Here is a 72,089-nt window from a genome sequence, read left to right on the forward strand (position 1 = left end):
GACAGGCTGCACAGCCACCGCTTGGGAAGGCGGCCCGGCTGAGGGGTCGACGTCCATCTGCTCCGAAGGCGGTGGCGACTGAAGAGGGGCCGCAGGCGCCGGAGCGACCACCTGGGGCGCTCCCGAATGAAGCTGCGCGGGAGGCATCAACTGGACGGGCTGTCGGCGTGGTAGCGGCGACGGCTGCTGCTGCTGCTGCCCTGGGGGCGGCAGCGAAGTCGGAAGGCGCGGCTGGAACCCGCCGCGGACCAAATCTGTGGACAAAGAACGAGCGGCAGAATCCGGGCGGCCAGCGCGGCGCAACTGGTTCTGATGCCTCCTGTGCACCCCAGTGGCACCTTGAACAGTATAAAAACCGCGACCCTGGACACGTATCACGGTACCACGTTCCCAACGACGGCGACCGTGATAAACTCTGAAGAAAACGGCGTCGTTGCGCTGAAAACGCGTGCGATGCTCAGAAGCGGTGGGTCGATCCGGGGGGTGCAACAACCGTAGTAGGGTGCGATGACGACGGCCGTGGAGAAGCTCCGCAGGCGAAGGGCCGTCGCGTGGCGTGGTCCGGTACGACGACAGGAACGTGATGAGGGCCTGCTGACGAGAGTGCGTAGTACGAAGGCGGTCCATATGATCCTTGAATGTGCGTACAAAACGTTCCGCTGCACCATTCGATTGAGGGTGGAACGGCGGAGTAAGAACATGGCGAATGCCATTGGCAGAACAAAAACTTTCAAAGTCAGCAGAGGTAAATTGTGGACCATTGTCAGACACTAAAACTTCTGGAAGACCCTCAATACAAAAAATTGAAGTCAACGCCTGTATAGTTTGTGCAGACGTTGTAGACTGCATGGGCACAACAAACGGAAAATTACTAAATGCATCTATCACGATGAGCCAACGAGAATTCCAATATGGACCAGCGAAATCAATATGTACTCGCTGCCAGGGACCGGCAGGGCGTGCCCACTCAAAATAGCGTTGAGGCGGAGCAGCTTGGTGTTCGGCACACGTCGAACAATCTGTAGACATCTGCGTAATCTGCTTATCAATGCCGATCCATGTACAACGACGGCGGGCAAGCTGCTTGGTGCGGACCACTCCCCAATGACCTTGATGCAACAAGTCGAGGACACTGGATTGGAGCACTTGGGGAACCACTACACGAAGCTGGTCATTCTCGGTGCGTAACAGCAAAACTCCGTGCGAAACAGACAACAGATGACGTTGCGGATAATAGCGACGAACCACAGGATCCGATATGTCCTTTGCCTTGGACGGCCAACCACGTTGAACAAAACGTAATAGTAAACTGAGATGAGGATCCGTAGCTGTCTCACGTGCCACCTGATGATAATCAATCGGAAAATCCCGGAGGGATTGATGCTCATCGGCGTCAATCTGATGGCAAGAGGCGTCAGAGGAATCGAAGACATCATCCGCAGCAATCGGCAATCTAGAAAGCGCGTCAGCGTTTGCATGCTGAGCTGTAGGGCGATACAGTATCTCATACTGGTATTGTGATAACAAAAGAGCCCAATGTTGTAGTCTCTGAGCTGTCCGCTGAGGAACTGGTTTAGACGGATGAAACAGTGACGTCAGGGGCTTGTGATCTGTTACTAAATAGAATGGTCTACCATAGAGGTAGTGATGGAATTTTGTGACACCGAACACAATAGCCAACGCTTCCTTGTCCAATTGGCTATAATTACACTGAGCTTTGTTTAGCAATTTAGATGCGAACGCAATAGGACGTTCGGCGTTACCGACTCGGTGAGACAACACAGCACCGAGGCCGAAAGAAGAGGCATCACAAGCTAACACCAGAGGCTTGTTAGGGTCGTAATGGACCAGACAACGATCATGCAGTAAAGCCTCTTTAAGCTGCTGAAAGGCTGATTGGCAATCAGCTGACCACACAAACGGAACATTCTTACGGCGGAGACGATGCAACGGTGCAGCAATCTGTGATGCATTAGGTATAAACCTAATATAATATGTCAATTTGCCAAGAACTGCTTGCAATTCATTCAGATTGCGAGGGGCGGGCAAATCACGAATAGCTGCTAAATGTGACTGGGAGGGATGAATGCCTTGAGCATTAATAACATGTCCCAGATACTCCAGCTCCGTAAGGAAAAATGAACATTTTTCGATGTTGCAACGTAGGCCTGCCTGAGACAACACTTTAAACAAACACTCCAAATTACGGAAATGTTCAGCAGGCGTCCGACCGGACACAACAATATCGTCTAAATAGTTGCAACACGATGGCACATTAGCCAGAAGTTGTGACAAAAAACGCTGAAAAACAACTGGAGCTGACGCACAACCAAAAGGCAAACGCAGAAAACGGAACAACCCCAACGACGTGTTTATGACAAAATACTGTTGTGATTGCTCGTCGAGGGGCAATTGCAAATATGCTTCACGGAGATCAATTTTGGAAAAGAAACGAGCTTCCCCTAACTTATCCATCAGCTCGTCCGGTCTAGGCAAAGGAAAAGAATCAATGACAGTCTGAGGATTAACTGTCGACTTAAAATCAGCACACAAACGTAACTTGCCAGACGGTTTCTTTATAATAACTAAGGGAGAAGCCCACTGGCTCGCTGAAACGGGTTGAATAACACCGTTGTTTTGCCAACGACGAAGTTCATCTTCTACAGGTGCCCGGAGGGCGTGAGGCACTGGACGAGCACGACAAAATCGAGGCTGAGCATTATCTTTTAACGTAATATGAGCGGCAAAGTTCGCAGCACAACCTAGTTCGTCTTTAAATATGTCACTGTATTGTTTACACAACTCGGTTATGCTGTCTTAAGGAACAACAACAGAATTAATTTGCAACACATTGTCTTGGATAGACAGGCCAAACAAGTCAAAACAGTCTAATCCGAAAATGTTTACACTGTCTGTAGCGCGGAGCACTGTGAATGAAACTGTTTTTGTATTGCCACGGAATGTGGCTGGCACGCTACATACACCTAACACAGGAATTCGTTCTCCACTGTAAGTAGCCAAAAAATGTTTTGCCGCTGAAAGTTTAGGGCGGCCGATAGCCGCATACGTAGCACTATTTATGAGAGTCACAGACGCACCAGTGTCTAATTGAAAATTGAAGGTCTTATCCTGGATGCGTAGCTTCACAAAGAGTTTATTACACTGTCTCTGGATCGGTGCAGTGGAGGCGGAAGACACAAAATCAGCGCGTTTAGCGCGTGTTCGCTGCTTACGACAACTCGTGGGTTGGGCGGGTGGAACAACAACTCCCGCTTCACTTGCAGTCTGTACATTACTTTTTACAGCGTTTGAATTACGCTTGGGTCGCATAGCAGAGGGCTGGGTGGGTGGCTTATTGTGAACAAGTTTATTACCCACACGAACCGTGGAAGAGTCTTTAAACGCGACCTTCTGGGCGGGCTGGCTTTGAAGAACATGAATATCCATGGGCTGGGCAGCACTAGAATTGTTCTTGCGTTTACGCAAACAAACAGTCTGGATGTGTCCTTTCCTTTGACAAAAGTGACAAACCGCGTTTCTTAACGGGCAACGTTCACGAGGATGAGCAAGAACACACTTAGGGCAAGACTTAACTCTATCATTGTGCACACGCGGCTGACGAATGTGTTTAACATGACGCGGCCGGCTAGTGTTTACAGTCTGACTCTGCCGGTGGGGCCGCGGGCGTGACATAACTTGCTTAGCACAGGCAATTTGAGAAATACATGGCTGATCTAACTCACACTCAGCATAGTCAAAAGTATCTTGGGCTTCAATGATGTTCATCACAGTCTCTAACGACGGGTCAGGCAACTTTAAGATAGCAGCACGAATACGAGAATCTGCAATGTTTTGCGTAATAGCGTCTCGTAACATGACATCACTGTAGGAAGCTCCATACACACAATTAAATCGGCACTGACGGGTGAGGCCCCGTAAATCTGTTAACCACTGTTTATTAGATTGATGTGGCAGTTTCTTTAATCTGAAGAACTTGAATCTGGCTGCTGCCACATGAACTCGCGACTCGAAATACTCAGCAAGCTTGTTAACAACAACGTCATAGTCTAAAGCTTCTGGCTGGGATTCCGGGAACAACTTACAAAGTAGTCGATAGATTTCCACGCCTGCAGTGGAAATTAAATAAAGCTGCCGCTCAGTACCTGTGATTTTGTAGACTGTCATGTGCGCCTGCAACTGCGCGAAATATTGTCGCCATTCTTCTCTTGATGCATCAAAAGCACGGAACTGTGGTGCTGCCAGTGCGTGTTCCTTTTGTGTTGGGGGATTAGCCGCTTGTTTGGCGATTGCTTCCACCAGACTTTGTATTTGCTGACTCTGTAACAAGATCAACTGTTGTAATTCGGCAGACATAGTGAACACAAATTAAACCAGCCCCCAAAAGTTTATCGCTATAATAAGTATAACAAGAACAAGTTGAACCAGCCCTACACACGAGTTCGGAAGACCTCGTCGCCAGTTTTGTAGCGGTGTTCGTAGCGACAAGCAATTCGCTGTAGAACGGCTTACGAAGTCACCGCCACACTTTTAATAGCGGGCCGCCCGGTCCGCTGGAACAGTGAACAGAAAGATGAAGCCCAAACACTCATATTAAATAAAGGTCGGTACTTATCTTTATTAACGAAGATACAGAAACACAGTAGTGAACTCCGTGTCTACAGAGATCTGTCTAGTTCGAGTCGGAGCGGTTAGGTCAGCGTCGGCTGACGACAAACAACAACTCTGCTGCGATGAACACACAACTGACTAGCAAGTACACAATTCGGTGGCGAGTATACAACTGAGCGGCGAATACAGAACTGTCCTAGCGCTCGCGACTCCAGCGCTTAAGAAGCCAGAAGCCAGCGGTGGCGCGCGCAGACTTGCGGCGATTTGCTGTCTCGCTGGCGCTGCTTATGCGGACGGCGACCGGACTTTGATGCTGCCAACCTTTTGGCAGCAGGCTCGGGTGGCATTACTGGCTAGGACATAACATTATAAATGTTGAGTCACAGGTAGGAAACACATTTAATAATCATTTCTTAAACATAGTAAAAAGAATACTTGGGTTCTTTGGGGAAGGAGACCAGACATCGAGGTCATCGGTCTCATCAGATTAGGGAAGGACGGGGAAGGAAGTCGGCCGTGCCCTTTCAAAGGAATCATCCCGGCATTTGCCTGAAGCGATTTAGGGAAATCACGGAAAACCTAAATCAGGATGGCCGGCCGCTGGATTGAACTGTTGTCCTCCCGAATGCGAGTCCAGTGTCTAACCACTGCGCCACCTCGCTCGGTGTGTAAAAAAGTATAGGGACAAGTAGTCCAAAAGAAAAATCACAGCAATATGTTGAAAAAACAACTCACACAGGATTCAGTCATGTGAATATGCATCAACTTCACCTTCTGAAATTCAGAACATTATGTATTCTCTCAAAAATAAAAACTTGTCTGGTTTTGATTGTGCTTTCAATACAATACTAAAGATCTACTCCCATGTAATAAGCACTCTCTTATCTTAAATGTGTAATGCATTACTAACTCAATGCATTTTTCCAGAGAGACAGAAATACAAACTTGTCAAATCCCTCTTAAAGAAAGGTGATAGGAGAGACGTCAGTAACTACCGAATTGTTTCGCCGTTGGCATCATTTTCCAAAATTTTTCAGAAGGTATATTCTGGAATATTATCTTACCTGAGCAACAATCATATCTCAGCAAATCACAGTTTGGATTTCAAAAGAGTAGCTCTACTGAGAACGACATTTACATGTTCACTCACCAAATTTTACAAGCATTAAATCATCAATAACGCCAGTTGGTATTTTTGCGACATATTTAAGGCATTTTACGGTGTGAATCACAAGATTCTTCTAAATAAATTTAAGTTTTATGGGACTGATGGTATAGCCACCCAGTGGATAATGTCATATCTGACCAATATAATGCAGGAAACTGTATATACTTAGACCACGGATATTATTCTGACTGGGGAGAAATCATGTATAGGGTTCCTCGAAACTTAGTAATAGGTGGACTACCGTTCCTCATATTTAAACGATCTACTGTCTAATATAAAACAAATAAAATTAGTTCTTTTTGCACATGGTACTAGTATTCTAATCAACCCACGTATACATACAGAAACAAGAAATATTAAATAGTGTTATTAAGTGTATCATTGACTGGTATTCTGCGAATAGTCTCACCCTCAATTTTAAGACGACATCACATATTCAGTTCTGCGTTTGTAGAGGTACCACACCAATGATAATTGTAATTTATGGTGAGAAAATAATAAATAGGATAGAAACTTCAAAATTTTTAGGTGTCCATATAGAAGAGAATTTAAAATATCATATTGTAGACATCTGTTTAAGGAATTGGCATTCTGACTACTACTTGATAGTATATTTATTCTCTCATGATGTTTGTTGTAAATACTCCACTGCAGTTCAAAAGGAAAAATTATGTATATAATTACAATATGCGAGGAATCAACACAATAACTAATTTTTAGACAGCCTCAAAAGGAAAACTCACCTTCAGAATCACCATCACTGCATCAAATTGAACAATACATTGGCCAGCTGTAAAACAACAGAGCACCAGGTGAAGACGGCATATTAGCTGCGATGTGGAAACTGGGAGAGAAGTGGACGGCTGAAATCATTTATGAGGTTATTAAAGGTTGGTGGGAGAAAAAAGAATACCGGACGACTGGAAACAAGCCATACTTCCATGGATACACAACAGACACCAGCAACTACCGAGGCATATCTCTACTTTCAGTCACCTCCAAAATTGTGCCCAAAGCTCTACTGAATACGACAGAAGATCAAGCAGAACACACAATTGGCGAGTACCAAGCAGGGTTCAGAAAAAATAGATCGTGCCCAGAGCAAATTTGTAACTTGAAAACCATCCTCAGGATCAGAACAATGCGGAACCTTAGCACAGTCTTTACATTCATTGATTTCAAAAACGCCAACGATTCTGTAGAATTATGTAGACAGATAGACAGCATTCCTAACATTTGAAGAAGGAAGCATGGATAAATCACCAGGCAATTAGTAGAACACACATTCAAAGACACAACTTCAAAAATTAAATTTCTAGGAAAAGTATCTGAATCCTTCAGAATTAACACAGGTCTTCGGCAGGGCGATGGGCTCTCACAGATTCTCTTTAATCTGGTCTTAGACAAGGTCATGAGAGAGTGGGATAAAGAACTACAAGAGAAAAACATCGAAATAATCCATCTAGGACAAGGAAGAGAAAGATGTGAGGTGAAACGTCTCGCTTTTGTTGACGATGTTGCAGTAATTTCTAAGGGCCTAAGAGAGGCAAAGCTAATGATAGAGACGTTTCACAAAAGTACAGCTAAAACCGGATTACTAACATCATATGAAAAAACGGAATACATTGAACTTAAAGACAACAGAGAAAAACATATGCAGGAAACATCAAAAGAGTTGATAAGTTTAATGGATACATGCAAATGGGTTAGATAACACCACAAGTAAGGAAAGATCGAAGAAAATGGAATTAGCATACAAATTCATTCAAAGCCGATGTAATAAAAGATCAGTATCATGCCAGGCAAAAATTAAAACTACGCAACAGTCATTAAACTGGAAACACTTTACGGATCCAGATGCCTAACACTGAACGAAAGAGGTGAACAAGAAGAACTGGAGAAGAAAGAAAGGAAAATACGCAGAAAAAGTGTAGGACCACAAAAGAACAAAATTAACAACTGCACCAAGAGAAGAAATGAAGATCTATGTAGAAACACAGGAAGGATCACAGACACAATAAGAAAGAGGAGATTAAAGTTTTACTGTCATATGAGCAGAATGAATGACATAGGCTAACGAAGAAAACTTTTAACTTCATTTCCAAACTAAAGAACACCACGGGAACGCTGGAAGAGACAAGAAAGGACTTGAGAAAACTTAACGCCGCAGAAAACACCGTACACAACAGGGAAAGTTTCAGGCTACTGATCAATACTGAAAAATTTCCTGTCCAACAACAAAATTCACAACCTAGGAGGGTTATGTCATATGAAGAGAGGCAGACCATCAGCCAATGCATGAAGAAGTTCTAAGCGGTCTATAATTGGCCAAAATCTGTAATAGAAAAAGATACAATACCAGATGAAAAAATGACGTGCATAAGTCCACACTCATTAAGATTGTCTTTGGCACAAAAATGAGTGCAGAACGCTGCAAGTAAAATTTTTTGAGAACTTAGACAGGATTTAAAATGTCTGTCGGATAGCAAAGTCAAAGTTAAAAACAAACTGAAAAAGTTTCTTCTTCACAATTCCTTCTATTCTGCAGAGGAATTTCTACTACTGTAATGTGTAAAAGTTGATGAGTAGGAATTACTAACTCACATCTGCATATACTAAAAAAAAAAACCTTTATAAATATTCAGCCGAGTTCTTAATGTGGTGCTCGGCGGAATTCTTACGTCGGTTAGAAGGAGTGCGTTTGACTGACTCTGAAATCCTACTAAGTTTTGATGTTGTCTCTCTCTTCACTCTGTCTGATTTGTTACGGTTGATTGAGATTAGTTTTGGAATTCTCGAATCCATTTCGATATTTATTAATTTCCATTTACTCTTTATTCAGTGACCAGTATACTACGAGCAGACACGAGTTGCGATGGGAAGTCCGTTGTCACCTATTATTGCTGATACGTTTATGAAATTCGAGGAGTGTGCCTTGGAGACAGAGGCTTTGAAACCTGCATGTTTTTTCAGATATGTAGACCATACTTTTGCTTTTTGGCCTCATCGCAGTGAGAATCTAAACTACTTCTTAGAACACCTGAATTCAATGCACCCGAATATTTGTTTGACGATGGAGGTGAAAAATGAGGCTTGTCTTCCCTTCTTTGATGTATTGGCCAGGAGAAAGGTGAATTGTACGTTGGAAAATGCCGTTCATGGGAAGCCTACTCACACTCACTTGTATCTGCAGGAAAGAAATATACCGGGAGATAGATTAGTAGTATTCTGTCCAAAACATCAAGTAGTAATGTGTAACTCGTTGTTTCAACACCATCCGAGGAGAAAGTGTACATGCAAAGCCCCTGGAGACATGAATAAATATCAGATCGACTTCATCCTACTTAGACAAAGATTCCGGAATCAAACAAGAGACTGTAGAAGTTACATAGGTCCACACATTGATAGTGACAATAACAGTGATAGGAGAATGTGATATGAAATTCAGAAAGCTTTAGAAAATAACTTGTGAGAAATGGGACCCAAACAGAACAAAGAATGATATAGTTAGGTCGACCTACAAGGAGAAATATGGGAGTCCTTGAAAGGCAATATCCTACGAGCAGTAAACGAAGTAGTTGAGAAACAGATGGCAAAGCATAAAAAAGAATGAATTACAGAAAGCAATATCAAAGATAAATTTAAAACGTAAGCTGAAACAAGACAATACTGAGAAAGGACAATTGCAATATAGAGCATTGAGGAATGAAATCAATTAAGAGTCAAAAAAGGCTAAACAACAATTGTTGGATGACCAATGCAAAGAGGTAGGGAAGGTAGGGAAGCTGGAATCTACATAGAAGTCAATTTAACAGTCTTTGGAAACAGTCAATTAAAATGCAATGGAGTCCCGAATGATAATGGAACGTATTATACGAGCAAAAAGAGAGAGTAGAAAGGTGGAAACAATACCTTGAAAAACTATATGCAGGAAGTAATGAAGATCTGGAACGAGAGAACGGTAAAGAAACTGGTCTGGAAGAAGAGGGAGACTGCATCTAACGCGACGAGTTCGTCCTTGCACAAATGCGGCTGAAACCTGGGAAAGCCACTATCATTGGTGATATACCAGCAGAACTTCTCAAGGCTGCTAAAAAACAGCTATATAAAGAACTGTTCCATCTCATACAAATCATATACAAACCAGAGATTTCACTACAGACTTTAAAAAATGTATCACAGTGCCAATACGAAACAAGCGTCTGCTAAGAACATGTGAACAGTACAAGACCCTCAGTTTGGTAACACACGCCTGGAAGATCGTGATCTCTAAGGCGGAATGAAAGCAGGTTAGATGAAATGATCACAGACGACCAGTTCGGCTTTAGAAGAGGTGTAGGAACATGAGAAGCATTAGTCAGCTTAATATTAAATCTCGAGGAAAGACTAAACAAGTGTTAAGCCACGTACATTTTCTTCATCGATTTAGAAACAGGCATTTGACAGGGTAGAATGTCGACAGCTTTTTAAGATGCTGAGAGAGATTGGCATAAAGTATAAGGATAGAACAGTAATGCAGAGACTATATGGAGAAGAGGTGGCTGTAATAGGGTGTAGCGTAGATCAAGAAGAAGCTACTATTAAGCAGCTGGTACGACAGGGTTCCTCATTCACACCTGCCCTGTTCAATAGAGATATTCAGAGGGCAGTCGATGAAGATAGGGAAAAACTAGGAGCTATAGGACGGATTAAATTCATGGTAAGAAAATATACGTGCTGAGATTTGCTGATGATATCGCAATGTTAAGTGAAGATAGAGGACAGTTAGGAGGGATGCTGGCCCAGATGGAAGTCACATTCATCTCTTCCTATAACATGAAAATTGATGAAGGTAAAACAAAAATCTTATTCGTGAGCAGATAAAACACGGTTTCCCAATGCTGACTTTACAATGATAGACTGGACACCGTCGAATCCTTTGCCTGCCTAGGGAGTAGAATTGCATCAGACGAAACGTCGAGGAAGGATATTGCAAGCCGAATCCACTAGATAAAAACTGTTTTTAACAAGAGAAGAAACCTTTTCACATACACCAGCGTAGACAAAGGTCTCAGGAAAAACCTCATAAAGACGTTTGTTTGGAGTGCTCTGCTGTACGGAAGTGAAACATGACACTCGGAGAAGCAGAAAAACGTAAAATAACAGCCATAGAAAGGTGATGCGCAGCAGAGTGCTCAACATTTCCTGGGTAGACAAAATATCAAAAGCAGAGGTGCTCCACATAGCGGAAGAAGAGAAGCCTCGTCTCCTGCAGGTAACCGAACGAAGAACAGACACATGGGTCAGCAATCTGTGAGACTTGGTGGTATCATTAAGAATATCATTGAAGAAAACTTCCTGGCAGATTAAAACTGTGTGCCAGACCGAGACTCGAACTCGGGACCTTTGCCTTTCGCGGGCAAGTAGATGGTAGATCACTTGCCCGCGAAAGGCAAAGGTCCTGAGTTCGAGTCTCGGACCGGCACACAGTTTTAATCTGCCAGGAAGTTTCACATCAGCGCACACTCCGCTGCAGAGTGAAAATCTCATTCTGGTATCATTGAACGGACAGTTTTTTTTGTTTTTTTTTGTCCCGTCTTCTTCTCAGCGTTTTCCATATACACCTTTCCTCGTCGGTTCTGCGCGGAACCTCCTCATTACTTACCTAATCAGTCCATCTAAGTTTCAACGTTCTTCTGTAGCACCACATTTGAAATGCTTCGATTCTCTTATGTTCTGGTATTTCCCACAGTCCACATTTAACTGCCTTTCAATGCTGTGTTCCAAATCTACATTCTCAGAAATTTCTTCCTTAAATTAGGACCTATGTTTCATACAAGTAGACTTCTCTTGGCCAGAAATACTCTTTTTGCCAGGGCTAGTATGCTTTTTACATCCTCCTTGCTTCTGCGTCCGTCATGTGTTATTTTGCTGCCTAAGTAGCAGAATGCCTTCATCTACTGTATGATCACGAATCATGATGTTAAGTTTCTCGCTTTCTCGTTTCTATTACTTCTTATTACTTTCGTCCTCCTTCGATTTATTCTTAGTCCATATTCTGTACTCATTAGGCTGTTCATTCCATTCAACAGGTCCCGTAATTCCTCTCCACTTTCACTGACAATAGGAATGTTATCGGCGAAGTTTAATATTGATATCTTTTCGTCTTGAACCTTTCCTTTCTTTCCGCTATTACTTCTTCGACGTACAGACTGCGTAGCAGTGGTCTTCTACTCTTATTGTTGCCTCTTGGTTCTTGTACATACTGTATAGCTTGCCCCTACTTTACTCAAAATTTCAGATCTTCTTGCTCCATTTTACGTTGTCGAGCGCTTTTTCCAGGTCGACAAATCCTAGGAACGTGTCTTGATTTCAGAGGGACAGTAGAAGGGAAAAATCCGAGAAACGCAGCGAGACTAGAATGTATGAACCAGATCATGGAGGATACATGCTGCACCACCTATACTGCTCTGACAAAGAAGACTGTAGACAGAAATGTATGGAGAACTGCTGCTGACCAATCGGATGGTTGAAGACCTACGAAGAATAATGAAAAAGCGATGTCGAACTTACATGGAAGAGCCCGTCTAAATGGGGTGTCATACGTACATGAGATAACCTGTTTAACTTTCATGATGGTGAAAGCGAACAAGGAAAGAAGAGTGTCATGTAAGTTCAGTTAAGTACGTCATCAGAGTCGAAGCACGAGCTCGGATTAAAGAAGGGTGGGGAAGGAATTCAGCGTTTACTATTCAAAGGCAATATTTATCACCTCTGTGTCAGCACGCTCGGTAGCACTAGTAGATGAATCGTAGTGATACGCTGTACAGTGAAAGTACACCCACCCCAAAATGAAAAAAAATTAAAAAATCGTCTATTGCAGTTCATTTATATCAACAACACACTGATGTTAAAATAGGACCCAGACCTTGCAAATATCTTTTACTACTTGCTTAACGTGTATTCAGTAAAACGTACTACTGAATGGGAGGGGGTGGGTACTATACGAACACCCAAAAAATTGTTTAAAAATACAAATTAGTTAATTATTGTTGACTTTTACTAACAACATACGTTTTCCAAAGGCAGTGATGTATAAGTAGGGTCCTGACCATTGAATACGACATTCGTTTGGAAAAGTGGCCTCTAAAAAAAAAAAAAAAAAAAAAAAAAAAAAAAATTGTTCAAATGGCTCTCACCACTATGGGACTTAACTTCTATGGTCATCAGTCCCCTAGAAGTTAGAACTACGTGAACCTAACTAACCTAAAGACATCACACACATCCATGCCCAAGGCAGGATTCGAACCTGAGACCGTAGCGGTCGTGCGGTGCCAGACTGTAGCGCCTAGAACCGCTCGGCCAATCCCGGCCGACCAGTGTCATCTACTTCTGAGACTTAAGTTTATGGGTTAAGTTTAACTGAATAATTTAAAACATTTACGTAATCTGGTGGAAGACTTCTTTAAAATCAATAAATATTTTTCTCTTAAAAATTTAAAATTTTATGTTTTCAAACGGTTGGCTAAGAGTACCTTCCGCCCCCCCGCCCCACCTTCCCCTTGGTATTGTCAGGGACAGTACAACGCGCAGTGACAACTGACGAGATTTTGTCAGGCGGTTGCCACGACAGCAAATCGTCTGGTAGAGTTGGGAGGGGGGAGGGAGGGGAGAGGATCGGCTGTCGGGTGATCCTACCCGACCGACACCCCGATAGATAAAAGTTGGTCCGGTCGGTTGTTCGAAGCTCCCACACACGTCCAGTTTGTCGGTCGGTTGGTTGTCTTTATCTGTGGGTCACCGGCTGCGAAGAGTAGTTGGATATTAAAATTCAATTTACAATAGCGCCTACAGAAGCACTCATTTACAATTTGTTTAGCTTTTAAATTAATAATCAAACCAAAACAGTAGAGATTTACTCTTTATCAGTGACAGCAGGAAATACAGTTTCTCAACCGTTACTTCGTAGCGTTAGCGCCCTCTGTACACCTTTAGTTACCAGCCATAACACAGCAAATGCGCAGTGAAGTTCTGGTGCCTACCCAGGGTTCTATGCACCGGCGGCTTGTTTACGTTGTCAGTGTAAGTACAGAAATGTGATAATATACCTATTCTGATTATGCCCCTTTTGTACAGTAGGTTAATTAGAAGCTACGTATTCTTTAAGCCGAAAGTGGACGTGTAGTTAAGCACTAGCAAACCACGTCTAGATATGAACTGAAAGTCTTTATCACAGACTATGTCGCTTATGAAGTAGCTTTGAAGTGAGAAGTGTTGATACATTAAAGGTCTGCCAAAGGGTAAAGTGCGCCGTCTGCTACATCTACGTGATTATTGTGCTATTCACAATGAAGTGCCTGGCAGAGGGTTCAATGAACCCCCTTCAAGCTGTCTACGATTCCACTATCGAACGGCGCGCGGGAAGAAAAGAGCACTTAAATATTTCTGTGTGAGCTCTGGTTTCTTTAATTCTATCCTGCTCGTTTTTCTGTATGTAGTAGGGCGCCAACAGAATGTTTTCGCAAAACACTGATGATTGAAATTTCATGAGAAAATCCCGTCGCAACGAAAAATACCTTTGTTTTAATGATTGCCACTCAAATACACGTCTGTGGCACTATCTCCCCTATTTCGCGACAGTACAAAACGAGCTGCCCTTCTTAGAACTTTTTCGATGTAATCCGTCGCTCCCACCTGATCCGAATTCCACACCGCACAGCAATACTCCAGAACAGGGCGGACAAGCGTGGTACAAGCGGTCTCTTCAGTGGACCTATTGCACCTTCTAAGTATTCTGCCAATGAATCCGTCTTAGTTTGCTCTACCTACAATATTATCTATGTTATCATTAAAATTTAGGTTATTTGTAATCGTAATCGTTACGTATTTAGTAGAATTTACAGCCTTCAGACTTATGACCTATCGCGTAATCAAAATTTAGCGGATTTCTTTTAGTACTCATGTGAATAACTTCATGCTTTTCTTTCTTCCAGGTCCATACAGATATCTAAATCATTTTGCAGTTCTTTTTCGTCATCTGATGACTTGACAAGACGGTAAATGACAGTATCACCTCCAAATAATCTAAGAGGGCTACTCAAATTATCTCCTATGTCATTAATATAGACCAGGAGCAATAGAGGACCTATAACACTTCCCTGGGGACGCTGGATATTATTTCTTTTACTCGATGGCTTTCTATTACTAAGAACTGTGACCTCTGACAGGAAATCAGGAATCCAATCGCACAATTGAGGCGATATTCTATAAGCACGCTGTTCGGTTAGAAGACGCTCATGAGGAAAGGTGTCGAAAGCCTGCTGGAAATCTAAAAAATATGGAAACAGTTTGGCATCCAGTCGATAGCACTCATTATTTGAGTATAAAGACCTAACTATATTTAAGCAAATACAAAGCACTTAGCTTAGGTGGAGAAAACTCGCTTGTATTTTAGTGTAGAAGCAGCAGTCAGCTATAGTAATCAGAAGTGGTTTAAATTATATGGGCTTTGTTTCGAAGCTTTATAAAGGGAATGATCCCATGAATCTTATGACAAGCTCACAATTACCATTTATAGCGGGGCAGGGGGGTGGAGGAGAGGTTCTTTGGAAAAAGACGGAGAAACAATTTGTCTGCCACCGAATCAGACACGTGGCACAATGGTAAAAGTAGAACTGAGATGTTAAGTGCGCAGGCAGTGAATCTTCTCATGCAGCTTCCATGAATGTAACATAGGGTTCGCGACTCTTCCTAGCTTTTGATTTACATGCAGTAACTGTATGTGGTTCACTTACACGTACTCATATACAAATGTGCTTTCTATCTAGTGCCCAACTCTGATGTTCAAAGCTGTATGATTCACGTAAGCCATATATTGACTTCATGGTGTTCAAAATGGAACGCTGTGGAAATTACTCTTAAATAACGTAAGGACTGTAAGACGCGGGCGTTTGATTTGGACGACCGGGTTAATACCAGATCAACTATCCGCTACATGCTGTCGTTTGTTTCACAAGACCCTTTGAATTGTAGATTTTCTTTAAACCAAGGTAATGTATTATTTCTTCTTGGTCTCTGTTAATCTTGCTGTGCTATAATTCCATAAAACGTTAGTGCTCTGGTTGTGCGTAAAACTATGACTGCAGTGTCCTAAAATATTCAATATTGAACAAAACAGTGCTGTCGAATCACAGTACGGGCCACGTATTGCGACAATTGCGACAATTGACTCCATTCAGTATGGCGGTAAGTTAGCTTATCCCCCTCCCCCAATTACATTTTCACAGTTGATATAGAATAGTACGATGACTTTATAAAATATGCATAAAAATGTTCTTCGGATGAACGAAAAATAGGAGAAATAACCCCGAACGTAGACGTCGAGTTAAGATACAGCTGAATCCATGAATCACTATTTTGCCTTGGTTAGTCTTCAACAACTCGAAACCAAAACGTAATCTTTAAACCTAGTCTGGTCTTCAGGATTTACGCCGTATGTTTCAGTACGACAAAGATGTCAGAAGTACCCGTTACCACACTATAGCCTACAAAGGCAGCTAATATTCATCTAGCTCTGGTAATGTTACCAACAACAATCTAATTACCGCTCGTTGAGTTCAGAGTCCAGAAATAGTTAAGAAAACTCAACGGATTGCAGCACCTAATAAACTGAAGTGACTATTGAAAGTGAAATATTTTTATGCCGAGTTGAAGTAGAACGTTATGCTTCACATATTGACGGGAAAGTTTCTTGTACGCAATGAAAATGAAGGCGAATGTTGAAAGTAATCTCTGTATTGATTAACATCGTTGCAACAACGTAAATGCTCACTAACATGGGCTGAAGCAACTGTCGAAACCAAATCGTGTAGTGGTTCATTAGTGCTATTTTAATTTATATAGGGTACTTGTAATATAGGATGAGTCAATCTGTTTTGAATAAATGTATTAAAGTATTTAGTCAACGTACTAAATATAAACCATCAAGTTGTCAAATATGGTAGTCTTATTGCTTATATTTTTCTCTAGACTTCTATTTAAGTCTTAGTTACTTTCATAGTCTCACAGCATTGATTCTACACCGTTTGTGTATCTTAATAATTAAGTCTGTTCAAAAAATTGACACAACTCGTCGTAAATAGTTCCAAGCAAGTATTTGACAGTTCGCTTGGTATGTTTTTTTAGGGTTCTGTGCCTCAGTCGATAAAAATGGAACCGTTACAGGCTCGCTTTGTTGTAACACTTTTCACCGGAACAGGCAGACAAGCTGAAAATTCTTATGCTGAGGTCAATGATCCCTTGGTGGCGAAAAAAAGTAAAGCTGCTACGTTGATGCAATCAAGATACGGCCTTTCGTCAAGTTTTAAAAGTCGCAAACGCATCCCGTTGATCTACAGTGATAAAATTTGGCAAGTAAGATTTCACAGTACAAGTAAAGGGAAAAAATCCTAAAACTTAATTTCTAATGTTCTCCATTTAGAATGATATGGTCGCAGTGGTAAGTCAAATGTCAGGCAAGGAATGAAAATTCTGCGAATGTCTTTTTCACATAAAACCTGAAAGGGCGTATCAAAGTGCTCCAGTCCTAGATAATTAACAGATAAATTCCGAAACGCGTCATGTCACCAATAGCCATTCCTTTCCTGATCTTTTACTTATAAGATTTCGACCCGGTAAGCCTGATAATTATAATAATGGTAGCCTGCGTGGCTCAAATTTATGTTAAAGAGATTAAAACACCGAAAATCTTGGACTCTCTGGGACCGATATCTTGCCAGTATCAATGTCGATAACGGGTAAAAATGGTAGATTCCAGAATTTATATATAATTTGGTACTGAACGAGTCATACTCGCGCGTGGCCCGTTTTTTAGACAAAGTGGAAATTGAGATCCGGCCGGACTAGTAACTTAAAACTGTATAATAAACTGATACCACCGTCAATCGTGGAATAAAAATGGTTGATTTTTCGTGTTATCAATAGTGGTTTGGCGGGGAAGGAAACGATTTTGTACGTGTATGTATGTATCCAAGCAGCAATAATTAAGTTTCCAGAGGGTCAACAAATTCAAACGGTTAATTACATTAAGTGGAGTCTTCGCTCTGGGAAACAAGACATCTTCAAATCTCAAACAGTGCAAATGTGGTATTTCATACCTCGAAACTTCTTACGCGAACCACAAAAACGAATGAGTACCGGTAACAGTTACTGGTGTAAAGCGCTCGTGTTCAGAAGCAAACTAGCCAAAAGTTGTTCGCAACGTTTCAGTAACAAGAATTGGACTATCCGCCTTGTAGCCGAGACTGTTCTTCCTACTTTGGCAACCATTTTAAACAATTTACTGTAGTTGTAAATGAGGTCAAATTAAACATAGGCAAGCGGGAGTGTTCAGGAATTTGTATACTACGCACGCTAGAAATGTTCATACGATGGTGCTATGTCGCATGCACCATGAGGTTACTCAGCAGAGTTTAGTTACATGCTGTACTGGTCGTTAATGCTTTATTGTTCAGTTTTGTGTCGTGTCTTGTCATTCACCGAACTACGTGAATTCAGTGGATGGAGAGGTACCCGGTGGCTATAATACTAAACGTAATGTCGTGCGAAGGTGTAATCGTAATATTCTAATAAACCTCAAAAGTCTCGTGAGACGTTTGGATAGGCGTCCACAAGGAAACAGATTATAGGCTCCCGTTAGTCATTACACGCTGTTTGCTGATCTCGCTTCCACACGAAACAGTCGTAAGTTGAACAATACAATAAGTTTTATGCGGATACTGTAAGCATAAGTTTTATGCTGGAAGTAACGAGCGCACACTCAGTTAAGCAGTTATAGATACCAAGTGGGCAAAGCTACGTTTTCGAGTTGTTGGCTAAGCAAGTCGTGGAGCTGTCTAACCTGGACTTCGTTCTGGAAAATTAAACGGTACTGAAGTCTTTCCAAACATGTTAATAAGGTCATAAATCTCATCAGATGCAATTTTCAGCGATATCTTAAAAGGAAGTCTTCAATAAAGATAGACTGATAAGTGACATAAAAAATTTACAAACTTGTAAGTTGTAGTTAAATTGATAATTGTGCTCTCTTTAGTGTTCAATAATAAGTTGAGTAGCTCAGATACAAAAGCCTCTAACTGCATGATAAGCGAAACCGGGATAATGGCGAAAAACTCGCCCCATCCTAATTGTTAAAGTTATCATTTTTAAAAATAAATAAAACAACTTATTACTTGTTATTAATGGCAGAAATTTGAGATTGTTTCCTACGTTAAAATCTTAAGAAAAATGACAAAAGGCTGGAATGTAATAATTTTGATAAAAGCAGAATAAGTTTTATAAAAATAAGAAAGTGACGTTATTTCATCGGGAAAAACTGAGTTTATTGTAGAAAATAAACTCCAAATTGCTTTTTGGTAAAATATCGACAAAATTTTAGAAAATGAAGTAAATGGCGGAAAGTTGCATCTTTTTAAAAACGGCGAAAATTCTAGAAAATGAAATTGGCTGAAAACTGCATTTAAGTAACATCGACCTCAGTAATTTCCAACTCAAAATCGCTTCCAGCTTCTTCCTCGTTCTGATGTTGGCAGCGGCAGGAGCAACTGTAAGAGTGCCTGCCTGGCAGTCTGACACATCGGTGTCAAATTTGAGTTTGGTAAAGACTGGTCTACCAACGACAAAGTGGAGCTCCAAAACCTTTTTGACGTCTGTTTTGCTTCCGAAAGTTCTACGCCTGCTGCGGTTGATGTTGGGTTGTTTCCTTTGCTGAAATTTTTTCCCGTCTTCAGAATCCTCTTCCTGTCTCCTGCTTCAAAGCTGTGGAAGGGCTCTCTACGAACTAAACAAATCTTCCAGTTCTTGCTTTTTGGTGAATTTTTACTTTTTGAATATGGAACATGTTACCAGTTACTTTAGCTGAGCCAGTTCTATTTCTTCTAGATTGTCGGGAGTTCAGAGAACAAACCAGTGATATAGCATGTTGATCACCGTCCTGTTTCTCTTCTGGCCCTCCAGCCGTCTGAAATCAACCGAAGGTTTTTCACTCCTTCGAAGTTTAGTTGAGTTATACTGTGGTGAACCACCGACGCTATTTGGTTTGACCTTTTGGCATATTCATGTTACAATCAAATATACGAAAACATTGCCGGTGTTCAAATGTGAATTCCTAAGGGAGCAAACTGCTGAGGTCATCGGTCCCTAGACTTACACACTACTTATGCTAACTTATGCTAAGAACACCACTCACAACCATGCCCGAGGGAGAACTCGAACCTCCTGCTGTCTCGGTTTCTGGGAGGGAGGTGAGGGATACAGAGGCTGCTTAGTCTGGCACCTTTGGTAGTACTGTAACCTCCCCACCGCAATTTAAATGAAAAGGGAAGACAATACTCAATAGAAATGGGAGCCAAGCGTAACCTCCCTACAAAAATTTTAAAAGAAAAGGACGATACTAATTAGAAATTCTGATGGACATGGCTCTATGCGTAACCTGCCCACAATGAAATGTACTGACAATGGCATCAAAAAATGTGAAATTCGCAATCTGACTCAAATATAAATTCCTCATGAAAAATTAAAGTCCATTCAGTGATAAGAAAATTTAATTAAACCGAAATATCGGTCTTGGGCCCTGTGTAAAACAATCAGAATTAAAGTCTTACCTCGGAATAAATGGATGTCACATATCTGCTCTTGTTGTTGCGCACCGCTTGGAGGAACTGCATTGCAAATAATAATATTCTGTTTTTTTTTTATTCTAGTGAAATTTTTCTTCAAAAGAAGTGGAATGAAATGGGAAGTGCAACGAGATCTTTAGTTCAATAAAAAATTAAATTTTTGAAAAAATGCTTTTGAAATAAAAATTATTATTGGGGAACTTGTTGGAGAATAATTACAATAAATAAATTTTTACATTATCTAATGATTATATTAATTAATGGTATACCTTATTCACCATCTTGACCAGTGTTGCCGACCGCCTACATCATACAACCGCACTGGGCTGCTACTACTGACCGACCGCTCTGCATGACGACTAAACCGAGCTACAGACTTGCCACGACTACTACTGACTGACTGAGAACCGCTCGCAACACTCGCGCGGTCAAGCGCATACTCTCTGGTCACAGATGCTACAATGCCTCGCCATCGCTGCTGCGTTACATACGTGTTTCATAACCCTCCACTGGGGGGGCAAAAATTTGGCAGCGATGGTGAGTCATTTGGACTTGCCAAGCGCGGCAAAATTTTTCTTTAACTAACAAAATTCTACAACTTACAGAATATTTAAATGTTGTGCACACGCACTAAGTACAAAATATATCAAAGACAAAATGTGAATACTAAACATAGTAGCAAATCAGAAAAAAGTATGTACAAATTTTTTGACAGATAAAGTGCACAGGCACTGAAAAAATTCTTTAGCATATGCAGAACAAATACACAGACTGGCAAGAATAATTAGATGTAGTACATAAAGTAAATGTTGTGCACACGCACTAAGTACAAAATATATCAGACAAAGACAAAATGTGAGTACAAAACATAGTAGCAAATCAGAAAAGTATATACAAATTATTTGACAGATAATAAAGTGCACAGGCACTGAAAAAATTCTTTAGCATATGCAGAACAAATAAACAGACTGGCAAGAATAATTAGATGTAGTACATAAAGTAAATGTTGTGCACACGCACTAAGTACAAAATATATCAGACAAAGACAAAATGTGAGTACAAAACATAGTAGCAAATCAGAAAAGTATATACAAATTATTTGACAGATAATAAAGTGCACAGACACTGAAAAAATTCTTTAGCATATTCAGAACAAATGAACAGACTGGCAAAAAATATTATGTTGACAAGTGACATAAGTGTACTCGCATTGGAGTTCAGCGAATCGAAAAATGTATAACCTATGAACATAAATGATGTTACCAAAAAAAAATTTTTTTTTTTTTTGTGAGACAAGAATCAGGATAGGAAAGGGAAGGATTGCATCATGGTTGTAGCACTTTAGATTGCACACAGCTGCTCTGAAAGTCCATATCTTTCCACAGAAGTACAACACCAAGTGACACAACTGGAAGTTCTTTTCCCATCAGAATTTATCAGTGTAGCCAAGACACTGAACTGTCGTAGTAATGTTCCATGTTTTCATTTTGGCAGTACATTACGTACACCAAACAGTGGGACCATAATAATGTCTTCATCGCTCATGGTGGTGGACAGCATGTCGTGTCAACACCACACTCTTACAAGGCACACCAACGTAGAATTAGTGCAAAAACCAAATATAGTGCTCCATGATCACTAGGATAAACAGGACAAATGGACATTGCAGTAATTCAGGGTAGTCAGCTTATGAGGTCAAGGACATCAAGTCACATAATATTGACAATTACAGACTTAATTAGTAGTTTGTGGCATTCATAGCCCAGTTATTGAACATTTCTGTACCAAGTATGTAGTATTACAGAAAAATGTTCATTAATTGTTGTACATAGAATCAGTAATCTTCTTTTCCTAGTTACAAAGCATTATTAAATAATCGCATTCTTTTCCAGTTACAGAGTATAATTAAGAATCATTAGCCTTTTCCTAATTACAGTTAATTAATCATTTGTCATTCCAATAATCATTAGCCTTTTCCTAATTACAGTTAATTAATCATTTGTCGTTAATTGATCATTTGTCTAATTACAGTTAATTAATCATTTGTCGTTAATTGATCATTTGTCTAATTACAGTTAATTAATCATTTGTCGTTAATTAATCATTTGTCTAATTACAGTTAATTAATTAATCATTTGTCATTTCAATATAGTAAGAATTATTAGCCTTAATTAATTACAAAGCATTATTAAACAGTACCATAGTTAATTAATTATGTGTCATTCCAATCTATTAAGAATCATTAGTCTTTTCCTAATTACAAAGCATTATGAAACAGTCACATTCATTTCCAACAACAAAGTATGGCATCGTTAATTAATCATTTGAAATTCCAATATATTAAGAATTATTAGCCTTCTCCTAATTACAAAGCATTATTAAACAGTCACATTCATTTCAAATTACAAAGTATCAACATTGGAAACAAGAGCTAATCAATGGCATAATTAATAACAATTCGTGGAGTGACATTAATTATTGGCACTCAGTGGCCAGCAAGTATTGAATAAAATCATCATTCAGTATTATTCAGATTATTACGAAGTCATTATTAAAAATCAGTTAATTACAGTCATAGCATTAATAATCATGGGCATTACAAGTACTCATTACAATAAACAGTGTTCCTCCTTCAGTAGTATTCAGACCATTACAAAGTCATTATTAAAATCAGTTACTTACAGTCAAATCATTAATAATCACAGGCATTATACGTAGTATCATTATAATAAACAGTGGCAGTTATTAGCTAGTGACAAAGCATTATTTTGAATATAGTCTCATTAAGAGGTCATTACTCAAGTGACATGCTATGCATAGTTGATCAGTATTATTCAGAATTATCATAAACTAGTGACATTATGTGCGACTGGTAATACATTTTTGTTGGTAGCAATGCATTGCGTTGGGATCGATAATTAATTGCTGAAACATAACACTATTTGCTTTTGACCTATTGCAGCAAATGAGGATAGGTAACGTCATTCGTCATGAGTCAGCTGTAGCAAGATTATGTAACAAGGCAGTACATGTGATCACATTTATAAACGATAAACACAAATGGGTAAAAAATATAAAAATGCAAGTACTAGAACAGGTATAATAAGTAACAGGTTTAGTAAGTGTCATGAAAAACTTCTCCTGGAAAAAAAATACAAAAACGGATTATTGACCTGAAAGAAGAAACGCACACTATGCTGAAAAGTAGTGAACTTCGAATTAACAGGTAGTGAAATGTGTATAAAAATGTGTTCCATAGCTGTCCTTTCCAAAACTTTCCGTCATCCTACTATGCAATATAACACCTGCTGTCAAAGCAAACTGCAACAAATACTTAAATAACTACGTAGCATAAATACATAACTTCAACATTATCCTCATCTGTCACCTGTAAAGAAAAACTTCATTATTCATAACATCATATCCTTCATCATTATTCATCAGTATTCATTATCATCTGCAAAAAATCACTTCATTACTCATTATACAATTATTCCTTATCTCTAGCATATTTCATCACTAAAACTAAGATGTGTAGTTCAGTCTGACAGCCTGCATCAATCACCTTGTAATCTGAAAGAAAAAATTAGTTAAGACTGCTATTCTGTGATGAGTACAGTATAGTCTTGTTAATGCTTGTTAATCCTGATCCATTTACTCTTCCTCATAAAGTTATTGCATCTCCTTTCGTTTATCCCGTAGGTGAAATTCCCATTTCTGTTGAATTTATTTCTTACATGCATCATTTCTTTCTGAAATTGATGAGCAGAGATTAATGTCTTGCATTTAAATCATATACCCACTAAATAATGACTGGTTTATGGTGACACAATTAACCATACAGCATAACATGACAGAAAACGTAATATGTTAAAGACGTTGACAGTGTTCAGATGCAAAAGTGTACACAGAATAATACAATGCAGTAGCAAAAAAAATGTTAAACAGTCACGATCTGGAGGTGTCATATGGCAACAAAAAATGTCAAAGTCAACTGGTGTGTGTTATATCTTAACTATTTCACAGTACATACAAACAAAACTTGAAAACAATCATACACACAAAAAAGTGGAAAATGTGCACGGTCTGATGTGTAACGACAAGAAAAGCGACCTGCTAACCTTACCTTGCCGGGCACTTGCCAAGAAAAAATACGATAATCATCAGTAATTAGTCACGTGAAATAATTGCATTAGTAAATGGCATCATAGTGTGTTGAATCATACAGTGGTTTCACTCAATAAACGGTTTAATGTTTGATATATGGTGATTGCCTTTCGATTTTCTAGTTCTCAAAGTTTCGACATGTACAACATTGGGGTGAGGGATGCTGCGAATCCGATATGGACCTGCGTATAGAAGTTCAAATTTACTGCACTTACCTTTTAATTTACTGGATAAATAATGTGTACGTACTAATATTTTCTGTCCAACGTGAAAGTCTCGGCGTCTACAAACCTGTTTTTGCTGTCTTCTCCGGCGCTCTGCGGCACTTTTGATGTTGTTCAGCGCAATGTTAATTATTTCGTGGTGTCGTAGGCGACGACTTTTGGGAAATTCTATTAATTCTTTAATTTTGTTCGGTGGTTCAACGTTTTTCAGTATAACAGACGGAGATAGCATAGTGGATTCATTTGGAATGGAATTAATTACATCTTGGAATGAGAGTATGTGTGTATCCCAATCAATATGTCTTTTCTGGCAGTATATTCTACACAGTTTACCAATTTCCTTCATTAATCTTTCACAGGGGTTCGAAGAAGCGTGGTACTTGGATATATAGATCGGAGAAATGTTTCTAGCTCGTAACATGCGTGTCCATACACTACTACGAAATTGAGATCCATTGTCAGAAATTACTTTCATTACATGCCCTACATGAGATAGAAAATGTTTTACAAATGCTTTCGAAACAGTTTTAGCAGTAGCTTTGCGTAACGGAGTGAAAGTAACAAATTTTGAAGTGAGCTCAACAGCGACAAATATGTAGCAAAAACCTCTGTTAGTTCTGGGAATCGGACCAAAAATATCTACTGCGGCCATGTGTCTTAATTTAACAGGTATAATGGGATATAAAGGAGGAATATGTGAAGTGGTGTCTGATTTAGCTTTCTGGCAAATTTTACAAGACGCTAAAACTCGTCGTATACGTTTCTCCATGTTAGTAAAATAACAGTTCTGTCTCAGTATAAGAAAACATTTTCGTGTTCCGTAATGTGCGTAACTTAAATGAGTGTACCAGATTAATTTGTTGACCAGTTCGTCAGGAATGCATAATAACCAATTGTTGCTGTCAGGATGACAGCGGCGAAACAGAATGTCATTGCGTACAGTGTAGTGGTTCCTAATCGTAACATTTTTCCCATCTTGCCAAAGGTGTTTAATTTCTTTCCACACATTGTCCTTATTTTGTTCTTGTGCTATGTCCTGTAATGACGATGAAATAAAATTTTCAAATGCAACTTGCTGAATGTACATGACACTGAAATTTGCTTTGCAGAAGTTGGTTGCTACGTCTTGCTGACTGTTACTGAGAGAACGCGATAGTGCGTCTGCTATAACATTTTGCGTGCCGGGAATGTGAACTATTGTAAAATTAAATTCCTGTAAATATAGTTTCCATCTACTTAATCTATCGTGAGTAAATTTAGCCGAAAGTAAAAATTGTATCGCTCTGTGGTCTGTGTAAACGGTGGTATGTCTGCCATAAAGAAAGTGCCTAAATCTCGTGAAAGCCCATACAACACATAATGTTTCAAGTTCTGTAACAGAATAATTTCGCTCAGCAGGTGACAAAATGCGGCTTGCAAATGCGATGTTTTTAATTACTGTAGAACCATCTTCTTCAATTTCCTGGAAAATATGTACGCCTAAAGCGGTGTTAGAACTGTCGGTGGCAATGAAAAATTTCTGGTAAGATCTGGGTGCGATAAAAGTGGTGCATTCAACAAAGCATGTTTCAAATAACATTCGTGAGCAAAATTCTACGTGTCAAAAGTAATGTTTGCGTTACTGTAATATAAAACCTGTACTGTGTCTGGTGAAATTCTGTCGTACGTACTATTATTTACGGGAGGATGCTGTGGCATTTCGACTATTTGAACTGCTCTGTTATTTCTTACTGACGTATTACGCTACGGATGACACCTATTGTCTGTTTCATTCATGATTATTTGTTGTTGCTGATGTTGTTGCTGCTCATAAGATTGACTGTTATTAAATGTACGCTGAAAATTGTGCTCATCATTTTTTTACGTCTGTCAAGACAGTAATTTCTATACGGAGCATTGCGATACGAGTTGAAATAGTGTGTTGTCTGTACGTAGTTATTTCTTTGCTGCCTTGCGTTACTATTTGTTGGAGCTGGGACTATACGTGCACGCGGCGAAACATTAAAGTTTGGTTGACCTTGTAGACTGCATTGTTAGTTACGTATGCTAAGCGGTTGACTTTCATGCTGTTGTGGTGAAAAACATCTATTGTTACAAAAAATATGGTTCCTATTGCTGATAATTTTACACATACTGATGATTACGATTTTATCTGTAATTAAAATTACGGCGGTAGTTGTCATTACGGGAGTGCCTACTGAAATTGTCACATTCGGTAAAAGTTTGTCACATCGGGTTTTCATTACTCGTTTCTTAACACTAGGTAGAGCAATAGTTAAAGAGCAGTTTTGATAGATATAAAGGATAGTAGAAGGAAAGGCAGCAGTGCAGAAAACTAAAGTGAAACAGCACTACTACAGCTCGGGGCCCTATGCTCGCTACGACACATATTCATTAAAGCGTAATGAATCCCCTGAGGTCTAATACGCACTGCAAATAAATTTTAGCTTTTGCGTTGCAAGCAATAGCGGTAAAATTCCAAAGGCAAATTGTTGTATCCGTGCTAATTCCAGTTTCTGCATTACAGGCAATGCTGTTGTAAATACAAAAATAAATTGTCGCATCTGGTTCAAAGCTAGCTTCTGCATTACAGGCAATAACGGTGAATGTACAAAGATAAATTGTCGTATACAGTGCAAAGCGTGTATCTGTGTTCTGTCATTATTAAATTCTTTACATTTTAATGCAGATAAAAATTGCTCGTAATCTACGTTCTCGTCATTGAATTTGAAAACACGTTCGGGTTTGTGTGTGAACCTGTTCGTCTGTGTCATTTCGGATTTCAAGTTACATAGCTTTTCAGATTTTAAGTCGCGTGATTTTTTCGGATTTTACGTCTCGTAGTCTCTGTAAATTGCTCACATTATACACGCTGCGTGAGTCTGACACATGTTCATAAAGTGGCGTCTGTTGTGGCATATTGGTGACTGAAATAGTTTTTAATTCTGTTACTTCAAAACTTTCGACATTTTGGTTGTTCTGTCGTTCATTTTTATTATTGACTTCCGTATTCGGAGTGTGTGAAACTTCCAGTGACTCTAAATTAACTTCGTCGCGAATCTGTACTGCGTTTTTAGGGCATTGTTCAGTGACTACATTAATTTCGTGGATCTGTGTTGCATTTGAATTATCTAAGCCTTGTGCAACAGTGCCAACTTCTTCATTACTGTTATTAGCACAAGCCTTAGTATCCGCATGTAATTGTTCTTTACTGTCCTGACATTGAACGGTAACAGCTGTAATCTCTTCCCTAACTTGTTTGTTCTGTTCATTAACATTATCGTGTTTTTCTCTCGGCTGTTTAATACTTTCAGAAAATTGTTTGTTCCGTTCTCTAAATTGTTTGTTTTCTTCTTCCAGTCGTTTGTTCTGCTCATCAAGTTTTTTATTAAGTTGTTTATACTGCTCACTAAGTTTGTCTAGTTTTTCGTTCTTTTGTTTGTTATCTTCCCTAAGTTGTTTGAAATTTTCGCCATTTTTGTTCTTAGACTGTAGCATTATTGTCATAAATTGTTCCAAAGTAACATTACCTACTTTATTCTCACTACTGTTTGATGGTGTATCTACAATTGTCGCGTTTTGTGTGACCATTTGGTCATTCTGTAATTTACAAAAACGTTTATCAGTCGGATGTACATTGTCAGACACTGTTCCGGAATTAAATAAATCCGTCGTACTTTGTGTATCCTGATCACTTTCTTTAGACAAATTTGCCTGTACGTTACTTGAATTTTCCAAATCGGGTGTGTTAAGCTCGGCAGCGCTCATTACTATAGACCGCTCCGCGTCATCAATTGTCGTCAAGTTAACAGACGAGACAATTGAGTTCGTTTGTTCATCATTAAGGTGAAAGTCATCATTAGTGGTTGGAATGCACTGATTGTTAGTGAACGCAGGATTGTCATCATTACGTTGCGTATCACAATTACTATCGGTCACGTTGTTTAAGTCGGTAATTTCATTCACAATACTTCGCGATACACTATTCAGTCTTTCGCGGCATTTTTACAATAGTCAAAATTTTTCACAAAACAAATAAGCACAATGCAAAAGCAACACACAAATACAACAAAGCAGCAAATTGCCGTTGACCTGTAGAGAGAAAGTCACAATATTATTAACAGCGTTGCGCTAAATCCTAATTATATCTAAGCAAACAAGAGCAGATATCTGACTGTCGCTCAAAAGACTCTCAACGAAATTCGATCCTGGACTGGGTGTCGCCAAGTGTAACCTCCCCACCGCAATTTAAATGAAAAGGGAAGACAATACTCAATAGAAATGGGAGCCAAGCGTAACCTCCCTACAAAAATTTTAAAAGAAAAGGACGATACTAATTAGAAATTCTGATGGACATGGCTCTATGCGTAACCTGCCCACAATGAAATGTACTGACAATGGCATCAAAAAATGTGAAATTCGCAATCTGACTCAAATATAAATTCCTCATGAAAAATTAAAGTCCATTCAGTGATAAGAAAATTTAATTAAACCGAAATATCGGTCTTGGGCCCTGTGTAAAACAATCAGAATTAAAGTCTTACCTCGGAATAAATGGATGTCACATATCTGCTCTTGTTGTTGCGCACCGCTTGGAGGAACTGCATTGCAAATAATAATATTCTGTTTTTTTTTTATTCTAGTGAAATTTTTCTTCAAAAGAAGTGGAATGAAATGGGAAGTGCAACGAGATCTTTAGTTCAATAAAAAATTAAATTTTTGAAAAAATGCTTTTGAAATAAAAATTATTATTGGGGAACTTGTTGGAGAATAATTACAATAAATAAATTTTTACATTATCTAATGATTATATTAATTAATGGTATACCTTATTCACCATCTTGACCAGTGTTGCCGACCGCCTACATCATACAACCGCACTGGGCTGCTACTACTGACCGACCGCTCTGCATGACGACTAAACCGAGCTACAGACTTGCCACGACTACTACTGACTGACTGAGAACCGCTCGCAACACTCGCGCGGTCAAGCGCATACTCTCTGGTCACAGATGCTACAATGCCTCGCCATCGCTGCTGCGTTACATACGTGTTTCAGTACATACTTTCGACAATCGTAGCAGTGATTTCACCGTTATTTTTTCAGCTTTGTGGATACGCCAGCTCTCATTTTGTGGACTTTGAGCTGCGTTTGTAGGCTCCCCTTTTCCGCTTCGTTATTCTGTTTCAATATGATTTTCCAATGATGAGCATGTCGAACAGTTATCAACATACGGGACACCAAAGAAAATTTTGAAACCGTGGCAAAAACGCTCCTGTACTAATCATATTTGACAACGCTTTGAGTTCTCTTCACAATACATAGTACGTCTCCGTTATTCTCAGTTCACTATCTAAATGGACTCTTGGGTGCTGATTACTCACAAATAGTGTCGTTTTAAGGGGATGAACTTCTTACTGTGATTTTTCACTTTCTCATTTTTCTCGCTTCATTCACCTCTGTTGTCTCCACTCGTCTCAGTGGGAACTGCATCTTGATGTAAAACTTTGATACAAGTTGGCAACCCTATCTTTCTTAATTTGTAAAACTAACAAAAATCCGCTTTGCCAACATTTCCAATCTCCTCGCCCCTTTTTTCGGTAAAGTAAAATGGGTGGTGACAATTCCTTGTTATCGTCCTCGCCGGATCATCTTTTAGGGGACATGATAGAAAATTGTTGCTCTAAGTAGTCTGCCACTCCCAGGGTTCTTTCCGGTAAAACTTTAGATGAATTTTTCTTACGTATTGCGTGGTAAATTCGTTACATCTTAATTTTCCGAAAGGATGTTTAAAATTGGGCTTCTGAGAAGACACTGTATCTGATACAGTCCCATGCTTCAGTACGTAGAAGCAGGACACGGTGACGAGAGGGATACATCATGGATCAAGAGTCTTGAAAGATAAGTAGTCTTTCCATGCAGATAAAATAGATAGTAAGCACGGCAAGCTTAATCAAAAAAGTGGCGTATATAAAAGACGTGATTAAACCACATGATTCGTGGTTGCTTAAAATCCTTCCAATAACAATTCTGCGAAACTGAAAATGAGAGCAATCTAGCAACAGCGTGTGGTGCATAGCAAAACACGTGCAATCGCCCGCACTCCTTGTTGCTCCTTCTGAGATCTACTACATCTAACACAAATTTTTAGTTTCGCAATGCATTACTCCTACTTTGTCACATAGCTACCAGTTTGTTTTGCAGGAATTGACCATTAAATTTGGTAGGACTACGCCACTGTAGATAAGAGCACAGATCTGAAGTTTGTTGAGGTTATGTCATAACTAGGCAACACAGTTTTCACTACATAACACTGCTTTAATAACTCAGTGTTCTTGTCTTTCAGTTCTGGATACATTTTTATTTCACTAATCAGAACGCCTCTTTTTCGGGAGGGTCCGTCGCCCTGTCTCGAAATTGTAAAACGCAATTACTACGATGGGTTAGACTTCTTGCTGAATTCCTGCCATTCCAATTACTTCATTTGCAACCTCTGCAATAAAACCGTCCACAAAATCTTTTTCTTGCAAACACTCAAGCAAATATGTCAACAAAACTGCTGATCTGAACTGTTTCCTGGCATTGTTGCGTACAGGTTTGCCACATCGGAGTCAACTTAAGTCTGAATAAGAAAAATATCCCTTTTAACCGTAACAATCTCAAAGGTAGCTTTGAATGCCTAAATCGGTAATTCTTATATCAGTTGCTGTGCTTCGCATCTGGAGATAGCATAGCGACCTCCATGCCTGTTGAACTTCGCAGGTTTTGCGAACGTCAGACATTTTGCGGGTTTTGCACCTGAAGACGGGCAGTTAGCTGCTTTCGCTACCTAACATACTATTTTTACGGCAATTTTTAACCGTTGATATCGGGTTTTGCACCTTGAAACCTATACCATCGTGTATGCGTTGAAAAATGTTCTGAAGTGTGCCCAACAAAAATAAAAAAAATGGATTTAGTGGCTTTTGCATCTGGGCTCTGGTTTTACGCACGTTGAACATCTGAAAAAAGAGCGCGGAAAATGGTTACACACTCAATAGCACCTTTGATACAGCATTGCTTAGTTAGCGAACCTAGCATTCACCGAAGTGAGCGTAAAAAAACTTTCGTTGATTGGTGATACTGCAATATAATAAAACTGACATGCAAGAAAATGAGGAGCAACACCAAGTGGGGTGCAGATAGCTCTACTCTGCTGCAGCCCTTGTTGAACCCCGCCTTTAGTATGGGAGTCTGGTTTACGAATCAGTGGCGCCGTCACCGTTGTTTACTTGACCCAGTACACCACTGTGACGTTCACCTAGCGACAGGAGCTTCTATGACGAGTCTGGTGACCAGCATGCTAGTGGAGGCCGGAGTCCCTCCATTGTTCAGGCGTTGCCAACTGCTGGCCAGTTAAGTTGCACACTTCATAGTTCTCCTGCGCGTCCGAATCGCAGTCTCCGTTTCCCACACACTGCGCTTCGTCTCCCACATCGGCGTCCCAGGTCTGGGCTTCCAACTGCAGTTTGTATCCGATCCCTTCTTTCCGAACTAGAGTCCTTGCCTTGACCACCTATACATGAGGTCCATTCACGTACACCTCCATGGTGTACACCTCGGCCGCGGCTTTGCCTCTCCGCTGCCACTTCCTTTCGATTCTTGACATGTACCGGGACCACCAAATTGTTGACACAGGCGGCTCGATTGCTGAGGCTCACGTCGGCTTCGCGTATGTCCATGGAAGACTTATTGAAAAGCATGCCTTGCCCGAAGGCGGCAGTGTTTTGACTGCCGAGCTGGCGGCCGTATCTCGTGCTCTTGACCACATCCATTCATGCCCTGGGGAGTCGTTCCTTCTGTGTACGGACTCGAGCACCCTACAAGCTATCGGCCACACCCCAGGGGATCCACAACTCTTTTGTGGATACGTGCGTAGCGAGCACGGGACCCCGAGCTAATGTGGCCCTGCTTCCTTTCCGGGCTGCATACCCTCCCTTTCCGCATCCTTCCCCGTCCCTCATCTTCGCCCCCCCCTCACCACTGACTCTTTCCTTCCCTTTCTCCCCCTCTGGGAGTATGGTTTGTGCCTACGTCCGGAGACGGACGCTCGAAACTGTTACAAATTCCTTGCTTTCTACACTTGCAAGTCTTCGTCCTGCCTCTGTCCTTCTCTTTTCCTTCCCTCTTCTCTTTGCCCTTTTCTCCGCTGCGGTGTTAGAGACCCCTCTTCTTTCCTTTCCTTTTCTCTTTTTTCCTCCCTGTGCGTGTCTGAAGGCCGACCCACGCACTTCCATGCGTAGCCGGTGACGGGGTAACGCGTAATTCCCCGCCCCGGGTAGACAGGTAGGACACGTACGTACCCCCTGGTAACGGCCAGGCCCAGGGAGGGGTGATTACCCGAGCTGATACCTTCTGAAAGTGCCGATTGGTCCCTCCGTCCGTTTGTTGGGAGGTGTGACCTGAGGTGTGAACAATCACCTAAGGCGGGAATGCTCTCAGAGAGGGCCCCCACAAGGGAGGAGCGCGCCATCAGAGACGCCGGTAATCATGGGGGATTCTTCCGCAATGGTTTCCTCACCTTCCACTAAGTCTGCTCACAAGCGTAAGTTCACTGAGTCTCAGCCACAGACAGTTCTTCCATCGTTGCCACAGTTCCTTGTTGTTTCTCGGTCAGACGAACGTCACGACTTCTCCACGGTCAACCCTTTCATTATTCAGAAAGGTGTCGACACAATTGCAGGTCCTGTAAAGTCTTGTTCCAGATTACGGAATGGCACCCTGTTGTTAGAAACAGTCAGTGCCCTCCAGGCACAGAAATTGCTGTGTACCTCACTACTACTACACACCTTCCCTGTCCGGGTGGAACCACACTCTACTTCAAATTCCTCGCGTGGAGTCGTTTATACACGCTCCCTCGATGGATTGTCTGACGAAGAAATTCAGCACTACCTGTCTGACCAGGGCGTAACGGCTGTTCATAGGGTTATGAAAAGGGTTGACACAAACATCATTCCAACCCGCACTGTCTTCTTGACATTTGTCAAAGTTCAACTCCCATCGAAAATCAAAGCAGGCTATGAGATAATTTCCGTTCGCCCTTACGTCCCGAACCCTACGCGTTGCTATCGGTGTCAGCGGTTCAATCACACCACCCAGTCCTGTTCCAATCCGGCCAAATGTGTTAAGTGTGGCAAGAATGCCCATGAGGGTGCTTGTCCACCTCCATCCCCTCGCTGCATCAACTGTATGGGTGACCACGCTGCTTCCTCTAGAGATTGCCCCGCTTTTAAGGACGAAAAGCTCATCCAGGAAATTAGAGTGAAGGAAAAGGTGTCGACCTTTGCTGCTCGAAAATTATTTGCCAGTCGACAGCCCACTGTGCCTCAGACAGGAAAATACAGCACTGTCCTTGATTCTCCTCGGCCAACAAAGGAGGCGGCCACGCAGACTTGCGACCTCACCTTTAGTGCCACAGTCGTCAGATCGGCCAGAGCAAAGATCGCCCGTTCAACCTCACCACTTTCGCCTGCCCACTCTATGGCTCACCCTTCGTCGGGTTCTGCAAAATCCCGAGCCCAAAAGTCAGACACCAAGACTTCGAAAAAAGAGCACACTCATGAAGAGCTTTTACGTACTGCAACTTCCCAACCATCAGTCCCTCCTTCATCTAAACATCATACTTCCAGGAAGGCTACAAAGAAACCCAGTTCCTCTCCTTCTCCGCCAAGGCGTGTCCCATCTACAGCACCACCTGGCGGAAATCGCCCTCGGCCGTCTTCCGTGTCGCCGAGGCGCACTGCTGGTGGCCGATCAACCGGCCGATCGCTGGTGGCAGGAGCTGCTCCTGACCAACCTATGGATCAGGATCTTCTGCCTTCAGCTGAATGCCATTCCATGCTGTCGGTCGCAAGCTCTGAGCAGTCAAGTTGACAGCGACCTTGGTCACATTCCTCCATTTTCTGTTCACCCTATCTCCATTATCCACTGGAATATCCGCGGTATTCGAGCCAATCGGGATGAATTGTCGATCCTCCTACAATCCTACTCACCGGTCATCTTCTGTCTTCAGGAAACAAAGCTGCGTCCCCATGACTGCTTTGTTCTCCCTCATTTTCAGTCTGTCCGATATGATCTCCTCTCTGTTGCAGGCACTCCAGCACATGGAGGACTCATGATTCTTCTCCATGAAACTCTCCATTATCACCCAATCCACTGAAACACTTCCTTCCAAGCTGTCGCCGTCCGTCTTTCCCTTTGCGGATACACGTTCTCTCTTTGTACTGTATACATTCCATCGTCCACACCAATGGCACAAGCTGATCTCCTTGATATTCTTGGTCAGCTTCCACCCCCCCTATTTGCTGGTTGGGGACTTCAATGCCCACCACCCGCTTTGGGGATCTCCACATCCTTGTCCACGTGGCTCACTATTGCTAGACGTCTTCCACCAAGCGGATCTAGTTTGCCTCAACACTGGGGTCCCTACATTTTTGTCTGCCTCCACGACAAATTTCTCATTTGGACCTTGCGGTCGGTACTGTTCCACTAGCTCGGCGCTTCGAATGGTTCGCCCTTGAAGATACACACTCGAGTGACCACTTTCCATGGGTCCTTAGACTGCAGCCTCAACTGCCATACATGCGCCCGCGACGCTGGAAGTTTGTTCTCGTCTCTAGCGACATTCGATGACCGTCCCTTTCCCAGCGTCGACGATGTCACACACATTACCGACGTTCTTACAGCTGCGGAACATTCAATACCACGCACCTCCAAATTACCCCGGCGCCCCCCAGTTCCTCGGTGGAACGAGGCATGCCGTGATGCAATACGTGAGCGGCGACGTGCTCTCCGCGTTTTCCGCCACCATCCTACTTTGGCCAATTGTATCCGCTATAAGCAGTTCCGTGCGCGATGCCGTCGTGTCATCCACGATAGCGAGAAGGCAACCTGGAAATTCTTTATTAGCTCATTTAACACCTTAACTCCCTCCTCGAAAGTTTGGAGTTGGCTTCGACGGTTCTCAGGCGCGCCTAGTTTCTCCCCGGTCTCTGGGCTCACTGTCGCGCATGATACATTAGCGGACCCCGTCTCAATTTCTAACTCGTTGGGTAAGCACTTTGCTGAGATTTCGAGCTCTTCAAAATACCCGCCAGCGTTTCTCCCGAAGAAACGTGCAGCGGAAGAGTGACCTCTTGCTTTCTCCTCTCAAAATCGCGAAAGCTACAATACGGTTTTCTCCATGCGGGAACTCCAACATGCGCTCTCTTCTTCTCGCTCCTCCGCCCCAGGACCGGATGGTACCAACGTCCAGATGTTGCTGCATTTATCAACCCATAGTCTGCGTTACCTCCTTCGCCTTTATAATCGAATTTGGACCGACAGTACCTTTCCCAGACGATGGCGGGAAGCTATTGTCGTTCCCGTTCCGAAACCTGGAAAGGACAAACATCTCCCCTCTAGCTATCGCCCCATTTCTCTCACGAGTAGTGTCTGTAAGGTTTTGGAGCGTATGGTGAATTACCGTTTAGCTTGGTGGCTGGAATCCCGCAGTCTTTTAACACCTGCCCAATGCGGATTCCGAAAGCATCGTTCTGCAGTTGACCATCTTGTTGCTCTCTCCACTTACATCATGAACAATTTTCTCCGGAAACGCCAAACAGTAGCAATATTTCTTGATCTGAAGAGAGCATACGATACCTGTTGGAAGACAGGCATCCTCCTCACACTGTTCTCTTGGGGCTTTCGAGGTCGGCTGCCCCTTTTTCTTCGCGAATTTATGGCAGAGCGCATATTTAGGGTGCGGGTGAACACTACTCTCTCCCATACTTTCTCCCAAGAAAACTGGGTACCCCAGGGCTCCGTGCTGAGTGTTGTACTGTTTGCCATTGCCATAAATCCAATTATGGATTGTCTCCTTCCTGATGTCTGGGGCTTCCTCTTTGTGGACGATATTGCGCGTCTACTACCGCTCTCAACGGACCAACCCTCTTGAACATCATCTTCAAAGATGTCGCGATCGCCTCCACTCTTGAAGCATCGACACCGGCTTCCGTTTTTCTCCCAGTAAGACCGTTTGTGTTAATTTTCGGCGATGAAAGGAGTTTCTTCCGCCCTCCTTACATCTAGGTCCTGTCAACCTTCCGTTTTCAGACGTCGCTATATTCTTGGATCTTATGTTTGACAGAAAACTGTGCTGGTCCTCCCACGTTTCCTATCTTTCGGCTCGCTGTCTGCGATCCCTCAACACCCTCCGTGTCCTGAATGGTACCTCCTGGGGAGCGGACAGTGGTCCTTCTCCGCCTCTATCGCGCCTTAGTGCGCTCAAAATTGGACTATGGAAGCATAGTCTACTCCTCTGCTCGGCCGTCTATTCTTCGGCGTCTCGACTCTATCCACCACTGTGGTTTACGTTTAGTGTCTGGAGCTTTTTACACCAGCCCTGTGGAAAGCCTTTATGCTGAGACTGCTGAACCTCCGCTGTCCAATCGGCGAGCAGTCCTGAGTCGTTATGCTAGCCATCTGTCTTCCATGCCTGCTAACCCAGCCCATGACATTTTTTTCGACGCCTCCTTTGATGTAGGGTATGCAGGCCGCCCCTCCTCCCTACTACCCCCGGGAGTCCGCTTCCGTCAACTGCTCCATTGTCTTTCCTTCCGCTTTCCTAAAACCTTCTTGACAACTTGGGGTACAGCACCGCCTTGGCTCCGTCCCCGTATCTGCCTGCTCCGTGACCTTTGTCGATTTCCCAAGGATTGTACCCCTTCACTTGTTTATCGTCGGGCATTTGCTGCTCTGTGCACAAATTACGGACGCCACATTTATTTACACCGACGGCTCGAAAACATCGTTAGGTGTAGGGAGTGCCTATATTGTTGGCGACACTCCAAATCACTTTCGGCTTCCCGACCAGTGTTCGGTTTATACTGCGGAGCTTTACTGTGTTCTCCAGGCTGTCCACTACATCCGCCGCCATCAGCGGATACAGTACGTTATCTGCTCAGATTCTCTCAGCTCTCTCCTCAGTCTCCAAGCTCTTCATCCTGTGCACCCTCTGGTCCACCGGATTCAGTACTGTCTGCGCTTGCTCCACCTGCGGGGCGTCTCGGTGGCGTTCCTCTGGCTCCCGGGACACGTTGGTATCTGTGGAAATGAGGCGGCCGATATTGCAGCCAAGGCTGCAGTCTCTCTTCGTCGGCCAGCTATTCAATCGATTCCCTTCGCCGATCTACGGAGCGTTTTATGTCGTCGTGTTGTTCATTTATGGCACACGCATTGGTCGACACTTACCCATAATAAATTGCGGGACGTGAAAACTCTTCCTTGTGCTTGGACCTCTTCCTCCCGAACGCGTCGTCGGGAGGAGGTAATTTTAACTAGACTCCGGATAGGCCACTGTCTTTTTAGCCATCGACATCTTTTAAGCGGCGATCCTCCCCCACTCTGTCCCCACTGCTCTCAGCTGTGGACGGTAAGACCCCTATTTTAATCCGTTAAGCTCCCGTCTACAGCTATCGCCTGATATATCGTCGATTTTAGCAGATGACACGCGCTCAGCCGACCGCGTTATCAAGTTTATTAGTGCCAGTGAAATGACGTCAGTCATTTGAAGCTTTTTTCGGACAACCAACCCCTTTCTGTAGTGGATTTTTAAGCCTTCCTTCTGCTTTTAGTTTCTCCAATTTTATGACTTTCGTTCCCATCGCTGCTGGTTTTCAATTTCGGTTTTTTACTGTTTCCTAAGTCACGGACCGGGCGCTAATGACCATAGCAGTTTTGCGCCCTAAAACCAAAACAAAAAAAGCTATCGGCCAGTGCTACCCTCGTCATCCAATCGTTCAGTGGTGTTTGTCTGGACTCCAGATCACATCGGAATCAGAGGCAACGAACTTAGACAGGCTGGCCAAATACGTTACGCAGAAACCGCTTATGGAGACTGGCTTCTCTGCAACTGACCTGAGCTTAGTCATACACCGCAAGGTTTTAAGGCTTTGGGAGACAAAATGGCATAACCTCAGCATGCACAACAAACTGTATGCGATTAAGGAGACTACGAATGTGTCAGGCCTCCATGCAGGTCTCTCGCAGGGACTCTGTAGTTCTCTGCCGACTCTGCATTAGCCATACGTGGCTAACACGTGGACCCTCCTCAGTCACGAGTACCCCTCTCTGTGTCACTCTGGCTCACATATGATTCCAGTCCACACTTTTCTGGACTACCCACTTTCAGCCGCTCTCAAGAGGACTTTTAACGTTACCTGCACTCTACCTAAGGTGTTGGGCGACAATGCCTCAACAGCAGATTTAGTTCCAAGTTTTATTCGTGAGGGTTTTTTATAATACCATGTAAGAGTGCGCATTTAGCCTCCTGAGGTCGCCGCCCTCCCTTAATTTTAACTATCGCACTTTCTCTGCTTCTGTCTTGGTGGTTGTCTTTTCTCAACGTGTGTTCATCTCGCCTTGTCTTTTTGGGATGAACATGGTAATGTGATGCTGAGTGTATGGCTCATCCTTTGTAATTATCGTGATTTGCCAGCCCAGACGATCTGCTCTATGGTTTCAATACCTTCTGCTTTTCCTTGTGGTGTATGTTTCCCCGCTTTCTGTCCGTTCCATTAGTTTTCTTTTTAGGTGCGGTGTTAGCTGTTTCTGTACGTTGAGCCTTGCTTGCGTCAGAAAAAGACTGACCCTGTACTTCGGTCCCTTTATACCCCTAACAAACCAGAGAGAATCTATTCTCATTCAAAGTGACACCTTACGTGCGGCCGCCTGGGAAGTCTTCGGCAGCCTGCTACGCCCCAGGGCGACCCCCTCTAGGTCACAGGTAAGGGGTAAACTTCCGTGCAAGCAGTAACTGGGCTGGCCACCGGGTGAGGACCGATCGGAGGACTCGGACGTGTTGGACGTCCAATGGATGCCACGGCCGGCCCACATCTGTGGTGCCCATCCACTGCAGCCTCAGGCTGTGTAGCCAAAGCCATCACAGCCTGAAGCTGAGAGTAAAGTCACCAACTCGGCTCGCATCCGTACACAACAATCTTAGTCCACTGTCCCTACTAAAGATGGTGGTAAACTAAACCTGCAGATACACGGACTATCGGCACATGCTGCACTACTCTACTGTATACCCTGACGAAAACGCAGGAATTATGTCTAATAAAGTAGATTAATACGTAGAGATTCAGAAATCTAACTACCGAAGCACTCAGGTGAAACTAAATAATTCGCCCCTGATTAGGAACTTGTAATGTCATTGTCTGTGCCTTCACTATTTCACATCTCACTGATACGTATTCGTTTTTTGTCTTGTCTCTTTCCTCTTTGTCAAATGTAGTTTTAATGCTTGCATTGACTGTCCAGTCGGTGGCTATTGAAATTTACCAGGGTCTGTTACTTTCCTGCCTATCTAAAATTTCTGCGGGTTTAGTCTGCAATTCATAGCCAATAAATTACGGAGATTCCATATATGCTGCTGGAAGAAGTTCGCAGTTTAAAATACAGGGTTCGAAATCTGACGTAACATTTTAAAATGTCTGAAAGTTTGCAACGTCTTTAAGGGCCTTTAGCTTCTAAAAGCTTATTTCATGACCAACAAAGTGTCTGCAGTTACTAAGATATGCTCTATCATTCTGCCAGGTGGCACTCTCTAATAGCGCACAGGTAAAACAATCACTTAAATCTTTTTGTGCTAGCTGATTTCTCTTATTTTATTATTATTCCTCCCTGGGTAGACGATCGTCAACAAATTTCCACACTGACGAGATAGATGATGGAAATATCAAGATCCTGCCGCAACGAAAAGAACCTATTTTAGTGATTGCCACCCCTCATTTCACCTATCATATAGGTGGCGTGAGGCGTAGCGCCTTCGCATCGCTCCTGTCACTTGTTAGGACGATATCGTTATAGGCATGAGTCATCGACAGATGTCACCAGCTGACATGGACCTGAGCATGGAGGTAAGAATAGAGGGAGACGCCGTGACGTCACAGCTGTGAAGCTATGTGAAGCCGCGGGTAGCCATCTCAATCCGACCAAAACATTGCTGCTGTAAGCTTGTGTGCATAGGCTTGTCGCTCGCTTTTGGAAGAATTTTGCGCTATTATGGTGACTTGTGTGGTGTTCAGATGTACGAATCGTTCTGATTGTGATGCGAAATCGAAGGGAATAACATTTCATGTGTAAGTTGTTTCGTTAAGTGTGATTTTACAACTTCATTGTGAATGAACGTGCGCTACATCGGTCCTTGTACTATAGCGTGTTTTTCTCCTGTATGATTTTAGATTTCCTAAAAATGAAAGTCGGAAAGCTCTGTGGGAGAATGCCGTGAGGAGGAAGAATTCACGTGCGTCTAAATGGAGCACTATATGTTCTCAGCATTTCCGAGAAGAGGACATAGACCGAACTTCCTGCAAAAGGTATGTAAATTCAAAGAATTAAATTCTTAGTTTTCAAGTTCACGTTTCAGTATAATACGTACGTATCGTTGATAATCGAAGTGTTGAGTAACTCACTTTGTCTTCATCATGTACCAAATTAAAAGCTAACACTAAATTAACTGGCCTAAAGTATAGGCCTAAACAGGACACTGTGTAGATTTGCCATTCTATGTACCGTATTTCAGTAAATATTGGTGGTAATGAACAGTGTTTCCCAGTAGTGTAACGTAACTGAAATGTCCCAGTACGTATTACAAACAAGATGTATTATGGGGCTTCGGAGGGAGGTATAGCTAACTTAGTTTTCAGTTTCTATTATTTAGTTTGTGATACACGTTTATTACTGAGTTAACAAAGTTGTATCGTTTGCATTGAAGGCTAGCTATTCGTAATATTACATCAAAAACTATTTTTAATCAGAAGAAACGCGGAATTTCGCCTTCACGAGATTTTATTTTAAACAAAAACTTTGTAACAGCTAATCTGATGACGCTACATGCGTATATGGTGCAATTAGCGACTGTAATACACGCAGCGCTATAGCACGCTGGCAATGTTTTGGTCAGTGTCATGGCAGCGAGCCACGCCCCCATGGCTTCAAAACGTAGTACGGCTGGGATACGTAGCGCCATCTCCCCTTATTCTTACCTCCATGGATCTGAGGTAGAGCTGCACGTAGTTGCACTAGTAGGCGGCAGAGGTCAGCAGTTGACGGACAGTGCTAGCAGTCGTCAAAACAATGTTGTAGAGTTGTTTAATATTTAATGTATTTGCATAATTATAATTGTTTTATATGTGTAGTAATTAGCAGTGTGAGTGTTGTATGAGTGAAGAACAGAAGTAAATGAAAATTTTTTTTCATGAAGTACCAGTTAAACTATACAGGGATTTACTATAATTAAATGAGCAGTCAGTTTATGGTACTAATAAATCGTGAGTAGAACACATTAATCGGTAATTTCAGGAGTAATTTTATATTTCATACTTTTCTAAATTTATTTAGCAATTGCCATAGAAAGAAATGTTTTACTATGATTGGTCATTGAAGTAAAATGCGGGTTAGCACGGGATAATACTGCAACCGGATTTGCTGTTTGTGATATCAGCCAATCAGAAAAATGCAGGCGCGCGCCAATCTATGCTGGGAACAAAGCCTTTGCTGTGATAGAGGGGGTCGGGGCTGAGGGTTCGAACTGGTAACACGTCATTGAAAACAACTGACGAAAGTACTGTAAAATAGCGGAAAAATGCTAATTGAGTTCGCGAAGTAGTACAAAGTGTATTTAAGTGAACGGTATAGTGGAAGTCGTGTGGAGTTTCGGACGGAATATCAAAATTGCTTTTGACTGTTAGTTAAAACCGCGTGGCGTGTTGTGCGATCGAAGACTGGAACAGGTATTACGTGTAGAGCAGAGTGCACAACATTTGAGCGAGCATTTTCGTAACTAAACGATCCGGTGAACTCTATTAACTTCGGCAATGGGTGTAAATACCACAAACTGGCTATGTGTGTGATTGTGGTGTGCATGTGAACTTTACATTGTGTTACCACTCAGTACGGACTTTGCAGTATTAACTGTGATATTTATCGTAAAAATACACCTGAAAATTTACATTGCCATGTTAAAACTTTTATTTCAGTAGCTAGCCACATCCTGTTTACCGGACAATTCTATGTATGTTACGACCTGCAATAGACAGTAGTGGTCTAGTATTTTCTACTACAGCTTTTAGCTAGACAAATGAACATTGCTGGACACTGGCAGGGAGGTAAAAAGTAACGTGCCACGCCGCAGGCGCTCTCCCCCTATTTCGTGATTGTACAAAACGAGCTGCCCTTTAGACATTTTTGTCTTCCTACGATCGTATCTGAAGCGGATCCCGTAGCAGATAGCAATACTCCAGAAGAGGACGTACAAGCATAATCTAGGCAGTCTCTTCAGTAGGCCTGTTGCACTTTCTCAGTCTTCTGCCAATAAATCGTAATATTTTGCTCACTCTTCCCACATTATTTACGTGATCGTTCCGGTCTGTTATTCGTAAGTGTAATCCAAAAGTATTTAGTTCAATTCACAGCCTTTGGATATGTTTATCATGTAACCGAAATTTAGCTGATTCCCTTAGGTACTCACATGGATGGCTTCACAATTACCATTACTTAGTACATCGCCAGTTTCCGCACCATTCAGGTACGTTGTGTAAATAGTTTTGCAATTTGATCAGATGACTCCACAAGATCGTAAATGACAGCATCATCTGCAAACATTCTGAGCGCTACACAGATTGTCTCCTAAATCGTTATGTAGATAAAGAACAGAGGGTTAGAACACTTCCACCAGATATTTTTGATACCTTTCCATCAATTACTACGAACTGCCAGCTTTGACAGGAAATCGCGAATGCAGTCAAACTGAGACGATAGTCCACAGGCACGCAGTTTTATTAGGAAGTCGCTTGTCCGATACGGTGTCAAACCTTCTGGAAATGTAAAAATATGGAATCAGTTTGTTTCATGTTTCATGTCTATAGCGCTCATTACTTCGCGAAAATGAAGGAACAATATTTTCTGAATGCGTGTCGGCTGCAAATAGTTTTCTTTCATATAACTCATAATTTTCGAACAAATATTCCAAAAACCTACGAATCGACGTTAGCGATATCGTCGTAATTCAGAGTATTACTCGTATTTCCTTTCTTTGGCATTGGTGTGACCTGCGCAAATTTCCAGTCTCCAAATCGACATTTCAACGAGCGATCGCTTGTATATGATAGCTAAAAGTGGAGCTATTTTATCAGCATACTCTGAAACTGGTATACAATCGGGACCAGAGGCCTTGTCTTAGTGTTTTAAGCTGCTTTGCTACATAGGTGATATATACTTGTTACTCATGGCGGCAATTCTTGGTTCGAATTCTGGAATATTCACTTTATCATCTTTTGTGAAGGAATTTGGGAAACCTGCGTTAGTAATGCTGCTTTAGCGGCACTATCAAGAGTATCACCACAGTGGATTGGAGGTGCAGTGAAGGTATAGACTGTCTCTCCGCTGGCATACTTTGCATACGAAAATAATTTCTTGTAATTTTTGGCCGGATTTAGACTGTTTCGTTGTGGAAAGTACTAAATGCATCTCACATTGAAGTTCGAACTACATTTTGAGCTTGCGTAAAACTTCGCTAATCTTGAGTGTTTAGTTTTCGTTTAAATTTTGCATGCTCTCTCTCGCTGTTTCTGCAAGTGTTTTGCCGTGTTTTGTTCACCAGGGGGATCAGTAGCATCTCTTAAAGAGCCATCGATACCACTCCTTTTAATTTAGACCACGTCTGGCCTACGCTTACATATTCGATTTGGAAAGAGTGGAGACACTCTTAGGAAGGCATAAATCAGACTTACGTGCTTTCTTAAATAGCTGAATCCTGAGTTAATGAATCCTGAGTTAATTTTTGGTGTATTTGGATGTTAGGGTACTCAGTCTTGCTACAACCATCCAGCGGTCGCTAATGCCTGTATCCACCATGATACTACTTATTTGGTCAGAATTCTTGCTAAGAAGTCAAGTATGTTTTCGCAATCATTTGCACTTAGAATAGGCTCCTGGACTAATTGTTCAGAAATATTTTCTGAGAAAGCATTCTGTAAAATGTCGGACGCCTTCTATGCATACCACAAACTTCAAACACACATTTTAGTTAGCATATCGAGGGTATTGCGAAGTCGCCGCCAACTGTAATTGTAAGAGTGGGTTTCTATTTTAAGGTTTCAAGGGAAGAAAGGAAAAAGTGCAAAGGCAAGCACCAAGGGAATGAAACCTCTGCGATAGTCTGGTCGGGTGAGGTTGTTGTTGTTGTGCTTGGCACAGCTGTCATGGTTGAGGTTGTCATAAAGTCAGTCCTCTCAAGAAGGGGTACTGCTATGCCGGGCACCTAAGCCTCCTGGGCCAGCTGCGGTGTCTGTACATATAACGAGTCACGGGCGCTAGAGGGTGATTCATCATAAATCGATAGCACTGTGTAAGGTTTTGGTTCGGGTTTGTTTGCGTTTTAGTGGGTAGTGCAGTTTCCCTGCGTTGCCAGCTTGTAGACTGATTTACAGCTGACAATGCCAATTAGAATGTTAAACTGCGCAGTCAGTGATGTAACAATCTGATAAAAGTTGGAGTGCATGTTTATTGGCTCCTAAAGATTTTGTCCGTGCAGGACATGGCCGAAGTCCAGCTTTCCTGTCGAAGACTTGTCAGACTATTTTTCCTCCTGTTTCGTTATTTAATTCTTTGGCTAATAACACGTTCAGGAATTCAGTTACCTTTTTTAAACTGACTTCAGTAATGACTGACATAATATATGCGTTTGTAATGCCTTTTGCAGAGGCAGTTACATTGATTCTGTGAACTTTCTCATGTCCTGAATGCAGTTTCGTCGCGAAACTGAGCAGTACTTCAGTGTCATTTTCGTCAAAATATAACAGCATAATACTAAATTTTGCTACAGTTAAACAGGCATTCTGAACTTTTAGCCGCACTGCAGTGATCTTAAGAATTGGATAGTTGATTTGTAGGGGGACCAAACAGCGAGGTCGTTGGTTCCATTGGACTAGAGAAGGATGTGGAAAGTAGTCCGCCGTGCCCTTTCAAAAGAACCATCCCAGCATTTGCGCAAAACAATTTAGGGAAGTCACACAACCTAAATCAGGATGCCGGGACGAGGATTTAACCGTCTTCCTGCAGAATGCGAGCCCAGTGTGCTAACCACTGCGCGACCTCTCTCGGTAGCTATCAACAGTTATTCGGTTTCTCATATTAGCTGTGAAGTTGACAACCACCACCCTGTTTTGATGAACTTTCCTTGCGAGGGAACATAAATTAGTTCGGATTACATTATCTTCGCCAGTCAGATATGGTTTACAGACCGATCGCACACTGCTGTGAAATAGTTCTTTAAGAACATTAAAAGTTTAAAAGTTCTTTCAATACTTCCCAACTGCGATATAAATAAAGGAATGTGGCTAGAGTTCTTTGTAACAAAATTAGGTGGTAACAAATATCTTAGTCAGTTGCTTGTTCAGTAAAACAACTGTATCGGTGGCATGAGCTATTTCAGTCAAGTCTAGCAGGCAGCCATATTTATAAAGCATATTCAAAGTATCACACACAATTCCCGATTAATTGTTCAAGCTGTTACCGTGTATTAACACATTTTTGTTTAAAAAACTTTACAATTCATTTACAGATAGTCGCGGGCAGTTCTGTGCATGATGAACCTGCCAAATAATCGAAGTCGCCACAGTTCCGCTACATTGCCATGTGCCGTCCAAATCAGACCACAAATTTTACAATATCGCGTGGAGCCAGAGTTGCTTACTCTACAGTGCTTCCCTCAATGGGGTCCGTAGTTCTGACAAGCCCAGCTTACTGTGCCTTGCCTTCCCCTTAGCTGTCACTTCTTCCTTACCATGTCACTCCGTCGTAGTGACGTAAATAACATTTCAATATTTTACAGCTTTGAACCAGACGGTCCGCATCAGTTTTATAAAGAAATTATATGATAATCATTAAACGCTAACCATAGACTTCATACTATATACTAACAATGAATAACCGCTCATAAAAATATTGCGCTAAAACGAATTTTATTAACCTCATACACAAAAGATTGTGCACGTTTTTACTATCAAACCTGTAATTCAGTTTTGGAAATATTGCATTTAGGTTAGCATACTGCGGTATGTCTATTAAATGTTCGGGAATGTGAATCGGCGGAAATTACAATTCGGTAGCTTTGTGCGCGCTTTTCATGCTACGGCACACTTACGGCTGTTTAGTAGGTGGTGTTGGACTGGTTTAGGTTATGAGGCCTTAGTCAAACCATGAAGCATCTTGGCCACTGGTAAGGCTATACCCGAATCGGGCAGAATTAAAGAATTCCTTCACTCTCCGAATTGGGAAAACGTTTCATTTATAATACTTGCAAAGGACTCTCGTATGTTTTGTAAGCCAAGTAGCAACCTTAAGGCTTAACATCCTTACCCTCAAGTAAACACATTGAAACACTGTCGGAGTTTCCCAGCTAACATTTGAATGTCTGTCCGAGCTATTCAGAATCTTTCACCACACTTCAATGACCAGACCACTTAAAACAGACGGAGGTGTCTATTTTGTAATTTCAAAATATTTTGCCAGTTATCTTCACCCTTACCTCAGAGGACGACCGAAGAAAGGCAGAAATACTGAATTCAGTGTTCCGAAACTGTTTCACTGCGGAAAATCGTAACACGGTCCCTGACTTCAGCCGTCGCACGGACGCCAAAATGGAAAATATTGAAATAAACGATATCGGAATTGAAAAACTGCTATCACTTAGTAGCGGAAAAGCATCCGGACCAGACGAGATACCCTTAAGATTCTACAGTGATTATGCTAAAGAACTTGCCCCCTTTCTATCAGCAATTTATCGTAGATCGCTGGAAGAACGTAAAGTACCTAGCGACTGGAAGAAAGCGCAGGTCGTTCCCATTTTCAAGAAGGGTCATAAATCAGATGCGAATAATTATAGGCCTATTTCGCTTACGTCAATCTGTTGTAGAATAATGGAACATGTTTTGTGTTCTCGTATTATGACGTTCTTAGGTAATACAAATCTCCTTCATCATAACCAACATGGATTCCGCAAACAGAGATCATGTGAAACTCAGCTCGCCCTATTTGCCCAAGAAATTCACAGTGCCGTAGACACTGGCGAGCAGATTGATGCCGTATTCCTGGACTTCAGGAAGGCATTTGATACGGTTCCGCACTTACGTTTAGTGAAAAAAATACGAGCTTACGGAATATCGGAACAGGTTTGTGATTGGATTCAGGATTTCCTAGAAGAAAGAACACATGTCATTCTTAACGGTTCAAAATCTGCAGATGTAGAGGTAATTTCGGGAGTACCGCAGGGAAGCGTGATAGGACCTTTATTGTTTACAATGTACATAAATGACTTAGTTGACATCGGTAGCTCCGTGAGGCTATTTGCAGATGACACGGTTGTCTACAAGAAAGTAGCAACATCAGAAGACTCGTACGTATTCCAGGAGGACCTGCAGAGGATTAATGCATGGTGCGACAGCTGGCAGCTTTCCCTAAACGTAGATAAATGTAATATAATGCGCATACATAGGGGCAGAAATCCATTCCAGTACGATTATGCCATAGGTGGTAAATCATTGGAAGCGGTAACGACCGTAAAATACTTAGGAGTTACTATCCGGAGCGATCTGAAGTGGAATGATCACATAAAACAAATAGTGGGAAAAGCAGGCGCCAGGTTGAGATTCATAGGAAGAATTCTAAGAAAATGTGACTCATCGACGAAAGAAGTAGCTTACAAAACGCTTGTTCGTCCGATTCTTGAGTATTGCTCATCAGTATGGGACCCTTACCAGGTTGGATTAATAGAAGAGATAGACATGATCCAGCGAAAAGCAGCGCGATTCGTCATGGGGACATTTAGTCAGCGCGAGAGCGTTACGGAGATGCTGAACAAGCTCCAGTGGCGGACACTTCAAGAAAGGCGTTACGCAATACGGAGAGGTTTATTATCGAAATTACGAGAGAGCACATTCCGGGAAGAGATGGGCAACATATTACTACCGCCCACATATATCTCGCGTAATGATCACAACGAAAAGATCCGAGAAATTAGAGCAAATACGGAGACTTACAAGCAGTCGTTCTTCCCACGCACAATTCGTGAATGGAACAGGGAAGGGGGATCAGATAGTGGTACAATAAGTACCCTCCGCCACACACCGTAAGGTGGCTCGCGGAGTATAGATGTAGATGTAGAGTCGCTTACCTAAAGCTTGTTTGCCCATTCTGCCATTGGTTAGTTCAGCAAATCCTTAACTGCTTAACATGTACATTTGTCTTCATAATTTATACAACCCAATATAATGAATTCTACTTATTTGCAAGAGTTAGGAATATTCAGTTCTGAAAGATCGTGGACATGTCAACCAAACAGCAGCAAATACTTATCCTCTCTTAAATCCTGACGCAAAGAAGCTGAACCTTTTCTCCCAAGCTCACATGAAACAAGGATCACTTTGGAGGGACAGGCGTCTGTCTTGATTCTTCTGCTTAGTCCTTTCGAACACTTAAGGAAAATGTATACTGGTAACAAGCCAAATGGCACACACTTGACAACAATTTTCTGTGTTGCAGTACGCAGAGTGCTCAATGTCGCCGTACCGTTTTCCTGACCACCCAACGGCTGACGTCCTGCAGCTGTTGACTGACGCATGTTCCGGAATTACTTGCCGGATTTCACAAACCAGGAGCGCAGATTGACCCATATAAGACTATAAAGGTAATACTTCAATATGTGTACCATGGGGTTTATTTCCAAAATGAAATCGTCAAGCGAAGGAGAGTATATGTTACATACACTGAAGCGCCAAAGAAACGGGTATAGGCATGTGTGTTAAAATAGATACACGCAAACAAGCGGAATACGGCGCTGCTGTCGGCAACGGCTATATGACAAGTCTGGTGCAGTTGTTAGATTGATTACTGCTGCTACGATAGGTTATCAAGATCAAAGATTGAACGTGGTGTTACAGTCGCCGCAAGAGCAATAGGACACATCATTCGAGGCAGCAATGAAGTGTATTTTCCCGCCGACCACTTCATATCAGGAATCCGGTAAAACATAAAACCTCTGACATCGCTGCGGTCAGGAAAAGATCCTGCAAGAACGGGACCAACGACGACTGAAAAGAATCGTTTAACGTGACAGAAGTGCAATCCTTCAGCAAATTGCTGGAGATTCCAAAGCAGGGCCATAGTGTCAGCGTGCAAATCATTCAACGAAACATCATAGATATGGGCTTTCGGAGCCGAAGGCCCACTCGTGTAGTCTTGATGAGTGACGACACAAAGCTTTATGCCTAGCCTGGGCCCGTCAGCAGACATGGGACTGTTCACGATTTAAAACATGTTACCTGGTCGAGAGAGTCTCGTTTCAAATTGTATCGAGCTGATGGACGTGTACGGGTATGGAGACAACCTTGTGAATCCCTGTCCCCTGCATGTCAGCAGGGGACTGTTCAAGCTGGTAGAGGCTCTGCAATGGTGCGGGGTATGTGCAGGTGCTGATATGGGACCCCTGATACGTCTAGATACGACTCACGGCAAGTGACACGTACTTAAGCATCCTGTCTGATCACCTGTATCCATTTATGTTCATTGTACATTCAGACGGACTTTCCCCACCCCCCCCCCCCCCTGAGGGTCCGGGGGTTAGAATAGGTCCGAGGTATTCCTGCCTGTCGTAAGAGGCGACTAAAAGGAGTCCCTCCCCCTCAAGGGGGTAGCTAGCGCCTGCGTCCGGAGACGGACGGTTCCACGAGCTATATTTGTGGTCATTTTGGTTTTTCACTTCTCGTTTCTTCCTTCCTTTGGTTGGTTCCTTTCTTTGTTCTTCTCCATCTCACTGTCTTCCTTACTCTTTCCCTTGCCTTCTCCTTGCCTTCTCTGGTCTCCGCCTCAGCGTTTGAGACAGTCTGTCCTCTCTTCTTTTTTTTCTTCTTCCATCCTCCCTGTGCGCGCCTGAAGGCCGACCCACGCGTTCGCACGCGTAGCCGGTGACGGGGTAACGGGTAATTCCCCGCCCTGGGTAGACAAGTAAGGCACGCACCTACCCCCTGGTAAAGGCCAGGCCCAGGGAGGGGTGATTGCCTGAGCTGATACCTTCTGACCATGCCGATTGGTCCCTCAGTCTTTCTCCGGAGGTGTGACCTGAGGTGTAAACATTCACCTAAGGCGGGAGTGCCCTCTGAGAGGGTCCCCATAAGGAAGGAGCGCGCCATCGGAGACGCTGGCAATCATGGGGATTCCTCCGCAGTGGATTTCTCTTCTTCTCTGTCGACTTACACCCACAAACGGAAACTTGACCAGCCACCAGTGACAAAAGTACTACCACCTGCCCCACAGTTCCTCGTCGTTTCTCGATCTGAGGACGGAAAGGATTTTTCTTCTGTCAACCCTTTCGTTATCCAGAAGGGCGTAGATGCCATAGCCGGAACTGTTAAGTCTTGTACCAGGTTGCGTAATGGTACCTTGCTACTAGAAACTGAGAGCGCCTTTCAGGCACAGAAACTGCTTCGAGCCACACTCCTGTACACGTTTCCTGTCCGGGTGGAGGCTCACCGCACTTTGAATTCGTCTCGTGGTGTGGTATATACTCGATCACTCGACGGATTGACTGACGAGGAGATTTAGTGTTCCCTCGCTGAGCATGGCGTGACAGCTGTCCATAGGGTCATCAAAAAGGTCAACAATGACCTTGTACCGACCCGGACACTTTCCTTGACCTTTGAGTGTTCAGCTGCCATCACGCGTCAAAGCGGGCTAAGAGGTTATTTCTGTTCGCCCCTATGTCCCGACACCTACGCGCTGCTACCAGTGTCAGCGTTTGTCACACTCGCCAGTCTTGTTCCAATGCGGCTAAATGTGTCACTTGTGGCAGGGATGCCCATGAGGGTGACTGTCCACCTCCGTCTCCTCGTTGTGTGAACTGTCAGGGTGACCATGCATTGTCCTCCCGCGACTGTCCCACCTATAAGGAAGAACGCTGTATCCAAGAAATTCGGGTCAAAGAGAAAGTGTCGACCTCTGCTGCTCGCAAGCTATTTGCTAGTAGGAAGCCCACGCTGCTCCCAGCGGGGAAATACAGTACTGTCCTCGCCTCTCCTCAGACTACCAGGGAGGTTGCAACCCAGACATGCGATCTGACCTTCAACACCACGGTCTTCCGTTCGGCCAGTGTTAAGATCGCGCGGTCGACGTCTCCTCTTCCTCCCGTCACCCCTCAGACACAAGCCCCTTCATCAGCTTCTGCCAAGACGAAGACCCAGAAGTCAGATGCACGGGCCTTCAAGAAGGAACCGTCCCGTGCAGACTTCCTACGTACCTCGAACTCACAGCCATCGACCAGTACTTCCAACAAACGACCTTCCAAGAAGGCTCATAGGAAGCACAGTTCTCCTTCTCCGCCACGGCGCATTTCTTCTCCTGCGCCACCCAGCGGTTGCTGCCCCCAGGCCATCATCCGTTTCGCCTGGCCGCACCGCTGGTAGCCGAACATCTGGCCGTTCACGGAGGAAGCTCCCCCTCCCGGCCATCTTACCAAGATGGCCAATGAACCTATAGAACCAATGGACGATGACTGTCCGCCTACTGATAGTAGCGGCAGTGCTCGCTCGAAGCCAGGCCCTCAGCAGCCTTCGAGGTGACCCCTTCTTTCATCATCCTTTTCTTCTTACGATGGCACTTACTCACTGGAATATTCGCAGCATTCGCTCCAACCGAGAGGACTTGCAGCTGCTGCTCCGCTTGCACCGTCCGCTCGCCGTAGCCCTCCAGGAAACGAAGCTACGCCCATGTGATCAAATTGCCTTGGCACACTACACCTCTGTGCGTTTTGACATACCCCCTGTGGTAGGTATTCCGGCTCATGGAGGGGTTATGTTGCTGGTCCGGGATGATATTTACTACGATCCCATCACATTGCACACCGGCGTGCAGGCAGTTGCCATCCGAATTATTCTCCCCACTTTTACATTTTACATTTGTACCGTTTACACTCCATCGTCGTCTGCCGTTACCAGGGCAGACATGATGCAAATTATTGCTCAGCTACCTGCACCATTTTTGTTAACTGGAGACTTCAATGCCCACCATCCCCTTCGGGGCTCTCTAGCATCCTGCCTGAGGGGCTCCCTGTTAGCAGACCCTTTCAACCAGCTCAATCTTGTCTGCCTCAATACTGGCGCCCCTACTTTTCTTTCGGACACATCTCACACCTATTCCCATTTATCCTGCAGCATACCCCCTCTCCGTGCTCATCTAGTTGGAACATCTCCAAAACCAGATTGGGGGCTCTTCTCTTCCAGGGCGACCTTTCAGGATCAAACCTTCACAAGCTGCGATCGTCAGGTCGCACACCTCACGGAAGTCATTTTCACTGCTGCTGAATATTCCATCCCTCGCCCTACTTCTTCGCCACGTCGCGTACCGGTCCCCTGGTGGACCGCAGCTTGTAGAGACGCTTTACGTGCTCGTCGACGTGCTTTACGCACTTTTAAACGCCACCCAACAGTGGCGAATTGTATCAATTATAAACGATTACGTGCACAGTGTCGTCGTATTATTAAAGAAAGCAAGAAAGCCAGCTAGGCTGCTTTCACAAGCACCTTCAACAGTTTTACTCCTTCTGTTGTCTGGGGTAGCCTGCGCCGGCTATCTGGCACTAAGGTCCACTCACCAGTTTCTGGCTTGACGGTCGCGAATGACGTCCTTGTGGCCCCTGAGGATGTCTCCAATGCCTTCGGCCGCTTTTTCGCAGAGGTTTCGAGCTCCGCTCATTACCACCCTGCCTTCCTCCCCCGAAAACAGGCAGAGGAGGCTAGGTCACCTAACTTATAATGCCCCATTCACCATGCGGGAACTCGAAAACGCACTTTCCCGGTCAAGGTCCTCCGCTCCAGGGCCTGATTCTATTCATATTCAGTTGCTGAAGAACCTTTCTCCTGCGGGTAAAGGTCTCCTTCTTCGTACTTATAATCGCATCTGGATTGAGGGACATGTTCCCGCATGCTGGCGCGAGTCTATTGTCCCGATTCCTAAGCTGGAGAAGGACAAGCACTTGCCTTCCAGTTATCGACCCATCTCGCTTACTAGCTGTGTCTGTAAGGTGATGGAGCGAATGGTTAACTCTCGTTTGGTTTGGCTGCTCGAATCTCGACGCCTACTTACCAATGTACAATGTGGATTTCGTAGGCGCCGCTCTGCTGTTGACAATCTGGTTACCTTGTCGACCTTCGTTATGAATAACTTCTTGCGGAAGCGCCCGACCGCGGCTGTGTTCTTGATTTGGAGAAGGCTTACGACACCTGTTGGAGGAATTCTCCGCACCATGCATACATGGGGCCTTCGCGGTCGCCTCCCTCTTTTTATTCGTTTCTGTTTAATGGATCGACAGTTCAGGGTATGTGTGGGTTCTGTCCTGTTAGACACCATTTCGCCAGGAGAATGGGGTGCCACAGGGCTCAGTTTTGAGCGTCGCTCTCTTCGCCATAGCGATCAATCCAATAATGGATTACCTCCCAGCTGATGTATCAGGCTCCCTTTTCGTGGACGATTTTACCATATATTGCAGCGCGCAGCGTACATGTTTCCTGGAGGGCTGTCTTCAGTGTTCTCTTGACCGTCTTTACTCCTGGAGTGTCGCCAATGGCTTCAGTTTTTCTGCCGAGAAGACGGTCTGTATTAACTTCTGGCGCTACAGAGTTTCTCCCACCGTCCTTACGACTCGGTCCCGTTGCTCTCCCATTCGTGGAGACAACAAAATTTTTAGGTCTTACATTTGACAGGAAACTTCGCTGGTCTCCACAGGTCACATTTGGCTGCCCGTTGTACCCGTTCTCTAAATGTCCTCCGTGTTCTCAGTGGTATGTCGTGGGGAGCGGATCGAACCGTCCTACTTCGCCTATATCGGTCGATCGTTCGCTCCCAGCTGGATTATGGGAGCTTCGTATACTCCTCTGCACGGCCGTCCATCTTACGCCGCCTCAACTCCATACAACATCGGGGTTTACGTCTTGCGATCGGAGCGTTTTATACTAGTCCCGTCGAGAGTCTTCATGCTGAAGCTGGTGAATTGCTACTCACCTACCGGCGCGATATACTGCTTTGTCGGTATGCCTGTCGGCTACTGTCAATGCCCGACCACCCGTCTTATCGTTCCTTTTTTGACGACTCTCTCGACCCTCAATACGGGTTGTATGTCTCTGCCCTGCTACCCCCTGGAGTTCGCTTTCGTCGCCTCCTTCAACACCTTGATTTTTCACTCCCTGCAACCTTGCGAGTGGGCGAGATTCACACGCCACCTTGGCTCCAGGCTCAGGTTCGCGTTCACCTTGACCTCAGCTCGTTCCCAAAGGTTACCCCCAGTTCGGTATACCACTCCCGTTCTGTCGAACTTCGTTCGAAGTTCATTAATATGACCTTCATTTATACAGATGGCTCTAAGACCAATGACAGGGTCGGGTGTTCTTTTATTGTCAGGGCACAAAGTTGCAAATACACCAGCTCCATGGCCATTGTTCGGTCTTCACAGCTGAGCTCTTTGCCCTCTACCAGGCTGTTCTTTACGTCTGCCGCCACCGACATTCTGCTTATGTCATCTGCTCCGATTCCCTGAGCGCCATCCAGAGCCTCAGTGATCCGTATCCGGTTCACCCTTTCGTGCACCGGATCCAATGCTCTCTTCAGCAGCTGGTGGACGACGGTTCTCCGGTTAGCCTTATGTGGGTTCCTGGCCATGTCGGTATCCCTGGGAACGAAGCTGCAGATGCCGCGGCCAAGGCTGCAGTCCTCCAGCCTCGGACAGCTTCTTGTTGTGTCCCTTCGTCAGATTGTAGCAGGGTCATTTGTCGGCGGATTTTATCGCTGTGGCATGCCGATTGGGCTGCACTTACGGACAACAAACTTCGGGCCTTGAAAACTCTTCCCGCGGCTTGGACGTCTTCCTCACGCCCTTCTCGGTGGGAGGAGGTCATTTTCGCCCGGTTACGAATTGGACACTGCCGGTTCAGCCATCGCCATCTGCTGACGGCTGCGCCGGCGCCGTTCTGCCCATGTGGGCAATTACTGACTGTCCTCCACATTTTAACGTCCTGTCCGGATTTTAACACACTGCGTCTTGATCTTGGCCTGCCATGTACTCTAGATGCCATTTTAGCGGATGACCCATGAGCAGCTGCTCGCGTTCTTCGTTTTATCAACTTGACAAACCTCTCTGACATTCGATTATGCTTTTTTAAATCCTATGCCTGCCAGTCTGTCTTCTATCGTGTTTTCCCTTTTAGTTGCTGTTTTACACTTGTGCCTCGCGGTGCATTCCTAACGTAGTCTGGGCGCTAATGACCATTGACGTTGTGCGCCCTAAAACCACAAAAAAAGACGGACTTTGGCAGTTCCATCAGACATGCGACACTCTTCACATCCAGAATTGCTACAGAGTGGCTCCAACACTCTTGAGTTTCAGCACTTTCGCTGGCCACCAAATTCCGCAGACATGAACCTTATTGAGCAAATCTGGGATGCGTTGCAACGTTCTGTTCAGAAGAAATCTCCATCGCGTAGTCTTACGGATTTATGGACAGCCTTGCAGGATTTATGTTGTCAATTCCCTCCAGCACTACTTCAGACAGGATTAGTCCATGCCACGTCGTGTTGCAGCCCTTCTGCGTGGGCCCTACATTATATTAGGCAGGTGTCCGGTTTCTTTGGCTCTTCAGTGCACTTCGTAACAAGAGATCATAAACAGAGGTTCTCATTGGGAATTTAATTCCGTCCTTGCAACTCCACCAAAATACGTGTTTTTTTTTGTCACCAAGTGCGTTTACTACGATTAAAGTGAAGCCTCATCAGTGATATTTTCATAGTTAGGTTCTAGTATGTCAAGAAACGCCATCTGCGTGCTCGTTTTATGCTTTGTTTGCCACTGTTGCTTCTGGCCTAATCCAGCAATGCTTTGCAGAAGTACGCATTTCGTGATGTAAAACACAACACAATGTAGTACTTCCGTTTTTTCATTTTCAATAAAATGAATCACGTTTGGTGACAACTTTGTAGTTGCATAAACGAAATTAAAATAACTTAAATTGTTTTACAGGAACTACAGACAATACGCTCACACAAATGAACCTATTTTACCAACCAGATGACATAAGCGAGTCTCACAGATGATTACCTAGTAATCACTCCTTGTAATTTTATAATTTCAGTACTAATCCAGGAAACAGCATTTCTCTGTACACGAGACTGACCAGCTATTTGAACAGGCAACCTGTCTGGTGTGTCCGTTGGTCTGTGAACAGAATGATCAGTTCTCAACGTTCCTATATGCTTGACATGCAATAAGAAAACTTTATTCGAATTGCCAAAAGTATCTATTTTGACAGGAAATGAGTTAATGTGGTTTTTCCTTATGAAATAAAGACGCGCCTAGTGCTACTATGTACACAAGCATAGAAGTGCTTTAAAATGGGGTATATGTAGATACTACTCATACTTCGCACGCTTTGTGGTGTGTGAAATATCTAGTCCATAGGATCCGCCGCTTGTAACTAAGATCAGTAATCAGCGTAAACGTAGCTAACTTCTAAAAAGAAGAGTGCACCGAAGAACTCTAAACACTAATTAGGTCAGTTCGAAATCTCATGTGTTGAGTATAGTAATTTACAGTACTTCATAGCACTGAAATTTCTGGTTACTTTAGATATTACGTAAAACTAGCTCGGTAGTTAATGCAATTTGTTCATTGGGAGATAAGACAACGTTACTTCACATTATTTACTAGACAATGAGTCTTTGTTATTCCGAACCATGCACGACTTAATGATGAACGTTATCTGCCAAGGCTTCAGTACTATGTGTACCTAATAGACATAGCATGGCTGTTGCAATGCCGTTCCCAACGACACATAAAAGGAAAGAGCCAAAACTTCCACACACGCTACTAACCAAATTAACATACCACATTTAAAAATATAAGGAATAGGACATTAAATAAATTATGGAAGTAAATTAAACGTTGCCAGTTGTAATACTGCGAATAACACAATCTTAAAATTTAATTTAGAGCCTTAGTTTTGCGTTGCAACAAAAGTTTGGACCAAGTGCAAGATCGTATTGAAGGATTTTGGGATTCTAGGTAAATGAGGCACACCAAAGTTCGTACTTAACACTACTAATAATTTTAGTAATAGACATTGTAATACAGTGTCAATGGTAGAACGTACTTTGCCTTACTGTAACGAGACCGACACATGTAATTTCCATTTTAAAGTTGCGTAGATATTACGCATAGTCCCTCAACAAGAAACAGTGGCGATAAGATGCTTGCATATATTCTTTAAATAAGTCTTTAAAATGTGATATATCAGGATACAATCTGAAATTGCTGATGAGCACTTAAATTTAGTGCTATGAAATCCTACGCCGATATTTTTAATTATACATTTACGCTGCTCAGACAGGTACTGCTACGTATTCCAAATTTCTGAATACCTGCACTAAGTTCCAATGAGACATTTGTCATATAGCGTACTATGTTCGAGAATAGAGCTCGTATCGTAGCTTACACCACCGAGGAATATGTTTTAGTGCTAATTGCATACGTTCATGGCGTTAACTTAAATGTTCAAAAACGAAATAGAAATCAGTGAATAATAATAGTTCCCATGGAGATAGTTCTTTCTTATTCATACTGTTGTCATTTTCCTTAATTCATGGCTGCCTGCAAGCAGCAAATATCAGATAATTTCTTTATTCTTTCAGGTGTCTTACCATCTGTCAACCCATTCTCGAGTCGCATACCTCCGAACGAGAGGGGAATTCTTCCTGAATGCAGTGTGGCAGGCCAGCTTCCAGGAGAAGTGAATTACCATATACTGCGACGAAAATACTGGGGAAAATGACAAGTTTCGAAAACTTGTCACGTCTGCTCTGGATTGCGAGGGAGCCAAAGAAGCGTCTGCAAGTGGTAGTTGATATTGATGCTGCTGCTGCTGCTGCTGCTGCTGCTGCTGCGCACCTTCAACTTTTAAATTACAGCCGTCTACGTAATTCTTCGATATACTTAAGTGCTTTTAGTCTGACTATCCGGGGATAAATCAGTGTTGAAACGAAGTAACGTAAAAGCACTAAATTCTTCGGCTGTTCGCTACCAACATAAACCCGACGGTTCCTTAGGAACTGTGAAGTTCCTTTCGTTCCAAGGATAATCGTCTGAAAGTAAAGTGTCATTGTGTTCCATCAACAGCTTCCGTGGACAGACTGCATTTTAAAGCAGATAAGTTGTTGGGCAAACGTAACACAAGACTCGTAGCAGTTCTGTGCGCTGTGGCAAACGTGTATGTCTTGGTAACGGTAAGAGGGAGAGGACTTAACATGCAGGTGTTTCTGATTGTTCGATTCCAATCGTTGTCGCAGGCACTTCCTACTAATCAACCCACGACGACAGTTCGTGGGAATGCATACCGCTAAGAGGAAGTCTTCGTGGAAACTTCCTGTTAACTGTACATCTGCGGATAGGTTATCGTACGTCACCAGGCTGTCCACAGGGACACATGAAACGTCACTCACTAGGCGCGACTCCAGCAGGCCGTCAGGAACCCACCAGACACACACTAGAAAGTACAGAGTCAAAGCTGACCCGTCTGTCCCATAAGGCACTTCCGCATGGCCACAAGCATGTAACGGCCAAGCACGGAAATGGTCATTTTTCTGGAAAAATTCATTTGTTGGATGAAGAGTGGCACTCAGATCACGTGGTGCAAGTCACAAGCTGGTACCACATTCCACTGACTGGAGGACGTAAATCTTCGGAACCAACGCCAGCAAACCTTGGAGGAAAAATAGTGAAAGGACAGGAGAACGCTTTGCGAGACAGTTGTGCATTGTTCTGGGAGGAACAGCTGGTGAGACAAAACTGTACGGTTGGAGTATCCAACGAAGAAACAAGGGATGGTCATGTAGCTGTCCCGGAGAACAGAACAGAATTACTGTTTAGTTTCTGACTACAAAGAAAAAAGATTGGCGAAGTTTCAGCTGCTATGCTGCGCAGGTATTGTCAAGATATGGAGGAACAGGTGGGGCAATAACGGGCTTCACCTCCCTACTAAAACCCTTCACTTACATACCACTCTCCAAGCAGTATAGTGGTCACACAGTACGCCGAATGGGCGTGTTTATTCTAGGAGTAAATCAGATTATCTCCGTGAAAGTGTTTACAAAGTTAATGTTCCCCAAGTCAGTGTTTCCGCTGGACGATGAGACAGGCAGTTATCTTGAAACGGTTGGAGTACTTTGGTATTACAGATGACGTACCTACAGGAGAATAGCGTGTTATTTACGAACAATTAACAAGATCCTGAAATGGCAGAGGTTACTAAACTTTTAATGGACGAAAGGGCATCGGATCAAGAAAGTGGTAGTGCCATGGCAGTGAGGGATGAAGGAATGTCGGCAGTAGCAGACTTCCAGGGAAGCAGCGGTTCATCTCATCAGTCATCCGTCTCCTAGAAGACAGTTTCCAGAGAATATCTGGCCGCTCGTAAGACATATGGACAAAACAACCCAGGGAAAAGGACGGAAATGCTGATAACTTTCAAAGACTATCTGCCGCAAAAGCACACAAAGACAGCATGCGGTTGGTTGAAGAGGCTGCTGATATTCAGCAAAAAGCTTAGTTCGTGAGATAAAGTTTCCCAGTGAGGAAAAACTTGTCACCAGCTCAAGTAATTAATGCCGACCAATCAAGATTTGATAAAGTTAAGATGAAAATGGATCCTTGCAGTGAAGGGAAGCAAGTACGTCTTTCGTGCAGTTGGACCCATAGCGGCAACCATACTCTCGTATGATGATACCGGGAGTTATGAAGGATGATACTTTGGCATCTTATTTGTATATCCCTGGAGCCCACCGGCTATTTTCCTGCAAATATGAATATAAGTTTACAGAAGATCTACAGATCAAGGCGTTTGCCAGTAAATCTGGTAATATAACGAAGAGTCACATTACCAGTAATTACAAGTAATTTGGCTAGACATGCAAGAAAAAAGAAATTCTTCTTTTGGTTGACTCTTGGATAGCCAATACAGATGACTAACTCTAGTTTCTGAAGGCGTTGAATTAATCAAGAAGCTGATTCCAGCAAAGTGCATAGGCATCGTGCAGCGTGCCGAAGTTTTCTTCTAACGTCCATACAAAACTTCCGTGAAATTTGTCACAGATCCAGTTGTCTTCCGACAGTGTCATTAACACATGCCATAGAGACCACTTCTCGCCCTTCAATCGTTTATTTCCCGTTCTCGGCTGCGCTATTCGCCATCTTAAAGTTCCATTTTTCAACGCAGCTACGCATAATACTTCTCCAGTATATTTCAAACACCCTAGAGTACTGTTTCGGAGGAGGCTTGGTGGAAGTGTTTCCATGAGAGCTGTGACCAACATTTCATCAAATGTGCACACCGCGAGAACCGTCAATGCATTGACCATGCTATCGTAGCTCTGACGACTGATAGCTCCTGTCCCAGTCCATAGCAGCATTAAATTTTTATGGTGTATGTACATTTTATTGCTCTACTGAGTTGTGTATGAATATAATTTCCGGGGCAACGTATCGTGGCCTTTCCTTGTAAGATGTCTTACTAGCCGCTCCTAATCTAAAATGGTAGCCTTGCCAGTAACTGACACTCGTCCACATTCTGCAACAGCTGGCGTCGTGGCAATCATAATGGCCAGAAATGTACGTGACATTACTGACAGGTCGAAGTGGATGAGGCGCTGTTGAGAAGACTGCTCAGATCCTCATTCCTACCAGCATGTCAATAGTCCTAACCTTTCTTAACTGTTGTTAAGGCCTTCGTGGCCATTTGTTGACAAACTGCCTGTTGTCTTCTGTCTTGGGTTCTTCTGCCGCTTCTCTGCTGTCTGAGAATCGCACCGGAAACCTCCGCGGAGGAGCCCTTGGACGTCGGCGTGCCAGGTACATATAGTCGGCGGCCGCGAGCTCGCCTCCAGTCCACCACCAGCAATGGAGGGTAGAACTTTCATAATTCCAGACATTCGTGCCGGCGAAACGTCACAAAAAGCACCAGACTAACTTCGGCCGAAGAACCCGAGACAGAAGCAAAGAGCCAGTTTTTCTTAATTCAGTCACTCATAAAAGTACTTGCGATCCCATATATATGGTGTTAACTAGGTAAAACGCTCTGGTAAAATTTCTCTGAACAATTGGTAAAGACTGGTTTTCTGTTATTCGAGTGTAAAAATTCTGCCAGCTTATTTACGCTTATCTGCAATGCTTACACATGTACTTAAGCGGGTTAATATTCAATTGCTTGCTTCGCAATATTGTTTCAAATTTGATATTTCTCTGCACAATGCAGCATGTTCAAATTCTCTTGTATTAATAATGTTGTACCCCACATGTCAGCCCCTTAAGCTTAAACTAACAACGTACTAATTATCCTGAAAATTGAAGCCTCAATATGTTATAAAAATCATTTATTTGCCTGTAAAGTACATCTTTCTTCAAGCGGAAGATGGAACTGTGATTCCCTTCCTGTTTGGGGTGGTGTGCCTTTGCCTTCCTTCGACCATTGAACTGACTCGTCAAGCTAGTTCCAGGGGACTTACAAATTACAGTTGACTGCAACGGATGTTAAAGACAGGCATTTCCAACATAAGGAACCATTGCCAGAAGTGAAAGCAGCAGTAACTGACAAGTCCTGGTACTGCCCAGAGACCGAATCAGAGGTATTTGGAGCCACAATCTGGCACTTCATCACTAAGCCAGCGACCCTGTATGGAAGACACAAAATACTGGCTGGCAGATCGGTGCCTGACGGACATACGGTGCTCATGATGGAGCTGACGTACCTTGTCCTGCACATACTTCAATCACGTGGAAGAATGTTGCCCCATCGATTTACACTAAACTGCTACTACAAAAGTATGGAATGACATACGTGTCTCATAGAACAGTTAACATTTCTGTCGAATGCAATCAATTATCTCAACTTGTAATTTTGGGATTTCTGCGGCATTTCAAAGAGAAACGGTAATATTTTTGGTTAAATGCTTGCGTGGAGCGAAAACTAGACTCCCTAGAACTTCCAGGATCTAATTTCTGTCTGAATCGTCATGCCCAAACGAAGAAAGGGGAAGGGAAGAAAGGGTATCAAATTGATCGGCGTGAAGTCTAGTTCCGAAAAAAATCAATCGATTGAAATCCGTCGGCATAATTAAGATACTCAGTGATTAGAGGGAAAACTGAAATATTTCACGAATCACTATCTTCCATTGATCTATATAGGCTTACTCTTAATAATTGAATATTTAAGGTTTATACTATATGCTTTCTATAAAAAAACTTGATACTAATATAAAATTTGAGAACATTTCCAATGTTCCGTGAAATGATGAAAAGGAATAAAATAGATGAATTTGATGCACCTTTCGGTGAGTATCGATATCACAAACAGGAAGTGAGGTGCCCATTACGTCTTTGAACTTCAGTGTTTGACTTAGATTCTTAGAATTTTAAAGAGTGTTAAAGAATGTTTGGTTAGAGGATTGCATAGACCGTGCAGTCGCATTTGCTTCACAAGATAACTACCACGAACACACACACACACACACACACACACACACACACACACACACACACACACACACACACACACACACACCACCGCCTACTTTATTTAATCTATCCTTTCTGAACACGGTTTGCGCCTCTGTAAAAATTTTGGCAGAATTTCGCCGTTTTTAGCCAGCTCTGTTCCTACAACGATTTCAGCTTCAGTGCTTTCTATCAGCGCTTGAAGCTCTGGTACTTCGTCAACACAGATGCAACAATTTACAACTAAAATTGCGACTGTTCCTTGATCCAAGCACGTCCTGTATTTGCCATTCACCCTTTGAGATTGCAGCCCACCCCGTACTTTCCCAAGGCCTTCTAACCTAAAAAAAAACGCCCAGTCCACGCCACACAGCCCCTGCTACCCATGTAGCTGCCTCCTATGTGTAGTGGACACCTGACCTACTCAGGGAACATGAAACCCCACCATACTATGGCGCAAGTCGAGGAATCTGCAGCCTACAGTCGCAGAACCGTCTGAGCCTCTGATTCAGCCCCCTCCACTCGGCTCTGTACCAAAGGTCCGCAATCGGTCCTGTCGACGATGCTGCAGACGGTGAACTCTGCCTTCATGTCGCTAGCAAGACTGGTAGTCTCCACCAACTCAGATAGCCGCCGGAAAACAGAATATCTTCGGATCCATAGCGACACGTCTTAGTGCCTACATGAGCCACCACCTGCAGATGGCTGCACCCTGTACCTTTCATGGCATCCGGAAGGACCGTTTCCACATCTTGGATGACTCCCCCGGTATGCACACGGAGGCCACAAGGGCTTTCTTCCCGTCCTTAGCTACCATATCTCTAAGGGGCTCCATCACCCGCCTAACATTGGAACTCCCAATGACAAGCAATCCCAACCTTTACGCTCGTCCGAACCTCTCAGGAAGACCGGCCACTGCCGCAACAGGCGAGGCCGTCCTTGCTGGCTCAGAAGTACTTTCAGCGGTGGACAGCACCTCAAACCTGTTAAAGGCGTAAGGGTACAGCCTTGCAGCCAGCACCAACTTTAGCCTTCCACCCAGGGACTCGTGACCCCGCCACGGTTCGCCAATCACTGTTAGGCAAGTGACGACCGGCAGGGACGTCCGTATCCGAGGGAGCAGTGGCATCGCAGGCGATGTTACAGGTTCCAGAGACGCCAAAGCGCTCGCCTCGGGTGTCCCATTGTCACCGCGGCCCAGGGCAACAATCTGGAGCCTGTCGACCACGGCCAACAGTTTCCAGCTGTTTACGGACTGTGGCAAATTCCCCTGATCCGTACACAACAGGCGCAGTTCATGTCCATCAATAACAATTTTTCCTCTTTTTATCTCACAAGCAGTCTAAACAAACAGATGACTGACGACTACGCGAATTTACACTATACGGGTACTACAACGCGATGCTACAGCTCTCAAATACTATAATACGCGCGAAATTTGTGAATTAAACTATGCAAGTACCCAAAAGCACGCAAAGAAATTGAGAATTAAATTATGAAACAAATAAGTGAGCTAAGAGTGCAACGTGCTGCTGGCAGCTGCTTATCAAACGGCGGCAGGGAACTCACATTTTTGCTACCCTTAAACTTCCGCTACAGATCATTCCATCTCTGCCAAATTCGTAAAATCTTCTACAAATGGTGGAAAATCCTCAGTTTATTTGCCAGAGAAAGGAGCAAATCTCTACTTCCCCATGGTCATTACTACTCCACAGCCACGTAACGTCATTTTAATTGCTGTCAGTTGCATTAACATTTCCGATAAGATGCGTACTGCTTCCGGTCCTGATAGACCTTGCGCCTCTGACTCTGCAGAAGCCTTGTTCTTCATGACACTTACTTTGGAACACCAATATTCAAGACAAAAAATAAAATATATTAACGTAGTTCTTCCGTCTATTCATTAACCATTTCGACTCACGGCAGTGCCCATAGCGTTTATATATGAAACATATATATTTGCATCCTTTTCCATGTCTAACATGGTTTTCCAAACTGAGTTCCGTGGAACACGCGTGTTCTAATTATGTTCTTATAACTTCATTACTTTTGTTACTAATTATGATTTAAAATTGATTACTGAAGAGTTTTGGACACTTTCTACAATTTTATTAACCTTCAAAATGGTGTTACATCAAACTATCAGGAGTCTGTGATCCATCTTCTACATACCGGCAATAATGTACTCTCTTAACATTGCCTTAAATATGGCTTAAGACTGTTTTCAGAGATTTCATCGCATTAGAGTAAAAAACTTTCTGCAGTTTTATTTCTAGTCATCGTTGTGATGTAATGGTAGAATACACTGATTCGTCCTGTTCAGATAGTTTTCTTTGCGCGTCTTCAGCTCGTAGCATCCCCCTAAACTAAAGATCACCAGACTTTCCCGTAGCGTTGCGCGTATCTGACTGAAGAATGCGAGTCACGTCGTCATTGTATACAGTACTAGCAAGCCGGATCGAAAGCTCGGGGAAAAAGACTAAAAATAAAGTTCAGCATTCCACGTGAATGGTGGGTGAGTGGTGTGCGATGCACACGAAAATTCTTAGATATCAAAACAACAAAAGGATAGTTATGACACCTAGTGTCCACGTATTCGAAACTCGCAAACAAAGAAACAAAACCTTTAGTGAGATTTATGAAACTGAAGTTCGGCTTCGAACATATCGTTTGATTTGGTATGCTGCATCCATAAAGAGAATAGTTTCCAAATATTAATAAATTTTCTTAGATGAGCTGACTTCACATATAGGTACTTCATTTTTGAAAATTTTTGCTGACACAGAATTTTCCGGGTCACTACGCCGTGATAGTGGATTTCACATTTGAACCCAACGTTTCGTCCCTATTTGCGGAGGACATTTTCAAGGAGGTTGGTAGCTTCTTGGAAAGTCCGATTCACAGTCGGTCTCCCTACTGACCGCACCAAAATCCCATTAGCGCGAGCTTCCGCGCAGTGGGTGACGTCACATGTTTAGAATACCAGAGCGCAATTGGCCGTTGTCGATTGCCACTGTCCTCTGTTGCTATCACACCATTGATGGAAGACTGGTGCACGTTTCCTTCAGCACCGGGATCCAAATGTTCCTCGCGTGCTCGTCCTTCATATTGAGGTCGCTGGGGTGTTCTACAATCTCTATGGCCTCCCTGTATAACAAGTCATTATAACCGTTTGCGACTGCCAGTACTAGTCCTATCAGAATGACTGGTCTCCTGGCTTCAAAAGCATGTTCCGAAACAGCTGGTCTGAAATTTCCCTTGTGCTCTTCTAGTCGTGTTTGTATAAAATTCTTATTGTTTTACCCATGTATACCTCTTCATAACGTTCTTGTTGAAAGCCAGGAAAACTTTACATTTCACAGGCGCTTGTGCACCGCTGTGATTTCTGCGCGCTGATCTTAAAGCTCATTTTGTCAGCAGACTAATAACCATTACTGAGCGGTACAAATAACTTCTTCCAAACACGGAAGAAATTTGCCGCTGGTTGGCATCAGTTCCGGAAACTCAGTATCAGATAAAGAACGGAAAAATTATTAAGATTTACTTTTCTGTACTTTCAAAAAGTCACTTGCTTGCATGTCAGTGAGCTCCAACTGTCTCCATTGATTATTTGATAAACATTTAAATAAGCAGGAAATGCAGCCCTTTGTCGTTCGTTGCTGCGTGGGCAGCAGTTTACGCGTAAAGTCTCTAAACTGTCACAGCAGAAAGACATGTTGCAGATTATTTGGCTTAAAATAGTTTCGTGCCTTCCTTTAACCCGTTATGGATTTCAAAGCTTTATTTTATAAGCACGTGAGACTCTCCTAGATCAAGAACAGCACTGAAACCCAAGTAAAGTCTATCACTCCTAAGTTATTACTGCTATATGACCCTGATATTCTTTCAGATAAAAATGCAATACTGTTACCTACAAGAAGGTAAACGCTAAGGTAAAACGAATGGAGGAGGAAAGGGAGAATGAAAATTAAGGTATGGAAGTAAAATCACTAGGCTTGTGGACTGTCTGCGTCTGCGTCTACTTCTAAGAAGTTTTCAAACATTTTTGAAAGGAGACTATAAACACCCATCAAGTAATGTATAAAATGCATGTTTGGCCGTCAGCTGCTTTATTTTAAACTCAAATGTCAACAGGTTTGTTAAAGACCATCTTCGTGAATTAGGGTTTACAGTTTCAGCCACATCACATGTAATTACTTAAGAGCCACGTCTCATGTGTAGAGCATGTCTTGAATTCCACCTAAACAGAGCAGTACTCTGTCCTGTGTTAGACTGGAATTAATGGCACGCTCTACACATGAGACGTGGCCATTATTTAATGACAGATGCAATGTTGTGCATTACTGTTTTAACCCCAATCTGTGGAGACTAGACTTAAACTGGTCGATATTTGGTTTTAAAACAAAAGCAACTGATAGCCAAACATGCATTTTATACAGAGATAAAAGTATTGGAGTTACGTTACATAGAATTTAAGCTTCGTGTGTGTTCCATCATTCAGGGCAACTAAATTTTGTGGTCTGTTATGATCGGTTTCAAATGACTTTTCCAATAATAAACTTTGAATACTAAGACCACATTCTCTATACTAATGAGTATCTTACATTCGTTGCAACTGATGAAATATTACAGCGTAGCTTATATTTCAACTAATGACGCTTTCTAACACTCGACCTAAGTCCGTGTGCCCCCCAAGTTGTCTTACACAAGCTTAAATTCTGCTCATACGTGACATCTCTTAAAAACGTTTTTTCCATAGCCATCGTAGAAACACATTTATTGCTCATTATTTTATAAGTGAATTAGTGAAAGTCGAAATATCCACTAGTCCTTTTTCTCTACAGTAGGTTCATCCCTGTAAAAGTAGATAAATACTGAGAAATCATTCATGCATTAATAATAGTATAATAGGCAATACGCTACACTTTCAGTACTTTCACCACTTTCACCGGATACAATCAATTGTCTGGGTTCTCCTAACTTCAGTCATCGGAACGCGAGGTACAGCACACAAATTTCTGCCACTTTAATATCACACTGCAGGTCACGTGTCAAACAATACTGAAAGTACTCATTTCAAATGATGAAATGCAACGAATTGAAGCATTAACTGTCGTGCCAAGGTAACGTGTAGGCCTTAGTTTTATTGATCCACAAACTGTGTGGTTCCTTCCCATTACGGTACGGTTAAGTCTGCAAATTACCTCAACTTCATTTAGGCAATAAGGATCAGGAAGCCTTTCAGCATTTTTCCATCTGTCTTGGTGAAGGCGATTCACTGGGAAGCGGTGATCTCCGTCTGCCAGTACTCCTGCCTTTAGGCATACCATGTATTAGTGACATGATAATTTGTTCCTCAGAATATTGCCCCTCACTGTAGAATTACAGTAATAGTGATACTCCTGGTTGGGGGCAATCAATGATTTTGGTGTGGGGGCTGGGGTTAGTCGTGTGTTGTATTATAAAGACGCACCAAAATGTTCTTGGGTGAACAACGGTACTGTCTTTCACCCCTTTATCTTATTACAGTAGTGAGTGCTAAAATGTCATACATTTTTATACTGTCATGCAGCACTCCCTATAAACTGAAATATATATATATCTCACTGCATTCAGTTTGAAAATCTGAAAAGCCTACCCATAAGATTATGCAGCTTATTATGGTGTACACAGATTTTTATTCGTCTACGCTTTAAACGGACTCACCAAAATAAATATAAATATAAAATTTTTCTCCATATCCAACACGATATCTAAATTCAGGAAGAATCACTAATGTCCACAAAATCTGCATTTTTCTTACGCCATTTCTCAGGTTTATGTAATTATTATTAATATCTAGACATAAATATAAATTTGTAGTGAACATTAGACTGTACTAAGTATGCACTTCGTTGTACGTAACATTTGTGCTCAGGGAAACCTTAATCATTTAAAATACCGGCTAAAAGGTCACGGAGTTAAACTGCCGCTTCCATTAAAATGCTTTATTACTAATATTTCCAAGTTGCTCATGGATTTTATCGTATGTCCTTTATTTCTTAAAAATCAGTCACGAAGGTGAATGAAATACACACACTGCAAACACTAACGTAAAGGAGCACTAAAACAAAATGTTGAATAACACTACAGAAAAATAACATAAATATTGAAGATCACGTCAGCACACGTAAACGTAGAATTAAAGATTGTAAATACTATACTGAAGTGAAGCTCAAAATTTCTTAATTAGCGATGTTAAGACAGAAATCGTATCAATATTCACCGTTATCTACCGGTAAATTTAAAAGGTAAATGAGACTAAACAGCACATCAACAAATCACCACTCGGGTAATAAAAGCACCAGTACCTAGTCATGAAAGTTACTCACATTCAAAAAGTTCCATGAGAATGCAGACTTTCTCGGCGAATCTTGATGATAAAATCTTCTGGTTGACATGAGTCAATGCGTTGCTCTCCGGCAACGTTTCAGTAAGTTTTATACTTGCATCTTCAGGCAAAGTATCGGATTCTCTTACTCTCAACTGTTACTTCCCCTCTTTGGGGAAGTGTTCAGAGCTTGTATCCTTTTAGCTTACTCCACGTGTGTGTGTGTGTGTGTGTGTGTGTGTGTGTGTGTGTGTGTGTGTGTGTGTGTGTGTGTGATGATTTTCATTTCTATAATTTTTGGATGTCTGCGTAATGTGATGAATGTTCCGTGTGTCTGGTACTCGCGAGATGATTGATTTTATAAGGGAGGGAACAGGATTGGGATTTACAGATAGGGATTTTCCCGTAAACTTAGTCGTCGAAGATCGTCATTGGGCGTTTGTGCTTCTCGCGGGACATGTCATACCGATGAGGTAATTTCCTGATCCGGAAGAGCTCTCGTACCGGACCCTTGCCAGTTCTTGGAAACACTGTTTCAGGGAGGGGATTTCAGCTGCGGCGTGCAGATCGTCAGTGGGGAATCCGAGGTGGACGCAGTGCCCTCCTGAGGGCGCAGATCTGCAGCCTCTGAAGTTTGTCTGGATGTTGCTTTCCCGCGTATCCCCAGACAGGGCATGCATACTCCATTACCGGCTTTATAAGTGCCTGATACACATTTATTCCTACAGAGCAGGGAAGGGTAGTGTTGAGGATTGGGTATAGGTAGAGATTCTGGCACACATTTCTGTAGATCTCGTCTACGTGGGACTTCCACATAAGACGTAGTCGAAGGTTACGCCAAAATGCTTGGCGGTTCTCCGCCAGGTGAGTTGGTTCCGCTTAGGTGGAGGGCTAGCGCTGAGGTGGTCCGCGCCTTTCGATCCTCCGGGTGATCAGCATAGCCTGCATGTTTTCAGAGTTGGTGATGCGCCAGTGATAGGCCCAAGTTTTGTCATCTACAACTCTTCGCAGCCTACAAATGGCCAGGTCCTTGTCAGCATTACATGTGTAGAAGGCTGTGTCGCCTGCATATTGTCTGGTGTGCACCAGGCGCTGTTAGTGTGTACGCAGCGTACAAACTGGGCAATACGGGCCCCCAAAATCGAACCCTGCGGCGCCCCAGCACGAATACGCCTTTTGGGGAAGGTGGCTGTTCCTTCCATAAAAGAGAGAATTCTATCCGTGAGACAGCTTTTAATTTGCTTAACTATGCTCCATTGTGTATAACTTTGAGAGTAGCCCTCTGTTATACTGAGTCGAAGGCTTCAGCTACAGCTAGTAGCACTATCCCGCAGTAACCTTTGAGGCTGCTTCAACCACTCTCATGATCTGTTGTGGGGCAGAGTGGTTCTTCCGGAATCCGAATTGGAAATCCGGCAGAAGTTGCTATCTGGTAATACGTTCCCGTATGGGTATTAGCAGGAGGCACTCAGATGTATGACAATAACTGCTCTCGAAAGAACAGATACCATTCATGACAGTGCAGCTTCTACATCTACATCCATACTCGGCAAGCCACCTGACGGTGTGTGGCAGAGGGTACCTTGAGTACCTCCATCGGTTCTCGCTTCTAATCCAGTCTCGTATTGTTCGTGGAAAGAAAGATTGTCGGTATGTCTCTGTGTGGGCTCTAATCTATTACCCTCGTGGTCTCTTCGCGAGATATACGTAGGAGGAAGCAATATACTGCTTCACTCCTCGGTGAAGGTATGTTCTCGAAACTTCAACAAAAACCCGTACCGAGCTACTGAGCGTCTCTTGCAGAGTCTTCCACTTGAGTTTATCTATAGTCCCCGTAAAGCTTTCGCGATTACTAAATAATCCTATAACGAAGCGCGCTGCTCTCCGTTGGGTCTTCTCTCTCTCTCTCTCTCTCTCTCTCTCTCTCTCCTATCTGGTACGGATCCCACACCGGTAAGCCGTATTCAAGCAATGGGCGAACAAGCGTACTGTAACCTACTTCCTTTGTTTTCGGACAGCATTTCCTTAGGATTCTTCCAATGAATCTGTCTGGCATCTGCTTTACTGTCGATCAATTTTATATGGTCATTCGATTTTAAATCACTCCTAATGCCTACTCCCAGATAATTTATGGAATTAACTGCTTCCAGTTGCTGACCTGCTATATTGCAGCTAAATGATAATCTTTTTTCTATGTATTCGCAGCACATTACACTTGTC

This window comes from Schistocerca piceifrons, chromosome 2 (assembly GCF_021461385.2).
Source record: "Schistocerca piceifrons isolate TAMUIC-IGC-003096 chromosome 2, iqSchPice1.1, whole genome shotgun sequence".
In the NCBI taxonomy this organism is placed as follows: Eukaryota; Metazoa; Arthropoda; class Insecta; order Orthoptera; family Acrididae; genus Schistocerca; species Schistocerca piceifrons.